We start from the raw sequence: 72089 nt of genomic DNA on the forward strand, positions 1-72089 counted from the left end.
CCCTAACCCTAACCCTAACCCTAACCCTAACCCTAACCCTAACCCTAACCCTAACCCTAACCCTAACCCTAACCCTAACCCTAACCCTAACCCTAACCCTAACCCTAACCCTAACCCTAACCCTAACCCTAACCCTAACCCTAACCCTAACCCTAACCCTAACCCTAACCCTAACCCTAACCCTAACCCTAACCCTAACCCTAACCCTAACCCTAACCCTAACCCTAACCCTAACCCTAACCCTAACCCTAACCCTAACCCTAACCCTAACCCTAACCCTAACCCTAACCCTAACCCTAACCCTAACCCTAACCCTAACCCTAACCCTAACCCTAACCCTAACCCTAACCCTAACCCTAACCCTAACCCTAACCCTAACCCTAACCCTAACCCTAACCCTAACCCTAACCCTAACCCTAACCCTAACCCTAACCCTAACCCTAACCCTAACCCTAACCCTAACCCTAACCCTAACCCTAACCCTAACCCTAACCCTAACCCTAACCCTAACCCTAACCCTAACCCTAACCCTAACCCTAACCCTAACCCTAACCCTAACCCTAACCCTAACCCTAACCCTAACCCTAACCCTAACCCTAACCCTAACCCTAACCCTAACCCTAACCCTAACCCTAACCCTAACCCTAACCCTAACCCTAACCCTAACCCTAACCCTAACCCTAACCCTAACCCTAACCCTAACCCTAACCCTAACCCTAACCCTAACCCTAACCCTAACCCTAACCCTAACCCTAACCCTAACCCTAACCCTAACCCTAACCCTAACCCTAACCCTAACCCTAACCCTAACCCTAACCCTAACCCTAACCCTAACCCTAACCCTAACCCTAACCCTAACCCTAACCCTAACCCTAACCCTAACCCTAACCCTAACCCTAACCCTAACCCTAACCCTAACCCTAACCCTAACCCTAACCCTAACCCTAACCCTAACCCTAACCCTAACCCTAACCCTAACCCTAACCCTAACCCTAACCCTAACCCTAACCCTAACCCTAACCCTAACCCTAACCCTAACCCTAACCCTAACCCTAACCCTAACCCTAACCCTAACCCTAACCCTAACCCTAACCCTAACCCTAACCCTAACCCTAACCCTAACCCTAACCCTAACCCTAACCCTAACCCTAACCCTAACCCTAACCCTAACCCTAACCCTAACCCTAACCCTAACCCTAACCCTAACCCTAACCCTAACCCTAACCCTAACCCTAACCCTAACCCTAACCCTAACCCTAACCCTAACCCTAACCCTAACCCTAACCCTAACCCTAACCCTAACCCTAACCCTAACCCTAACCCTAACCCTAACCCTAACCCTAACCCTAACCCTAACCCTAACCCTAACCCTAACCCTAACCCTAACCCTAACCCTAACCCTAACCCTAACCCTAACCCTAACCCTAACCCTAACCCTAACCCTAACCCTAACCCTAACCCTAACCCTAACCCTAACCCTAACCCTAACCCTAACCCTAACCCTAACCCTAACCCTAACCCTAACCCTAACCCTAACCCTAACCCTAACCCTAACCCTAACCCTAACCCTAACCCTAACCCTAACCCTAACCCTAACCCTAACCCTAACCCTAACCCTAACCCTAACCCTAACCCTAACCCTAACCCTAACCCTAACCCTAACCCTAACCCTAACCCTAACCCTAACCCTAACCCTAACCCTAACCCTAACCCTAACCCTAACCCTAACCCTAACCCTAACCCTAACCCTAACCCTAACCCTAACCCTAACCCTAACCCTAACCCTAACCCTAACCCTAACCCTAACCCTAACCCTAACCCTAACCCTAACCCTAACCCTAACCCTAACCCTAACCCTAACCCTAACCCTAACCCTAACCCTAACCCTAACCCTAACCCTAACCCTAACCCTAACCCTAACCCTAACCCTAACCCTAACCCTAACCCTAACCCTAACCCTAACCCTAACCCTAACCCTAACCCTAACCCTAACCCTAACCCTAACCCTAACCCTAACCCTAACCCTAACCCTAACCCTAACCCTAACCCTAACCCTAACCCTAACCCTAACCCTAACCCTAACCCTAACCCTAACCCTAACCCTAACCCTAACCCTAACCCTAACCCTAACCCTAACCCTAACCCTAACCCTAACCCTAACCCTAACCCTAACCCTAACCCTAACCCTAACCCTAACCCTAACCCTAACCCTAACCCTAACCCTAACCCTAACCCTAACCCTAACCCTAACCCTAACCCTAACCCTAACCCTAACCCTAACCCTAACCCTAACCCTAACCCTAACCCTAACCCTAACCCTAACCCTAACCCTAACCCTAACCCTAACCCTAACCCTAACCCTAACCCTAACCCTAACCCTAACCCTAACCCTAACCCTAACCCTAACCCTAACCCTAACCCTAACCCTAACCCTAACCCTAACCCTAACCCTAACCCTAACCCTAACCCTAACCCTAACCCTAACCCTAACCCTAACCCTAACCCTAACCCTAACCCTAACCCTAACCCTAACCCTAACCCTAACCCTAACCCTAACCCTAACCCTAACCCTAACCCTAACCCTAACCCTAACCCTAACCCTAACCCTAACCCTAACCCTAACCCTAACCCTAACCCTAACCCTAACCCTAACCCTAACCCTAACCCTAACCCTAACCCTAACCCTAACCCTAACCCTAACCCTAACCCTAACCCTAACCCTAACCCTAACCCTAACCCTAACCCTAACCCTAACCCTAACCCTAACCCTAACCCTAACCCTAACCCTAACCCTAACCCTAACCCTAACCCTAACCCTAACCCTAACCCTAACCCTAACCCTAACCCTAACCCTAACCCTAACCCTAACCCTAACCCTAACCCTAACCCTAACCCTAACCCTAACCCTAACCCTAACCCTAACCCTAACCCTAACCCTAACCCTAACCCTAACCCTAACCCTAACCCTAACCCTAACCCTAACCCTAACCCTAACCCTAACCCTAACCCTAACCCTAACCCTAACCCTAACCCTAACCCTAACCCTAACCCTAACCCTAACCCTAACCCTAACCCTAACCCTAACCCTAACCCTAACCCTAACCCTAACCCTAACCCTAACCCTAACCCTAACCCTAACCCTAACCCTAACCCTAACCCTAACCCTAACCCTAACCCTAACCCTAACCCTAACCCTAACCCTAACCCTAACCCTAACCCTAACCCTAACCCTAACCCTAACCCTAACCCTAACCCTAACCCTAACCCTAACCCTAACCCTAACCCTAACCCTAACCCTAACCCTAACCCTAACCCTAACCCTAACCCTAACCCTAACCCTAACCCTAACCCTAACCCTAACCCTAACCCTAACCCTAACCCTAACCCTAACCCTAACCCTAACCCTAACCCTAACCCTAACCCTAACCCTAACCCTAACCCTAACCCTAACCCTAACCCTAACCCTAACCCTAACCCTAACCCTAACCCTAACCCTAACCCTAACCCTAACCCTAACCCTAACCCTAACCCTAACCCTAACCCTAACCCTAACCCTAACCCTAACCCTAACCCTAACCCTAACCCTAACCCTAACCCTAACCCTAACCCTAACCCTAACCCTAACCCTAACCCTAACCCTAACCCTAACCCTAACCCTAACCCTAACCCTAACCCTAACCCTAACCCTAACCCTAACCCTAACCCTAACCCTAACCCTAACCCTAACCCTAACCCTAACCCTAACCCTAACCCTAACCCTAACCCTAACCCTAACCCTAACCCTAACCCTAACCCTAACCCTAACCCTAACCCTAACCCTAACCCTAACCCTAACCCTAACCCTAACCCTAACCCTAACCCTAACCCTAACCCTAACCCTAACCCTAACCCTAACCCTAACCCTAACCCTAACCCTAACCCTAACCCTAACCCTAACCCTAACCCTAACCCTAACCCTAACCCTAACCCTAACCCTAACCCTAACCCTAACCCTAACCCTAACCCTAACCCTAACCCTAACCCTAACCCTAACCCTAACCCTAACCCTAACCCTAACCCTAACCCTAACCCTAACCCTAACCCTAACCCTAACCCTAACCCTAACCCTAACCCTAACCCTAACCCTAACCCTAACCCTAACCCTAACCCTAACCCTAACCCTAACCCTAACCCTAACCCTAACCCTAACCCTAACCCTAACCCTAACCCTAACCCTAACCCTAACCCTAACCCTAACCCTAACCCTAACCCTAACCCTAACCCTAACCCTAACCCTAACCCTAACCCTAACCCTAACCCTAACCCTAACCCTAACCCTAACCCTAACCCTAACCCTAACCCTAACCCTAACCCTAACCCTAACCCTAACCCTAACCCTAACCCTAACCCTAACCCTAACCCTAACCCTAACCCTAACCCTAACCCTAACCCTAACCCTAACCCTAACCCTAACCCTAACCCTAACCCTAACCCTAACCCTAACCCTAACCCTAACCCTAACCCTAACCCTAACCCTAACCCTAACCCTAACCCTAACCCTAACCCTAACCCTAACCCTAACCCTAACCCTAACCCTAACCCTAACCCTAACCCTAACCCTAACCCTAACCCTAACCCTAACCCTAACCCTAACCCTAACCCTAACCCTAACCCTAACCCTAACCCTAACCCTAACCCTAACCCTAACCCTAACCCTAACCCTAACCCTAACCCTAACCCTAACCCTAACCCTAACCCTAACCCTAACCCTAACCCTAACCCTAACCCTAACCCTAACCCTAACCCTAACCCTAACCCTAACCCTAACCCTAACCCTAACCCTAACCCTAACCCTAACCCTAACCCTAACCCTAACCCTAACCCTAACCCTAACCCTAACCCTAACCCTAACCCTAACCCTAACCCTAACCCTAACCCTAACCCTAACCCTAACCCTAACCCTAACCCTAACCCTAACCCTAACCCTAACCCTAACCCTAACCCTAACCCTAACCCTAACCCTAACCCTAACCCTAACCCTAACCCTAACCCTAACCCTAACCCTAACCCTAACCCTAACCCTAACCCTAACCCTAACCCTAACCCTAACCCTAACCCTAACCCTAACCCTAACCCTAACCCTAACCCTAACCCTAACCCTAACCCTAACCCTAACCCTAACCCTAACCCTAACCCTAACCCTAACCCTAACCCTAACCCTAACCCTAACCCTAACCCTAACCCTAACCCTAACCCTAACCCTAACCCTAACCCTAACCCTAACCCTAACCCTAACCCTAACCCTAACCCTAACCCTAACCCTAACCCTAACCCTAACCCTAACCCTAACCCTAACCCTAACCCTAACCCTAACCCTAACCCTAACCCTAACCCTAACCCTAACCCTAACCCTAACCCTAACCCTAACCCTAACCCTAACCCTAACCCTAACCCTAACCCTAACCCTAACCCTAACCCTAACCCTAACCCTAACCCTAACCCTAACCCTAACCCTAACCCTAACCCTAACCCTAACCCTAACCCTAACCCTAACCCTAACCCTAACCCTAACCCTAACCCTAACCCTAACCCTAACCCTAACCCTAACCCTAACCCTAACCCTAACCCTAACCCTAACCCTAACCCTAACCCTAACCCTAACCCTAACCCTAACCCTAACCCTAACCCTAACCCTAACCCTAACCCTAACCCTAACCCTAACCCTAACCCTAACCCTAACCCTAACCCTAACCCTAACCCTAACCCTAACCCTAACCCTAACCCTAACCCTAACCCTAACCCTAACCCTAACCCTAACCCTAACCCTAACCCTAACCCTAACCCTAACCCTAACCCTAACCCTAACCCTAACCCTAACCCTAACCCTAACCCTAACCCTAACCCTAACCCTAACCCTAACCCTAACCCTAACCCTAACCCTAACCCTAACCCTAACCCTAACCCTAACCCTAACCCTAACCCTAACCCTAACCCTAACCCTAACCCTAACCCTAACCCTAACCCTAACCCTAACCCTAACCCTAACCCTAACCCTAACCCTAACCCTAACCCTAACCCTAACCCTAACCCTAACCCTAACCCTAACCCTAACCCTAACCCTAACCCTAACCCTAACCCTAACCCTAACCCTAACCCTAACCCTAACCCTAACCCTAACCCTAACCCTAACCCTAACCCTAACCCTAACCCTAACCCTAACCCTAACCCTAACCCTAACCCTAACCCTAACCCTAACCCTAACCCTAACCCTAACCCTAACCCTAACCCTAACCCTAACCCTAACCCTAACCCTAACCCTAACCCTAACCCTAACCCTAACCCTAACCCTAACCCTAACCCTAACCCTAACCCTAACCCTAACCCTAACCCTAACCCTAACCCTAACCCTAACCCTAACCCTAACCCTAACCCTAACCCTAACCCTAACCCTAACCCTAACCCTAACCCTAACCCTAACCCTAACCCTAACCCTAACCCTAACCCTAACCCTAACCCTAACCCTAACCCTAACCCTAACCCTAACCCTAACCCTAACCCTAACCCTAACCCTAACCCTAACCCTAACCCTAACCCTAACCCTAACCCTAACCCTAACCCTAACCCTAACCCTAACCCTAACCCTAACCCTAACCCTAACCCTAACCCTAACCCTAACCCTAACCCTAACCCTAACCCTAACCCTAACCCTAACCCTAACCCTAACCCTAACCCTAACCCTAACCCTAACCCTAACCCTAACCCTAACCCTAACCCTAACCCTAACCCTAACCCTAACCCTAACCCTAACCCTAACCCTAACCCTAACCCTAACCCTAACCCTAACCCTAACCCTAACCCTAACCCTAACCCTAACCCTAACCCTAACCCTAACCCTAACCCTAACCCTAACCCTAACCCTAACCCTAACCCTAACCCTAACCCTAACCCTAACCCTAACCCTAACCCTAACCCTAACCCTAACCCTAACCCTAACCCTAACCCTAACCCTAACCCTAACCCTAACCCTAACCCTAACCCTAACCCTAACCCTAACCCTAACCCTAACCCTAACCCTAACCCTAACCCTAACCCTAACCCTAACCCTAACCCTAACCCTAACCCTAACCCTAACCCTAACCCTAACCCTAACCCTAACCCTAACCCTAACCCTAACCCTAACCCTAACCCTAACCCTAACCCTAACCCTAACCCTAACCCTAACCCTAACCCTAACCCTAACCCTAACCCTAACCCTAACCCTAACCCTAACCCTAACCCTAACCCTAACCCTAACCCTAACCCTAACCCTAACCCTAACCCTAACCCTAACCCTAACCCTAACCCTAACCCTAACCCTAACCCTAACCCTAACCCTAACCCTAACCCTAACCCTAACCCTAACCCTAACCCTAACCCTAACCCTAACCCTAACCCTAACCCTAACCCTAACCCTAACCCTAACCCTAACCCTAACCCTAACCCTAACCCTAACCCTAACCCTAACCCTAACCCTAACCCTAACCCTAACCCTAACCCTAACCCTAACCCTAACCCTAACCCTAACCCTAACCCTAACCCTAACCCTAACCCTAACCCTAACCCTAACCCTAACCCTAACCCTAACCCTAACCCTAACCCTAACCCTAACCCTAACCCTAACCCTAACCCTAACCCTAACCCTAACCCTAACCCTAACCCTAACCCTAACCCTAACCCTAACCCTAACCCTAACCCTAACCCTAACCCTAACCCTAACCCTAACCCTAACCCTAACCCTAACCCTAACCCTAACCCTAACCCTAACCCTAACCCTAACCCTAACCCTAACCCTAACCCTAACCCTAACCCTAACCCTAACCCTAACCCTAACCCTAACCCTAACCCTAACCCTAACCCTAACCCTAACCCTAACCCTAACCCTAACCCTAACCCTAACCCTAACCCTAACCCTAACCCTAACCCTAACCCTAACCCTAACCCTAACCCTAACCCTAACCCTAACCCTAACCCTAACCCTAACCCTAACCCTAACCCTAACCCTAACCCTAACCCTAACCCTAACCCTAACCCTAACCCTAACCCTAACCCTAACCCTAACCCTAACCCTAACCCTAACCCTAACCCTAACCCTAACCCTAACCCTAACCCTAACCCTAACCCTAACCCTAACCCTAACCCTAACCCTAACCCTAACCCTAACCCTAACCCTAACCCTAACCCTAACCCTAACCCTAACCCTAACCCTAACCCTAACCCTAACCCTAACCCTAACCCTAACCCTAACCCTAACCCTAACCCTAACCCTAACCCTAACCCTAACCCTAACCCTAACCCTAACCCTAACCCTAACCCTAACCCTAACCCTAACCCTAACCCTAACCCTAACCCTAACCCTAACCCTAACCCTAACCCTAACCCTAACCCTAACCCTAACCCTAACCCTAACCCTAACCCTAACCCTAACCCTAACCCTAACCCTAACCCTAACCCTAACCCTAACCCTAACCCTAACCCTAACCCTAACCCTAACCCTAACCCTAACCCTAACCCTAACCCTAACCCTAACCCTAACCCTAACCCTAACCCTAACCCTAACCCTAACCCTAACCCTAACCCTAACCCTAACCCTAACCCTAACCCTAACCCTAACCCTAACCCTAACCCTAACCCTAACCCTAACCCTAACCCTAACCCTAACCCTAACCCTAACCCTAACCCTAACCCTAACCCTAACCCTAACCCTAACCCTAACCCTAACCCTAACCCTAACCCTAACCCTAACCCTAACCCTAACCCTAACCCTAACCCTAACCCTAACCCTAACCCTAACCCTAACCCTAACCCTAACCCTAACCCTAACCCTAACCCTAACCCTAACCCTAACCCTAACCCTAACCCTAACCCTAACCCTAACCCTAACCCTAACCCTAACCCTAACCCTAACCCTAACCCTAACCCTAACCCTAACCCTAACCCTAACCCTAACCCTAACCCTAACCCTAACCCTAACCCTAACCCTAACCCTAACCCTAACCCTAACCCTAACCCTAACCCTAACCCTAACCCTAACCCTAACCCTAACCCTAACCCTAACCCTAACCCTAACCCTAACCCTAACCCTAACCCTAACCCTAACCCTAACCCTAACCCTAACCCTAACCCTAACCCTAACCCTAACCCTAACCCTAACCCTAACCCTAACCCTAACCCTAACCCTAACCCTAACCCTAACCCTAACCCTAACCCTAACCCTAACCCTAACCCTAACCCTAACCCTAACCCTAACCCTAACCCTAACCCTAACCCTAACCCTAACCCTAACCCTAACCCTAACCCTAACCCTAACCCTAACCCTAACCCTAACCCTAACCCTAACCCTAACCCTAACCCTAACCCTAACCCTAACCCTAACCCTAACCCTAACCCTAACCCTAACCCTAACCCTAACCCTAACCCTAACCCTAACCCTAACCCTAACCCTAACCCTAACCCTAACCCTAACCCTAACCCTAACCCTAACCCTAACCCTAACCCTAACCCTAACCCTAACCCTAACCCTAACCCTAACCCTAACCCTAACCCTAACCCTAACCCTAACCCTAACCCTAACCCTAACCCTAACCCTAACCCTAACCCTAACCCTAACCCTAACCCTAACCCTAACCCTAACCCTAACCCTAACCCTAACCCTAACCCTAACCCTAACCCTAACCCTAACCCTAACCCTAACCCTAACCCTAACCCTAACCCTAACCCTAACCCTAACCCTAACCCTAACCCTAACCCTAACCCTAACCCTAACCCTAACCCTAACCCTAACCCTAACCCTAACCCTAACCCTAACCCTAACCCTAACCCTAACCCTAACCCTAACCCTAACCCTAACCCTAACCCTAACCCTAACCCTAACCCTAACCCTAACCCTAACCCTAACCCTAACCCTAACCCTAACCCTAACCCTAACCCTAACCCTAACCCTAACCCTAACCCTAACCCTAACCCTAACCCTAACCCTAACCCTAACCCTAACCCTAACCCTAACCCTAACCCTAACCCTAACCCTAACCCTAACCCTAACCCTAACCCTAACCCTAACCCTAACCCTAACCCTAACCCTAACCCTAACCCTAACCCTAACCCTAACCCTAACCCTAACCCTAACCCTAACCCTAACCCTAACCCTAACCCTAACCCTAACCCTAACCCTAACCCTAACCCTAACCCTAACCCTAACCCTAACCCTAACCCTAACCCTAACCCTAACCCTAACCCTAACCCTAACCCTAACCCTAACCCTAACCCTAACCCTAACCCTAACCCTAACCCTAACCCTAACCCTAACCCTAACCCTAACCCTAACCCTAACCCTAACCCTAACCCTAACCCTAACCCTAACCCTAACCCTAACCCTAACCCTAACCCTAACCCTAACCCTAACCCTAACCCTAACCCTAACCCTAACCCTAACCCTAACCCTAACCCTAACCCTAACCCTAACCCTAACCCTAACCCTAACCCTAACCCTAACCCTAACCCTAACCCTAACCCTAACCCTAACCCTAACCCTAACCCTAACCCTAACCCTAACCCTAACCCTAACCCTAACCCTAACCCTAACCCTAACCCTAACCCTAACCCTAACCCTAACCCTAACCCTAACCCTAACCCTAACCCTAACCCTAACCCTAACCCTAACCCTAACCCTAACCCTAACCCTAACCCTAACCCTAACCCTAACCCTAACCCTAACCCTAACCCTAACCCTAACCCTAACCCTAACCCTAACCCTAACCCTAACCCTAACCCTAACCCTAACCCTAACCCTAACCCTAACCCTAACCCTAACCCTAACCCTAACCCTAACCCTAACCCTAACCCTAACCCTAACCCTAACCCTAACCCTAACCCTAACCCTAACCCTAACCCTAACCCTAACCCTAACCCTAACCCTAACCCTAACCCTAACCCTAACCCTAACCCTAACCCTAACCCTAACCCTAACCCTAACCCTAACCCTAACCCTAACCCTAACCCTAACCCTAACCCTAACCCTAACCCTAACCCTAACCCTAACCCTAACCCTAACCCTAACCCTAACCCTAACCCTAACCCTAACCCTAACCCTAACCCTAACCCTAACCCTAACCCTAACCCTAACCCTAACCCTAACCCTAACCCTAACCCTAACCCTAACCCTAACCCTAACCCTAACCCTAACCCTAACCCTAACCCTAACCCTAACCCTAACCCTAACCCTAACCCTAACCCTAACCCTAACCCTAACCCTAACCCTAACCCTAACCCTAACCCTAACCCTAACCCTAACCCTAACCCTAACCCTAACCCTAACCCTAACCCTAACCCTAACCCTAACCCTAACCCTAACCCTAACCCTAACCCTAACCCTAACCCTAACCCTAACCCTAACCCTAACCCTAACCCTAACCCTAACCCTAACCCTAACCCTAACCCTAACCCTAACCCTAACCCTAACCCTAACCCTAACCCTAACCCTAACCCTAACCCTAACCCTAACCCTAACCCTAACCCTAACCCTAACCCTAACCCTAACCCTAACCCTAACCCTAACCCTAACCCTAACCCTAACCCTAACCCTAACCCTAACCCTAACCCTAACCCTAACCCTAACCCTAACCCTAACCCTAACCCTAACCCTAACCCTAACCCTAACCCTAACCCTAACCCTAACCCTAACCCTAACCCTAACCCTAACCCTAACCCTAACCCTAACCCTAACCCTAACCCTAACCCTAACCCTAACCCTAACCCTAACCCTAACCCTAACCCTAACCCTAACCCTAACCCTAACCCTAACCCTAACCCTAACCCTAACCCTAACCCTAACCCTAACCCTAACCCTAACCCTAACCCTAACCCTAACCCTAACCCTAACCCTAACCCTAACCCTAACCCTAACCCTAACCCTAACCCTAACCCTAACCCTAACCCTAACCCTAACCCTAACCCTAACCCTAACCCTAACCCTAACCCTAACCCTAACCCTAACCCTAACCCTAACCCTAACCCTAACCCTAACCCTAACCCTAACCCTAACCCTAACCCTAACCCTAACCCTAACCCTAACCCTAACCCTAACCCTAACCCTAACCCTAACCCTAACCCTAACCCTAACCCTAACCCTAACCCTAACCCTAACCCTAACCCTAACCCTAACCCTAACCCTAACCCTAACCCTAACCCTAACCCTAACCCTAACCCTAACCCTAACCCTAACCCTAACCCTAACCCTAACCCTAACCCTAACCCTAACCCTAACCCTAACCCTAACCCTAACCCTAACCCTAACCCTAACCCTAACCCTAACCCTAACCCTAACCCTAACCCTAACCCTAACCCTAACCCTAACCCTAACCCTAACCCTAACCCTAACCCTAACCCTAACCCTAACCCTAACCCTAACCCTAACCCTAACCCTAACCCTAACCCTAACCCTAACCCTAACCCTAACCCTAACCCTAACCCTAACCCTAACCCTAACCCTAACCCTAACCCTAACCCTAACCCTAACCCTAACCCTAACCCTAACCCTAACCCTAACCCTAACCCTAACCCTAACCCTAACCCTAACCCTAACCCTAACCCTAACCCTAACCCTAACCCTAACCCTAACCCTAACCCTAACCCTAACCCTAACCCTAACCCTAACCCTAACCCTAACCCTAACCCTAACCCTAACCCTAACCCTAACCCTAACCCTAACCCTAACCCTAACCCTAACCCTAACCCTAACCCTAACCCTAACCCTAACCCTAACCCTAACCCTAACCCTAACCCTAACCCTAACCCTAACCCTAACCCTAACCCTAACCCTAACCCTAACCCTAACCCTAACCCTAACCCTAACCCTAACCCTAACCCTAACCCTAACCCTAACCCTAACCCTAACCCTAACCCTAACCCTAACCCTAACCCTAACCCTAACCCTAACCCTAACCCTAACCCTAACCCTAACCCTAACCCTAACCCTAACCCTAACCCTAACCCTAACCCTAACCCTAACCCTAACCCTAACCCTAACCCTAACCCTAACCCTAACCCTAACCCTAACCCTAACCCTAACCCTAACCCTAACCCTAACCCTAACCCTAACCCTAACCCTAACCCTAACCCTAACCCTAACCCTAACCCTAACCCTAACCCTAACCCTAACCCTAACCCTAACCCTAACCCTAACCCTAACCCTAACCCTAACCCTAACCCTAACCCTAACCCTAACCCTAACCCTAACCCTAACCCTAACCCTAACCCTAACCCTAACCCTAACCCTAACCCTAACCCTAACCCTAACCCTAACCCTAACCCTAACCCTAACCCTAACCCTAACCCTAACCCTAACCCTAACCCTAACCCTAACCCTAACCCTAACCCTAACCCTAACCCTAACCCTAACCCTAACCCTAACCCTAACCCTAACCCTAACCCTAACCCTAACCCTAACCCTAACCCTAACCCTAACCCTAACCCTAACCCTAACCCTAACCCTAACCCTAACCCTAACCCTAACCCTAACCCTAACCCTAACCCTAACCCTAACCCTAACCCTAACCCTAACCCTAACCCTAACCCTAACCCTAACCCTAACCCTAACCCTAACCCTAACCCTAACCCTAACCCTAACCCTAACCCTAACCCTAACCCTAACCCTAACCCTAACCCTAACCCTAACCCTAACCCTAACCCTAACCCTAACCCTAACCCTAACCCTAACCCTAACCCTAACCCTAACCCTAACCCTAACCCTAACCCTAACCCTAACCCTAACCCTAACCCTAACCCTAACCCTAACCCTAACCCTAACCCGAACCCGAACCCGAACCCGAACCCGAACCCGAACCCTAACCCTAACCGCAGCCCCAGCCCCAGCCCCAGTCCCAGCCCCAGCCCCAGCCCTAACCCCAGCCCCAGCCCCAGCCCTAACCCCAACCCCGACCCCGACCCCAACCCTGACCCCGACCCCGACCCCGACCCCGACCCCGACCCCGACAATGACAACGACCCCGACCCCGACCCCGACAATGACAATGACCCCGACAACGACAATGACCCCGACCCCGACAACGACCCCGACCCTGATCCTGACCCTGACACTGACCATAACCCTAACCATACGGTTTGAGCCGGTTTGATCCGGTTCCATCCGGTTTGATCCGGTCTGAACCGGTTTCATCCGGTCTCATCCGGTTTGAGCCGGTTTGATCCAGTTTGAGCCGGTTTGAACCGGTTTCAGCTGGTTTGATCCGGTTCCATCCGGTTTCATCCGGTCTGAACCGGTTTGATCTGGTATGAACCACTTTGAGCTGGTTTGATCCGGTTCCATCCGGCTTGATCCGGTTTGAATCGATTTGAGCCGGTTTGAGCCGGTTTCAGCTGGTTTGATCCGGTTCCAACCGGTTTGATACGGTCTGAACCGGTTTCATCCGGTCTGATCCGGGTGGAACCGGTTTGAGCCGGTTTGATCCGGTGTGAACCGGGTTGAGCCGGTTTGACCCGGTTTCAGCTAGTTAGATCCGGTTCCATGCGGTTTGATCCGGTCTGAACCCGTTTCATCTGATCTGATCCGGTTTCATCCGGTTTAAACCGGTTTGAGCCGGTTTGAACCGGTTTCAGCTGGTTTGACCCGGTTCCATCCGGTTTGATCCGGTCTGAGCCGGTTTGATCCGGTTTGAACCCGTTTGAGCCGGTTAGATCCGGATCCATCCGGTTTGATCCAGTCTGAACTGGTTTCATCCGGTCTGAACCGTTTTGATCCGGTTTGAACCAGTTTGAGCAGGTTGGAGCCGGGTCCATCGGGTTTGATCAGGTCTGATCCGGTTTGAACCGGTTTGAGCCGGTTTGATCCGGACTGAACCTGTTTGAGCCGGTTTGAACCGGTTTCAGCTGGTTTGATCCGGTTCCATCCGGTTTCATCCGGTCTGAACCGGTTTGAACCAGTTTGAGCCCGTTTGAACCGGTTCCATCCGGTTTCATCCGGTCTGAACCGGTTTCATCCGGTCTGATACGGTTTGAACCGGTTTGAGCCGGTTTGAACCGGTTTCAGCTGGTTTGATCCGGTTCCATCCGGTTTCGTCTGGTCTGAACCGGAGATATCCGGTTTGAACCAGTTTGAGCCGGTTTGATACGGTTCCATCCGGTTTAATACGGTCTGAACTGTTTTCATCCAGTCTGATCCGGTTTGAACCGGTTTGAGCCGGTTTGAGCCGGTTTCAGCCGGTTTGATCCGGTTCCATCCGGTTTGATCCGGTTCCATCCGGTTTGATCCGGTCTGATCCGGTTTGAACCCGTTTGAGCTGGTTTGATTGGGTTCCATCCGGTTTGATCAGGTCTGAACCGGTTTCATCCGGTCTGAACCGGTTTGATCCGGTATGAAACAGTTTGAGTCGGTTTGAACCGGTTCCATGCTGTTTGATCCGATCTGAACCGGTTTCATCGGGTCTGATCCGGTTTGAACCGGTTTGAGCCGGTTTCATCCGGACGGAACCGGTTTGAGCCGGTTGGAACCGGTTTCAGCTGGTTTGATCTGGTTCCATCCGGTTTCATCCGGTCTGAACCGGTTTGATCCGGTTTGAACCAGTTTGAGCCGCATTGAAACGGTTTCATCCGGTTTGATCCGGTCTGAACCGGTTTCATCCAGTATGATCCGGTTTGAACCGGTTTCAGCTGGTTTGATCCGGTTCCATCCGGTTTCATCTGGTCTGAACCGGATTTATCCGGTTTGAACCAGTTTGAGCGGGTTTGATCCGGTTCCATCCGGTTTAATCCGGTCTCAACCGTTTTCATCCGGTCTTATCCGGTTTGGGCCCGTTTGAGCCGGATTGATCCGGTTCCATTCGGTTTGATCCTGTCTGAACTGGTTTCATCCGGTCTTAACCGGTTTGATCCGGTCTGATCCGGTTTGAACCGGTTTGAGCCGGTTAGATTCGGACTGAAACTGTTTGAGCCGGTTTGAACCTGTTTCAGCTGGTTTGATCCGGTTCAATCCGGTTTCATCCGGTCTGTACCGGTTTGATCCGGTTTGAACCAGTTTGAGCCGGTTTGAACCGATTCCATCCGGTTTGATCCGGTCTGAACCGGTTTCATCCGGTCTGATCCGGTTTCAACGTGTTTGAGCCGGTTTGAATCGGTTTCAGCTGGTTTGATCCGGTTCCATCCGGTTTCATGTGGTCTGAATCGGATTTATCCGGTTTGAACCAGTTTGAGCCGGTTTGATCCGGTTCCATCCGGTTTAATCCGGTCTGAACCGGTTTCATCCGGTTTGAAACAGTTAGAGCCGGTTTGATCCGGTTTGAACCGGTTTGATCCGGTTTGAATCGGTTTCAGCTGGTTTGATGCGGTTCCATCCGGTTTGATCCGGTCTCAGCTGGTTTGATCCGGTTTGAATCGGTTTCAGCTGGTTTGATGCGGTTCCATCCGGTTTGATCCGGTCTGAGCTGGTTTGATCCGGTTTGAACCCGTTTGAGCCGGTTTGATCCGGTTCCATCTGGTTTGATCCGGTCTGAACCGGTTTCCTCCGGTCTGATCCGGTTTGAACTGGTTTGAGCCGGTTTGAACCGGTTTCAGCTGTTTTGATCCGGTTCCACCCGGTTTCATCTGGTCTGAACAGGTTTCATCCGGTCTGAACCTGTTGGATCCGGTATGAACCAGTTTGAGCCGGCTTCATCCGGTTTGATCCGGTCTGAACTGGTTTGATCCGGTTTGAACCAGTTAGAGCCGGTTTGATCTTGTTTGAACAGGTTTGATCCGGTTTGAACCGGTTTCAGCTGGTTTGATCCGGTTCCATCCGGTTTGCTCCGGTCTGAGCCGGTTTGATCCGGTTTGAACCCGTTTGAGGCGGTATGATCCGGTTCCATCCGGTTTGATCCGGTCCGAACCGGTTTCATCCTGTCTGAACCGGGTTGACCCGGTTCGAACCAGTTTGAGCTGGTTTGAACCGGTTCCATCCGGTTTGATCTGGTCTGAACCGGTTTCATGCGGTCTGATCCGGTTTGAACCGGTTTGAGCCGGTTCGAACCGGTTTCAGCTGGTTTGATCCCGTTCCATCCGGTTTCATCTGGTCTGAACCGGATTTATCTGGTTTGAACCAGTTGGGGCAAGTTTGATCCGGATCCATCCGATTTAATCTGGTCTGAACCGTTTTCATCCAGTCTGATACGGTTTGAACCGGTTTGAGCCGGTTTGAGCCGGTTTCAGCTGGTTTGATCCGGTTCCATCCGGTTTGATCCGGTCTGAACCGGTTTGATCCGGTTTCAACCAGTTAGATCCAGTTTGAACCGGTTTGATACAGTTTGAATCGGTTTCAGCCGGTTTGATCCGGTTCCATCCGGTTTGATCCGGTCTGAACCCGTTTGAGCCGGTTTGATCCGGTTCCATCCGATTTGATCCGGTCTGAACAGGTTTGATCCGGTATGAACTGGTTTGATCTGATATGAACCAGTTTGAGCCGGTTTGATCCGGTTCCATCCGGTTTGATCCGGTCTGAACTGGTTTGAGCCGGTTTGAACCGTTTTGAGCCGGTTTGATCCGGACTGAACCGGTTTGAGGCGGTTTGAACCGGTTCCATCCGGTTTGATCCGGTCTGAACCGGCTTCATCAGGTCTGAACCGGTTTGAGCCGGTTTGAACCGGTTTCAGCTGGTTTGATCCTGTTCCATCCGGTATGATCCGGTTTGAACCGGTTTGATCCGGTTTGAACCAGTTAGAGCCGGTTTCATCCGGTTTGAACCGGTTTGATCCGATTTGAACCGGTTTCAGCTGGTTTGATCCGGTTCCATCCGGTTTGATCCGGTCTGAGCCGGTTTGATACGGTTTGAACCGGTTTCATCCGATTTGAACCGGTTTCAGCTGGTTTGATACAGTTCCATCCGGTTTCATCCGGTCTGAGCCGGTTTGAACCGGTTTGAACCCGTTTGAGCCGCTGTAAACCGGTTCCATCCGGTTTGATCCGGTCTGAACCGGTTTCATCCGGTATGATCCGGTTTGAACAGGTTTGAGCCGGTTTGAACCGGTTTCAGCTGGTTTGATCCGGTTCCATCCGGTTTGATCCGGTCTGAACAGGTTTGATCCGGTATGAACCAGTTAGAGCCGGTTTGATCCGCTTTGAGCCGGTTTGATCCGTTTTGAACCGGTATCAGCCGGTTTGAACCGGTTTCAGCTGGTTTGATCCAGTTCCATCCGGTTTGATCCGGTCTGAGCCGGTTTGAACCAGTTTGAGCCGGTTTCATCCGGTTCCATCCGGTTTGATCTGGTCTGAACCGGTTTCATCCGGTCTGAACCGGTTTGATCCGGTATGATCCAGTTTGAGCCGGTTTCATCCGGTTCCATCCGGATTGATCCGGTCTGAACTGGTTTGATCCGGTTTGAACCAGTTAGAGCCGGTTTGATCCGGTTTGAACCGGTTTGAGCCGGTTTGGACCGGTTTCAGCTGGTTTGATCCGGTTCCATCCGGTTTGATCCGGTCTGAACCGGTTTCATCCGATCTGAACCGGTTTGATCTGGTATGAACCAGTTTGAGCCGGTTTGATCCGGTTCCATCCGGTTTGATCCGGCCTGAACCGGTTTCATCCGGTTTGAACCAGTTAGAGCCGGTTTGATACGGTTTGATCCAGTTTTAGCCGGTTTCAACTGGCTTGATCCGGTTTCATCCGGTTTGATCCGGTCTGAGCCGGTTTGATCCGGTTTGAACCCGTTTGAGCCGGTTTGAACCCGTTTGAGCCGGTTTCATCCGGTTCCATCCGGTATGATCCGGTCTGAACCGGTTTCAGCCGGTTTGATCCGGTTTGAACCGGTTTGAACCGGTTTGAACCGGTTTCAGCTGGTTTGATCCGGTTCCATCCGGTTTGATCCGGTCTGAACTGGTTTGATGCGGTTTGAACCAGTTAGAGCCGGTTTGATCCGGTTGGAAACGGTTTGATCCGGTTTGAACCCGTTTGAGCCGGTTTGATCCGGTACCATCCGGTTTGATCCGGTACCATCCGGTTTGATCCGGTCTGAACCTGTTTGATCCGGTTTGAACCAGTTAGAGCCGGTTTGATCTTGTTTGAACTGGTTTGATCCGGTTTGAACCAGTTTGAGCCGGTTTGAACCGGTTCAATCCGGTTTGATCCGGTCTGAACCTGTTTGATCCGGTTTGAACCAGTTAGAGCCGGTTTGATCTTGTTTGAACTGGTTTGATCCGGTTTGAACCAGTTTGAGCCGGTTTGAACCGGTTCCATCCGGTTTGATCCGGTCTGAACCGCTTTTCATCCAGTCTGATCTTGTTTGAACCGGTTTGAGCCGCCCGGTTTCAGCTGGTTTGAACCGGTTCCATCCGGTTTCATCTGGTCTGAACCGGTTTGATCCGGTTTGAACCAGTTAGATCCGGTTTGAACCGGTTTGATCCGGTTTGAACCGCTTTCAGCCGGTTTGATCCGGTTCCATCCGGTTTGATCCGGTCTTAGCCGGTTTGATCCGGTTTGAACCCATTTGAGCCGGTTTGATCCGGTTCCATCCGGTTTGATCTGGTCTGAACCGGTTTCATCCGGTCTGATCCTGTTTGAACTCGTTTGAGCCGGTTTGATCCGGACTGGACCGGTTTGAGCCGGTTTGAACCGGTTTCAGCTGGTTTGATCCGGTTCCATCCGGTTTGATCCGGTCTGAACCGGTTTCATCCGGTCTGAACCGGTTTGATCCGGTTTGAACCAGTTTGAGCCGGTTTCATCCGGTTTGATCCGGTCTGAACTGGTTTGATCCGGTTTGAACCAGTTAGAGCCGGTTTGATGCGGTTTGAACAGGTTTGAGCCGGTTTGAACCGGTTTCAGCTGGTTTGATCCGGTTCCATCCGGTTTGATCCGGTCTGAACCGGTTTCATCCGGTCTGAACCGGTTTGATCCGGTTTGAACCCGTTTGAGCCGGTTTGATCCCGTACCATCCGCTTTGATCCGGTACCATCCGGTTTGATCCGGTCTGAACCTGTTTCATCCGGTTTGAACCAGTTAGAGCCGGTTTGATCTTGTTTGAACCGGTTTGATCCGGTTTGAACCCGTTTGAGCCGGTTTGATCCGGTTCCATCCGGTTTGATCCGGTCTGAACCGGTTTCATGCGGTCTGATCCTGTTTGAACTGGTTTGAGCCGGTTTGATCTGGACTGGACCGGTTTGAGCCGGTTTGAACCGGTTTCAGCTGGTTTGATCCGGTTCCATCTGGTTTCAACCGGTCTGAACCGGTTTGATCCGGTTTGAACCAGTTAGATCCGGTTTGAACCGGTTTGATCCGGTTTGAACCGCTTTCAGCCGGTTTGATCCGGTTCCATCCGGTTTGATCCGGTCTGAGCCGGTTTGATCCGGTATGATCCAGTTTGAGCCGGTTTCATCCGGTTCCATCCGGATTGATCCGGTCTGAACTGGTTTGATCCGGTTTGAACCAGTTAGAGCCGGTTTGATCCGGTTTGAACCGGTTTGAGCCGGTTTGGACCGGTTTCAGCTGGTTTGATCCGGTTCCATCCGGTTTGATCCGGTCTGAACCGGTTTCATCCGATCTGAACCGGTTTGATCTGGTATGAACCAGTTTGAGCCGGTTTGATCCGGTTCCATCCAGTTTGATCCGGCCTGAACCGGTTTCATCCGGTTTGAACCAGTTAGAGCCGGTTTGATCCGGTTTGATCCAGTTTTAACCGGTTTCAACTGGCTTGATCCGGTTTCATCCGGTTTGATCCGGTCTGAGCCGGTTTGATCCGGTTTGAACCCGTTTGAGCCGGTTTGAACCCGATTGAGCCGGTTTCATCCGGTTCCATCCGGTATGATCCGGTCTGAACCGGTTTCAGCCGGTTTGATCCGGTTTGAACCGGTTTGAACCGGTTTCAGCTGGTTTGATCCGGTTCCATCCGGTTTGATCAGGTCTGAACTGGTTTGATGCGGTTTGAACCAGTTAGAGCCAGTTTGATCCGGTTGGAACCGGTTTGATCCGGTTTGAACCCGTTTGAGCCGGTTTGATCCGGTACCATCCGGCTTGATCCGGTACCATCCGGTTTGATCCGGTCTGAACCTGTTTGATCCGGTTTGAACCAGTTAGAGCCGGTTTGATCTTGTTTGAACTGGTTTGATCCGGTTTGAACCAGTTTGAGCCGGTTTGAACCGGTTCCATCCGGTTTGATCCGGTCTGAACCGCTTTCACCCGGTCTGATCTTGTTTGAACCGGTTTGAGCCGCCCGGTTTCAGCTGGTTTAAACCGGTTCCATCCGGTTTCATCTGGTCTGAACCGGTTTGATCCGGTTTGAACCAGTTACATCCGATTTGAACCGGTTTGATCCGGTTTGAACCGCTTTCAGCCGGTTTGAGCCGGTTCCATCCGGTTTGATCCGGTCTGAGCCGGTTTGATCCGGTTTGAACCCATTTGAGCCTGTTTGATCCGGTTCCATCCGGTTTGATCTGGTCTGAACCGGTTTCATCCGGTCTGATCCTGTTTGAACTCGTTTGAGCCGGTTTGATCCGGACTGGACCGGTTTGAGCCGGTTTGAACCGGTTTCAGCTGGTTTGATCCGGTTCCACCGGTTTGATCCGGTCTGAACCGGTTTCATGCGGTCTGAGCCGGTTTGATCCGGTTTGAACCAGTTTGAGCCGGTTTGATCCGGTACCATCCGGTTTGATCCGGTCTGAACCTGTTTGATCCGGTTCGAACCAGTTAGAGCCGGTTTGATCTTGTTTGAACCGGTTTGATCCGGTTTGAACCGGTTTCAGCTGGTTTGATCCGGTTCCATCCGGTTTGCTCCGGTCTGAGCCGGTTTGATCCGGTTTGAACCCGTTTGAGCCGGTATGATCCGGTTCCATCCGGTTTGATCCGGTCTGAACCGGTTTCATCCGGTCTGATCCGGTTTGGACCGGTTTGAGCCGGTTTCAACTGGTTTGAACCGGTTCCATCCAGTTTCATCTGGTCTGAACCGGATTTATCCAGCTTGAACCAGTTTGAGCCGGTTTGATCCGGTTTGAACCCGTTTGAGCCGGTTTGATCCGGTTCCATCCGGTTTGATCCGGTCTGAACCGGTTTCATGCGGTCTGATCCTGTTTGAACTGGTTTGAGCCGGTTTGCTCTGGACTGGACCGGTTTGAGCCGGTTTGAACCGGTTTCAGCTGGTTTGATCCGGTTCCATCTGGTTTCAACCGGTCTGAACCGGTTTGATCCGGTTTGAACCAGTTAGATCCGGTTTGAACCGGTTTGATCCGGTTTGAACCGCTTTCAGCCGGTTTGATCCGGTTCCATCCGGTTTGATCCGGTCTGAACCGGTTTCATCCGGTCTGATCCGGTTTGGACCGGTTTGAGCCGGTTTCAACTGGTTTGAACCGGTTCCATCCAGTTTCATCTGGTCTGAACCGGATTTATCCAGCTTGAACCAGTTTGAGCCGGTTTGATCCGGTTTGAACCCGTTTGAGCCGGTTTGATCCGGTTCCATCCGGTTTGATCCGGTCTGAACCGGTTTCATGCGGTCTGATCCTGTTTGAACTGGTTTGAGCCGGTTTGATCTGGACTGGACCGGTTTGAGCCGGTTTGAACCGGTTTCAGCTGGTTTGATCCGGTTCCATCTGGTTTCAACCGGTCTGAACCGGTTTGATCCGGTTTGAACCAGTTAGATCCGGTTTGAACCGGTTTGATCCGGTTTGAACCGCTTTCAGCCGGTTTGATCCGGTTCCATCCGGTTTGATCCGGTCTGAGCCGGTTTGATCCGGTATGATCCAGTTTGAGCCGGTTTCATCCGGTTCCATCCGGATTGATCCGGTCTGAACTGGTTTGATCCGGTTTGAACCAGTTAGAGCCGGTTTGATCCGGTTTGAACCGGTTTGAGCCGGTTTGGACCGGTTTCAGCTGGTTTGATCCGGTTCCATCCGGTTTGATCCGGTCTGAACCGGTTTCATCCGATCTGAACCGGTTTGATCTGGTATGAACCAGTTTGAGCCGGTTTGATCCGGTTCCATCCAGTTTGATCCGGCCTGAACCGGTTTCATCCGGTTTGAACCAGTTAGAGCCGGTTTGATCCGGTTTGATCCAGTTTTAACCGGTTTCAACTGGCTTGATCCGGTTTCATCCGGTTTGATCCGGTCTGAGCCGGTTTGATCCGGTTTGAACCCGTTTGAGCCGGTTTGAACCCGATTGAGCCGGTTTCATCCGGTTCCATCCGGTATGATCCGGTCTGAACCGGTTTCAGCCGGTTTGATCCGGTTTGAACCGGTTTGAACCGGTTTCAGCTGGTTTGATCCGGTTCCATCCGGTTTGATCAGGTCTGAACTGGTTTGATGCGGTTTGAACCAGTTAGAGCCAGTTTGATCCGGTTGGAACCGGTTTGATCCGGTTTGAACCCGTTTGAGCCGGTTTGATCCGGTACCATCCGGCTTGATCCGGTACCATCCGGTTTGATCCGGTCTGAACCTGTTTGATCCGGTTTGAACCAGTTAGAGCCGGTTTGATCTTGTTTGAACTGGTTTGATCCGGTTTGAACCAGTTTGAGCCGGTTTGAACCGGTTCCATCCGGTTTGATCCGGTCTGAACCGCTTTCACCCGGTCTGATCTTGTTTGAACCGGTTTGAGCCGCCCGGTTTCAGCTGGTTTAAACCGGTTCCATCCGGTTTCATCTGGTCTGAACCGGTTTGATCCGGTTTGAACCAGTTACATCCGATTTGAACCGGTTTGATCCGGTTTGAACCGCTTTCAGCCGGTTTGAGCCGGTTCCATCCGGTTTGATCCGGTCTGAGCCGGTTTGATTCGGTTTGAACCCATTTGAGCCGGTTTGATCCGGTTCCATCCGGTTTGATCTGGTCTGAACCGGTTTCATCCGGTCTGATCCTGTTTGAACTCGTTTGAGCCGGTTTGATCCGGACTGGACCGGTTTGAGCCGGTTTGAACCGGTTTCAGCTGGTTTGATCCGGTTCCACCGGTTTGATCCGGTCTGAACCGGTTTCATGCGGTCTGAGCCGGTTTGATCCGGTTTGAACCAGTTTGAGTCGTTTTGATCCGGTACCATCCGGTTTGATCCGGTACCATCCGGTTTGATCCGGTCTGAACCTGTTTGATCCGGTTCGAACCAGTTAGAGCCGGTTTGATCTTGTTTGAACCGGTTTGATCCGGTTTGAACCGGTTTCAGCTGGTTTGATCCGGTTCCATCCGGTTTGCTCCGGTCTGAGCCGGTTTGATCCGGTTTGAACCCGTTTGAGCCGGTATGATCCGGTTCCATCCGGTTTGATCCGGTCTGAACCGGTTTCATCCGGTCTGATCCGGTTTGGACCGGTTTGAGCCGGTTTCAACTGGTTTGAACCGGTTCCATCCAGTTTCATCTGGTCTGAACCGGATTTATCCAGCTTGAACCAGTTTGAGCCGGTTTGATCCGGTTTGAACCCGTTTGAGCCGGTTTGATCCGGTTCCATCCGGTTTGATCCGGTCTGAACCGGTTTCATGCGGTCTGATCCTGTTTGAACTGGTTTGAGCCGGTTTGCTCTGGACTGGACCGGTTTGAGCCGGTTTGAACCGGTTTCAGCTGGTTTGATCCGGTTCCATCTGGTTTCAACCGGTCTGAACCGGTTTGATCCGGTTTGAACCAGTTAGATCCGGTTTGAACCGGTTTGATCCGGTTTGAACCGCTTTCAGCCGGTTTGATCCGGTTCCATCCGGTTTGATCCGGTCTGAGCCGGTTTGATCCGGTATGATCCAGTTTGAGCCGGTTTCATCCGGTTCCATCCGGATTGATCCGGTCTGAACTGGTTTGATCCGGTTTGAACCAGTTAGAGCCGGTTTGATCCGGTTTGAACCGGTTTGAGCCGGTTTGGACCGGTTTCAGCTGGTTTGATCCGGTTCCATCCGGTTTGATCCGGTCTGAACCGGTTTGATCCGGTTTGAACCCGTTTGAGCCGGTTTGATCCGGTACCATCCGGTTTGATCCGGTACCATCCGGTTTGATCCGGTCTGAGCCTGTTTGATCCGGTTTGAACCAGTTAGAGCCGGTTTGATCTTGTTTGAACCGGTTTGATCCGGTTTGAACCGGTTTCAGCTGGTTTGATCCGGTTCCATCCGGTTTGCTCCGGTCTGAGACGGTTTGATCCGGTTTGAACTCGTTTGAACCAGTTTGATCCGGTTTCATCCGGTTTGATCCGGTCTGAACCGGTTTCATCCGGTCTGATCCGGTTTGAGCCGGTATGATCCGGTACCATCCGGTTTGATCCGGACTGAACCGGTTTCATCCGGTCTGATCTGGTTTGAACCGGTTTGAGCCGGTTTCAGCCGGTTTCAGCTGGTTTGAACCGGTTCCATCCGGTTTCATCTGGTCTGAACCGGATTTATCCAGCTTGAACCAGTTTGAGCCGGTTTGATCCGGTTTGAACCCGTTTGAGCCGGTTTGATCCGGTTCCATCCGGTTTGATCCGGTCTGAACCGGTTTCATGCGGTCTGATCCTGTTTGAACTGGTTTGAGCCGGTTTGATCTGGACTGGACCGGTTTGAGCCGGTTTGAACCGGTTTCAGCTGGTTTGATCCGGTTCCATCTGGTTTCAACCGGTCTGAACCGGTTTGATCCGGTTTGAACCAGTTAGATCCGGTTTGAACCGGTTTGATCCGGTTTGAACCGCTTTCAGCCGGTTTGATCCGGTTCCATCCGGTTTGATCCGGTCTGAGCCGGTTTGATCCGGTATGATCCAGTTTGAGCCGGTTTCATCCGGTTCCATCCGGATTGATCCGGTCTGAACTGGTTTGATCCGGTTTGAACCAGTTAGAGCCGGTTTGATCCGGTTTGAACCGGTTTGAGCCGGTTTGGACCGGTTTCAGCTGGTTTGATCCGGTTCCATCCGGTTTGATCCGGTCTGAACCGGTTTCATCCGATCTGAACCGGTTTGATCTGGTATGAACCAGTTTGAGCCGGTTTGATCCGGTTCCATCCAGTTTGATCCGGCCTGAACCGGTTTCATCCGGTTTGAACCAGTTAGAGCCGGTTTGATCCGGTTTGATCCAGTTTTAACCGGTTTCAACTGGCTTGATCCGGTTTCATCCGGTTTGATCCGGTCTGAGCCGGTTTGATCCGGTTTGAACCCGTTTGAGCCGGTTTGAACCCGATTGAGCCGGTTTCATCCGGTTCCATCCGGTATGATCCGGTCTGAACCGGTTTCAGCCGGTTTGATCCGGTTTGAACCGGTTTGAACCGGTTTCAGCTGGTTTGATCCGGTTCCATCCGGTTTGATCAGGTCTGAACTGGTTTGATGCGGTTTGAACCAGTTAGAGCCAGTTTGATCCGGTTGGAACCGGTTTGATCCGGTTTGAACCCGTTTGAGCCGGTTTGATCCGGTACCATCCGGCTTGATCCGGTACCATCCGGTTTGATCCGGTCTGAACCTGTTTGATCCGGTTTGAACCAGTTAGAGCCGGTTTGATCTTGTTTGAACTGGTTTGATCCGGTTTGAACCAGTTTGAGCCGGTTTGAACCGGTTCCATCCGGTTTGATCCGGTCTGAACCGCTTTCACCCGGTCTGATCTTGTTTGAACCGGTTTGAGCCGCCCGGTTTCAGCTGGTTTAAACCGGTTCCATCCGGTTTCATCTGGTCTGAACCGGTTTGATCCGGTTTGAACCAGTTACATCCGATTTGAACCGGTTTGATCCGGTTTGAACCGCTTTCAGCCGGTTTGAGCCGGTTCCATCCGGTTTGATCCGGTCTGAGCCGGTTTGATCCGGTTTGAACCCATTTGAGCCTGTTTGATCCGGTTCCATCCGGTTTGATCTGGTCTGAACCGGTTTCATCCGGTCTGATCCTGTTTGAACTCGTTTGAGCCGGTTTGATCCGGACTGGACCGGTTTGAGCCGGTTTGAACCGGTTTCAGCTGGTTTGATCCGGTTCCACCGGTTTGATCCGGTCTGAACCGGTTTCATGCGGTCTGAGCCGGTTTGATCCGGTTTGAACCAGTTTGAGTCGGTTTGATCCGGTACCATCCGGTTTGATCCGGTACCATCCGGTTTGATCCGGTCTGAACCTGTTTGATCCGGTTCGAACCAGTTAGAGCCGGTTTGATCTTGTTTGAACCGGTTTGATCCGGTTTGAACCGGTTTCAGCTGGTTTGATCCGGTTCCATCCGGTTTGCTCCGGTCTGAGCCGGTTTGATCCGGTTTGAACCCGTTTGAGCCGGTATGATCCGGTTCCATCCGGTTTGATCCGGTCTGAACCGGTTTCATCCGGTCTGATCCGGTTTGGACCGGTTTGAGCCGGTTTCAACTGGTTTGAACCGGTTCCATCCAGTTTCATCTGGTCTGAACCGGATTTATCCAGCTTGAACCAGTTTGAGCCGGTTTGATCCGGTTTGAACCCGTTTGAGCCGGTTTGATCCGGTTCCATCCGGTTTGATCCGGTCTGAACCGGTTTCATGCGGTCTGATCCTGTTTGAACTGGTTTGAGCCGGTTTGATCTGGACTGGACCGGTTTGAGCCGGTTTGAACCGGTTTCAGCTGGTTTGATCCGGTTCCATCTGGTTTCAACCGGTCTGAACCGGTTTGATCCGGTTTGAACCAGTTAGATCCGGTTTGAACCGGTTTGATCCGGTTTGAACCGCTTTCAGCCGGTTTGATCCGGTTCCATCCGGTTTGATCCGGTCTGAGCCGGTTTGATCCGGTATGATCCAGTTTGAGCCGGTTTCATCCGGTTCCATCCGGATTGATCCGGTCTGAACTGGTTTGATCCGGTTTGAACCAGTTAGAGCCGGTTTGATCCGGTTTGAACCGGTTTGAGCCGGTTTGGACCGGTTTCAGCTGGTTTGATCCGGTTCCATCCGGTTTGATCCGGTCTGAACCGGTTTGATCCGGTTTGAACCCGTTTGAGCCGGTTTGATCCGGTACCATCCGGTTTGATCCGGTACCATCCGGTTTGATCCGGTCTGAGCCTGTTTGATCCGGTTTGAACCAGTTAGAGCCGGTTTGATCTTGTTTGAACCGGTTTGATCCGGTTTGAACCGGTTTCAGCTGGTTTGATCCGGTTCCATCCGGTTTGCTCCGGTCTGAGACGGTTTGATCCGGTTTGAACTCGTTTGAACCAGTTTGATCCGGTTTCATCCGGTTTGATCCGGTCTGAACCGGTTTCATCCGGTCTGATCCGGTTTGAGCCGGTATGATCCGGTACCATCCGGTTTGATCCGGTCTGAACCGGTTTCATCCGGTCTGATCTGGTTTGAACCGGTTTGAGCCGGTTTCAGCCGGTTTCAGCTGGTTTGAACCGGTTCCATCCGGTTTCATCTGGTCTGAACCGGATTTATCCGGTTTGAACCAGTTTGAGCCGGTTTGATCCGGTTCCATCCGGTTTGATCCGGCCTGAACCGGTTTCATCCGGTCTGATCCTGTTTGAACTGGATTGAGCCGGTTTGATCCGGACTGGACCGGTTTGAGCCGGTTTGAACCGGTTTCAGTTGGTTTGATCCGGTTCCATCCGGTTTCAACCGGTCTGAACCGGTTAGATCCGGCTGGAACCAGTTTGAGCAGGTTTGAACCGGTTCCATCCGCTTTGAACCGGTCTGAACCTGTTTCATCCGGTCTGATCCGATTTGAACCGGTTTGAGCTGGTTTCAGCCGGTTTCAGCTGGTTTGATCCGGTTCCATCAGGTTTCATCTGGTCTGAACCGAATTTATCCGGTTTGAACCAGTTTGAGCCGGTTTGATCCGGTTCCATCCGGTTCAATCCGGTCTGAACCGTTTTCATCCAGTCTGATACTGTTTGAACCGGTTTGTGCCGGTTGGAGCCGGTTTCAGCTGGTTTGATCCGGTTGCATCCGGTTTGATCCGGTCTGAACCGGTTTGATCCGGTTTCAACCAGTTAGATCCGGTTTGAACCACTTTGATCCGGTTTGAACCGGTTTTAGCCGGTTTGATCCGGTTCCATCCGGTTTGATCCGGTCTGAAACGGTTTCATCCGCTCTGATCCAGTTTGAACCCGTTTGAGCCGGTTTCAGCCGGTTTCAGCTGGTTTGATCCGGTTCCATCCGGTTTGATCCGGTCTGAACTGGTTTGATGCGGCTTGAACCTGTTAGAGCCGGGTTGATCCGGTTTGAACCAGTTTGAGCCGGTTTGATCCGGTTCCATCCGGTTTAATCCGGTCTGAAACGGTTTCCTCGGGTCTGAACCGGTTTGAACTGGTCTGATCCGGTTTGATCCGGTCTGATCCGGTCTGAGCCGGTCAAAACCGGTTTGAACTGGTCTGATCCGATTTGATCCGGTCTGATCCGGTTCGATCCGGTCTGAACCGGTCTGATCCGGTTCAATCCGGTTTGAACTGGTCTGATCCGGTTTGATCCAGTTGGATCCGGTTTGAACTGGTCTGATCCGGTTTGATCCGGTCTGAGCCGGTCAAAACCCATTTGAACTGGTCTGATCCGGTTTGATCCGGTCTGATCCGGTTCGATTCGGTTTGGCCCGGTCTGATCCGGTTTGATCCGGTCTGAGCAGGTCAAAACCGGTTTGAACTGGTCTGAACCGGTCTGATCCGGCTCCATCCGGTTTAAACCGGTCTGATCCGGTTTGATCCGGTCAAAACCGGTTTGAACTGGTCTGATCCAGTTTGATCCGGTCTGATCCGGATTGAACCGATCTGATCCGGTTTGATCCGGTCTGAACCGGTCAAAACCGGTTTGAACTGCTCTGATCCGGTCTGATCCTGTTCGATCCGGATTGAACCGGTCTGATTCTCTTTGATCCGGTCTGAGCCCGTCAAAACCGGCTTGACGCAGTCTGATGCAGTTTGATCGGTCTGATCTGGTTCGATACGGTTTGAAACGGTCTGATCCGGTTTGATGCGGTCTGAGGCGGTCACAACCGGCTTGAACCGGTCTGATGCGGTTTGATCCGGTCTCATCCGGTCTGAGCCAGTGAAAACCGGTTTGATGCGGTTTGTTCCGGTCTGATCCGGTCTGAGCCGGTCAAAACCGGTTTTAACTGGTCTGATGCAGTTTGATCCGGTCTGATCCGGTTCACTCCGGCTTGAACCGGTCTGATCTGTTTTGATCTGGTCAAAACCGGTTTTAACTGGTCTGATCCGGTTTGATCCGGTCTGATCCGGTTTGTACCGGTCTGATCCTGTTTGATCCGTTTCGAACCGGTCTCACCCGGTCTGATCCATTCTGATCCGGTCTGAACCGGTTTGATCCGCTTTTATCCGGTGTGATCCGGTCTGATCCGCTCAAAACCTGTTTCATCCGGTCAGATCAGGTTTGATCTGGTCTGAACTGGTTCGATCCGGTTTGATTTGGTCCGATCCGGTCTGAGCCGGTCATAACCGGTTTGAACCCGTGTGATTCGGTCTGATGCGGTTTGATCCGGTCTGATCCAGTTTGATCCATTCTGATCCTGTCTGGCCCAGTCTGATCCAGTCTGATCCGGTCTGACCCGGTCTGATGCAGTCTGATCCGGTCTGAACTGGTTTGATCCGGTTTGATCCGCTTTTATCCGGTATGATCCGATTTGATCCTGTCTGATCCGGTCAAAAGCGGTTCCATCCGGTCTGATCCGGTTTGATCCGGTCTCATCCGGTTTGATCCGGTTTGAACCGGTGTTATCTGGTTTGATACGGTCTGATCTGGTCACAACCGGCTTGAACCGGTCTGATCCGGTTCGATCCGGTTTGATCCAGTCTGATAAGGTCAAAATCGGTTTGATCCGGTCAAAATCGGTTCCATCAGGTCTGATCTGGTTTGATCTGGTCAAAACTGGTTCGATCCAGCTGCCACCACCTGCCCGCCCCCCTGGCTTCTGGGAGCCCCATCGCCGGGGGGATCAGGCACCCCCCCAAGATCGGGCTCCCAGCCGCCAACCCCGGCCCGCTCCCTAGCTTCTGGGAGCCCCATCGCCGAGGGTGCAGGCACCCCCCGCGATCGGGCTCCCAGCTGCCACCACCGGCCAGCCCCCCTGGCTTCTGGGAGCCCCATCCTCGGGGGTGCAGGCATCCCCCCACGATCGGGCTCCCAGCCGCCACCCCCGGCCCGCCCCCCTGGCTTCTGGGAGCCCCGTCGCCCGGGGTGCAGGCACCCCCCGCGATCGGGCTCCCAGCCGCCACCACCGGCCAGCCCCCCTGGCTTCTGGGAGCCCCATCCTCGGGGGTGCAGGCATCCCCCCACGATCGGGCTCCCAGCTGCCACCCCCGGCCCGCCCCCCTGGCTTCTGGGAGCCTTGTGGACTCACAGCCTCTTTCTGATATTGTGAGTAATATCATCTCCCCATCTGAAAATTTTCATCTCCTTCTCAGACGATTGTACACCCCCAGTATGCACATCCTCAGAGGGAGTAACCCCCTCTGTATTAGGAGTCATATCAGCCTCTTCCTCCCTGAATATTCAGAACAGTATCCCAGGGTTGTTTCTACTTCCAGTGGTACTGATTGTCATATCCTCCTCTCCCAAGCAGAAGTTCGAAACACTATTATGGGGGGTGTACACCGTCTGTGATATAGAAATTAACATCGTCCTCTCCCCGGTGGATATCAGGAACAAGTCTATTAATCATTAATATTAGTAATTATATTAATATTAATAATAATTATTGATATTAATGATCACAATAAAGAGAGTAAAAATTAATACTGGTTTAAAATGTTAATGATTTGTAACAATAATTATTAGTAATATCACTATTAATAAGAATATTATATTAGCAATTAATGTGACTTAAATCAATACCCAGTGATGCTGGGAATCAAATAATAATTAGTATTAGGAACTAATATTATTTGATGACATTAATATTAATAATTGAAAGCATGCATAATCATGTATTTAAAATCATTATCCGTAATTAATAATGGTATCCTATAAATTTTTAGTATCATTCATAATTATTAAACTCGATCATTGATGATTAATAATCATATTATTGTTCCTAATTCCACAGGAAGTGTAAACCTACTTGTGATGCTGTTCTTAATATCCAGGGACGGAAAGCAGGATTTTAGTTTTTGTTTTTTGTTTTTTTTTTTTTTGAGATGGAGTTTCGCTCTGTCGGCCAGGCTGGAGTGCAGTGGCCGGATCTCAGCTCACTGCAAGCTCCACCTCCCGGGTTCACGCCATTCTCCTGCCTCAGCAGCCTCCCGAGTAGCTGGGACTATAGGCGCCCGCCACCTCGCCTGGCTAGTTTTTTGTATTTTTTAGTAGAGACGGGGTTTCCCCATATTAGCCAGGATGGTCTCGATCTTCTGACCTCGTGATCTGCCCGTCTCAGCCTCCCAAAGTGCTGGGATTACAGGCTTGAGCCACCGTGCCCGGCCGGATTTTAGTTTTAATATCACAGTAGGTGTACGCTCACAACGTGATGCTGATCCTAATATAAAGCGGGGTAGAGTATCACATGACTCCAAACATAGCAATGAATGGATAGCTACCCGGTAATATTGCTCCTAATATTCCCGGAAGAAGCCTATGCTATTAGTCCGAATATGGCACTGAGGGTACAGCTCTTCTGAGATACTGTTCCTAGTATGCGGAGGGGGAGAGGATGATAATAATTCGCAGGCTGTGTGCTCCCGCCCAGTGATATTGTAATTACTATCCTGGGAGGGAGAGGATGATATTGCACTCTGTACAGCAGGAGGCGTACACCCAGTCTGGGATATTGTTCCTAATATCCATGGAGGGGACAAGCTGATATTACTCGCAATGTGGCACAGGGTGGACATTCACCCTGTTTCATCCTTCTCAATATTCCAAGGCCGAGAGACTGATATTAATCTCAGTATCACAGACACTGTACAACCCCTTGTGATACTCTTCCAAATATCCAGATCAGGTTCCCAGCAGCCACCCCCAGCCGGCCCCCCTGGCTTCTGGGAGCCCCGTCGCCGGGGGTGCAGGCATGACCCCCTATCGGGCTCCCAGCCGCCACCCTCAGCCCGCCCCCCCGGCTTCTGGGAGCCCCGTCGCCGGGGGTGCAGGCACGCCCCCCGATCGGGCTCCCAGCCGCCACCCCCGGCCCACCCCCTGGCTTCTGGGAGCCCCATTGCTGGGGGTGCAGGCACCCCCCGCGATCGGGCTCCCAGCCGCCACCCCCGGCCCGCACCTCTGGCTTCTGGGAGCCCCATCGCTGGGGGTGAATGTCCCCTTTGTCCTTATCAGCATGTAGCCAGCAATATTGTGACATTTTTACTGCAGAGTGAATGATGACTGGGGCATCTTAAGAGGAGTTGTAGGGTGTTTCTTTCTGCATAGGTACCTCTTCTCCCTCCTACCCGCAATTGACAAGTGCCCATCCACTCCAGCATTAGAGATGCTACTAATATGTGAATTTTTGGTGGTCCCTCCAGGTGAGCCTTCCCAGACTTTCCCTTTTCCAGGAGCTCAACCTCCTGTTCATGTCTAGCTGTCTATCTACTCTAACAGAGCCCACTATCCTGTGTCTTTCCCAAAAATAGTGAGGGAACAATGAATTGGAAACCATAGCAAATGATATACATGTAGATGAAAACTTTACAACTTACACAAATAATCACTCAAAATCATCCTTACACTAAAAATGCAAGACTATACAATTTCTAGAAGAAACTATAGAAGAAAAGCTATGTGCCTTTGGGTTTGGTAATGAATTTTAACAAATGGCAAAAAAGGTTGATATACCCAGAAGAAATGACAATGTGAATTTCTTAATATTTATAAATATTTAAAGTTTATACTCTGGAAAATACCTTGTGAAGGGAACAAAAAGACATGTCACATATTGAAAGAAAATATTTGCAAAATACAGATCTGAGAAAGACTTTGTATTCAAAATACATACAAAATTCTTAAAACTGAACAATAAGTTAAACAGCCCAATTAAAAATGCACACAGATCTGAACGAACACCTCACCAAAGATGATCTACAGAAGGCAAGTAAACATACCAAAAGATGCTCAACATAGTACATAACTGAAAACCACAATGAGATAGCACAGCTGGTCTATACCTCTTACAACTGCTAAACTCTTTAAAAAAATGACAAATTGCTGGAGGAAAAACAAGAACTCTTTTCATTGCTGGTGGGACACTGTGTATAAGACCAAAATATGCCACCCTAAAATATAATGGCAGGAAACCAGAATATGCCACCCAAAAATATGTCCCTTTGGCTTAAGAATTATTCCAAGCTGATTATTTTGGGAAAAAAAAAAGCCAACAAAGGAAGCTCTGAAAACAGAGTAGAAGTTACCCTTGTGTAAGGAAAATTTACATCTATAAAGCAAATCCCCATTTAAAAGCTACCTCTCTCTCTCAGCACCAAGAAGAGAAGGGTAACTAAATCACTAAAGAGTCTTATCAATAAGGTATACATGTTTTTAAAACTTTTCTGTTTTTCTCATTTTAATCTGTTGTTTGTTACAGAGGGTCCTATCTAAGAATTCCAAAAACACAGAAAATTGTTTGTCCTCCCCTATTACAAGTTGGGCAGTTTTTTCCAAAGCTAAACAACTCTCACCTTACAATCCAAAAATCACATTCCTAAGTATTTTGACAACTACTTTGATGTTATTTCTAAATAAAAGCTACCATGCAGTTATTTACAGAAGCTCTATTCATAATGACCAAAGGAAAAAAAGAATCAGAAAGTCTTATAGTAGATGACTGTGTGGGAATCCACTCAGACATCAAGAGTTCTTATAAAGATTATTTAAACGAAAACATTTGAGATACTGAAGATAAAGGAAGAAATCTTACCAGAACTTACTTTATCCAATTAAAGCAGAGCTCCCAGAAAAATACAGCTGCCATTAACTCCATCCAAGGAGTTTCTTGCAAATTCAGCTGCCATGAAGACAGTGTACTCTTTCCCATTAGCATTGATAAATGAAAATGAAATCCTAAGCTCCCAACTGACTGAACAGACCAACTCTTGGCTGAGGGAACCCCAGAGTAACTTTCAAAACTGAGTTCCCAGCTTGGCCAGGATGGGATGATGGGGGTCAGATACACCGCGTTATTCCCCCTCGTTCGCTAACCATGATGAGGCTTTCTTCCCTAAGGATTAAACAGAAACCAGCCCTTTCAAAGGTGCCACCACTGATATCAACCTCTCCTTTCTTGCCTAATAAGAGACCACCCATGATGGAGAGGTTCTGGCCTGTGTACAGAGGATGCACAGAGCGAGTTTTCATGTCCTCTGCTTCACCTTTTAATGTCAGAGGGCTGAAAACTCAACCCTGGGATCGTGCTAACACTGCCATCTTTTGTACATGGGACCCATGAAGAAGCAAGAAACTCAATTGCACAAGCATGCATTTCTCCTTTCATAAATATTCATGACTCCTCCTAGAGTTTATTAAATATATGTTTTTGCCAATTCCACTCAGCATAAATTACTATTTCCTTTACATCTCCCTTGAAGCATCTGTTTCTGGCTTCTGGCTGGAGGCTATGCTTCCCAGTCTGTGAGAAGGACAATCCTGCAGGCTGCAACTCTTTATAGGAAATAAATCTCTCATTGGGTGTGGTGGCTCATGCCTGTGATCCCAGCACTTTGGGAGGCCAAGGCAGGTGGATCACCTGAGGTCAGGTGTTTGAGACCAGCCTGGCCAACATGATGAAACCCTGTCTCTACTAAAAATACAAAAAATTAGTCAGGCTTGGTGGTGGGCATCTGTAATCCCAGCTAATTGGGAGGCTGAGGCAGGAGAATCGCTTGAACCCAGAAGGTGGAGGTTGCAGTGAGCCGAGATCGCACCATTGCACTCCAGCCTAGGTAACAAGAGTGAAACTCTAAAAAAAAAAAAAAAAAAAAAAAAACCATAAAAATAAAGAAATGTCTCCTTTCCAAATTTATGAAATTGTCATTTTATTAATCATTTTGGATGCTGAAGAACTTGTAATCCAATGAGTAGAAATGTTGGTAGCCCATTTATGGCTGTCAACCTGCCAATTCTCAGGAGTTTGTATGATACTAAATCTGAAAGAATCTCATCCCATTAGGATTCTTGTCTCCTTTTCTGTTGCCTTTGCCCACTGGCTCTGCCAACAGGGGTCTTTCTTTCTCCTTGGCTATCTTTGGATGGGGGGGCTCCATCTTCTGTACCACCTTAAGGAATGCCTTTTGCATGCATGGCTAAGTCATTGAAAAGCCTACAGTTTCAGTAACATTTTGAGTGAGTACTCTGTGAAGCTGGGTTGGAATCTCAGGCTTCTTTGTCTGGAAGGTAACTCTTGGGATACAAGTTTCTTATCCTAGCTTTGGTTTTGAGGCCTCTGTGTTCTCCTCTTGGGTTGGAAGTTATTCCTGGCTTTTTGTTTCATGGTGTCTCTGTGATCTTGATCTTGCTCTTTTCATGGGAACTTCTCAGTTGACTAAATTCTCCCTTCTCAAACCTCTGCTGCCTATGTGTTCCACCAATATGGAGCTAATTCTGTCTACTTCCTCTCCTGTTTGCATGACTTTACTAAGAATAAGAATTATTTAGAACTTAAATGGCTCCTTTGAGAAAATTTTTATCTTCCAAACTGCCTCCTTTTAGATCTTTCCCTTCCCATTTGAGTCTCTCAACTCCCTACAATCACTGAAACTTTAGGCACCCTGCTCCATGCCTTGGAGGCTCTCAACATGCTCAAGAATCTGCAAAAGCAAACACCTGGGGCTGAAAAATAAAACAGAAAAAAAAAATTATTTCTCAGCCTCTGTAAGATTGTAGGTCAAAACAAAAGAAAATCTTACAAATCTCCAAAATTATTGGCGAGAAAAAAGCTTTAGCCCTCATATGAAGAAGGTAAAAACTTGTTCCGTTTTCCAGAAACACAGTTATAATACAAATAAAAAATGGGACAAAGACAAAAACCAAGTCTTCTGTATAAACTAGTAAATTTTGTATTATTGTAATCACATTAGTCAGGGTTCTCCAGAAAGACAGAATCAATGTGATATATGTAGATAGATAGATGAGAGAAGACTCATTAGGGGAATTGGTTCACATAATTATGGAGGCTGAGAAGTTCCACGATAGCCTATCACCAAGTTGGAGAACTAGGAAAGCGTAGCATGGCTCAGTCCAGGTCAAAAGGACTCAGAATGAGGGAAGCCAATGGTGTAACTCTCATTCTGAGGCCAAAGGCCTGAGACCCTAAAGTTCTGATGTCAAGGGCAGGAGAAGAAGGATGTTTCCATTTCAGAAGGAGATAATTCCCCTTTCCTCTTCCTTTTTGTTCTATCTGGGTTCTCAACCAATTGGATGGTGCCTGTATTCATCCATTTATACACTGCTATGAAGAAATACCCGAGTCTGAGCAATTTATAAAGAACAAAGAGGTTTAATGCGCTGACAGTTCCACATGGCTGGAGGGGCCTCACAACCATGGTGGAAGGGGAAGCAAAGACGTCCTTCTTCACATGGCAGCAACAAGGAGAAGTGCTGAGCCAAATGGGAAAAGCTCCTTATAAAAACATCAGATCATGAGAACTCACTCACTATCATGAGAACAGCATGGCAGTAACCACCACCATGATTCAATCACCTCCAACTGGGTCCCTCCCAAGACATGTAGGAATTATAAGAACTACAATTCAAGATGAGATCTGAGTGGGGACACAGCAAAACCATATCTGTGCCCATCTACATTGGGTCAGGGTTATCTCAGTGTCTTCCAGAAATACCCTCACACATATGCCCAGAAATTGTGTTTTACCAGCTGTGTGTCTCTTAATCCAATCAAGTAGATGTCTAAAATTAACCATCAGAATATTTATGCCTGATTCATGCCTGAAATTTCAGGATGAAAGCTATGAAATCTCTATTTGTGTTTGTATGTCTATTAATGTGTGTTATGTATATGTGATATTTTCTTAACTCAGGTTAGCGTTACAAAATTCATTTATAAAATTCTTTAAAAGTGTTCTATTCTAACTTGGCTTGCAAAAACACAAGCATTTATAAATAAATATTCACCAAACTCCTAGAAATATAGGAACTGGTCAAATGTTTTTTAAGTTAACACGATTTGGATAAAACTTAGTTAAATAAGGTTAATATAATATTTTTGGTGTAATAAAACAACTATGTCTTCAAAGTTACCACTATCGAATATAAAACAAACATAAATTCCTATTCTGCTTGAGTTCTACTCAAATAAGCTAATATTATACTTACTAGAAACGTAAAATCTTAAAGCTTTTAAATTTGATTCTAATTAAGTTGTCATTCTTATGAAAAACATTATTTCTTTTTTATGGTGAAAAGATATACATATATTTAGAGTTAGTCAGTTGGACTCGGTTTAGATGATCCCAATTTTGTTGCAACATCCAAAGCATCATAATCAGGAGCGAGTCGAACATATGCTTTCTTCTCTTTATCAGGTCGAATCAGGATGTTGACTGTGGCCACATCCATGTCCCAGAGCTTCTTCACAGCCTGTTTAATCTGGTGCTTGTTGGCTTTAACATCCACAATGAACACAAGTATGTTGTTTTCTTCTATCTTCTTCATGGCTGACTCAGTGGTCAGCGGAAACTTGATGATAGCATAGTGGTCAAGCTTGTTTCTCCTGGGGGTGATCTTCCGAGGATATGTGGGCTGCCTCCGGAGTCGCAGTGTCTTGGGCCACCTCAAGGTGAATGACATGCGGATCTTCTTTTCTGTATGTTGCTGTGGACACCTTTCAACACTGCCTTCTTGGCCTTTAAAGCTTTGGCTTTGGCTTTGGCTTTAGGAGGGGCAGGAACTTCCTTCTTCACTTTCGGTGACACCTTGTGAAAGGCGAAAAACATTATTTCAAAAATAATTTGTTTACTGTAAATCTGCTTAATAGTAGTTTCCAAAATACTTTTGGTAATTTTTAACCTTAAAGTTAAGCTAAGTAAAAGATTTGCATTAAATATCTAGACCATTTATAAATAAGATACAATACTAAAACATTAATTACTGAACATAAATAATTAAAGTTTATATAATTTTCGCTTCTTATTTTTACAGAAAGACTAAAGATATTTTGGACCATTAATAAACATGTTTTTGTCTACCACAATGAGAAATTGTACGATGAGGAAACACATCCATGTAGATGTTGGGAGATGGTATACTCATACATTTTCTAACCTACTATGGAATGCTAATATATGACAGTTTATAACTGTTTACTTGTTAGTTTTCTCTGGAAAATAAAAGATTACTAAGTATTAAAATTATAATCAATATGTGTAAATAAAACTACTAGAAGCAATAGAATAACTAGAAACAACTCTATGCAAAGCATGCAAGAAAAGTAGGGCATGATTCACAAGTAAAGTAGGATGTATTTTTTATAAGGAATACCTTACAAAAAATACAAATAAAAAGAGATATCTAACCTTCCCTGTGTTATATTTGTATCAGTAAAATGTTGTTTTCAGAAATTATATAAAATTCCTGGAAATTTGTCAATGTCCTCCTTATCCATGCTATGTGCCAGTATAGAGTTATGAGTCATAATTCCAATTATTATTTTAAATGTTGTGCCGGGTGCAGTGGCTTATGCCTGTAATCCCAGCACTTTGGGAGGCCGAGGTGGGTGGATCACAAGGTCAGGAGATCAAGACCATCCTGGCTAACACGGTGAAACCCCATCTCTACTAAAAATACAAAAAATTAGCTGGGCGTGGTGGCGGACACCTGTAGTCACAGCTACTCGGGAGGCTGAGGGAGGAGCATGGCATGAACCTGGGAGGCGGAGCTTGCAGTGTGCTGAGATCACGCCATTGTACTCAAGCCTGGGTGACAGAGTGAGACTCTGTTTCTAAATAAATAAATAAATAAATAAATAAATAAATAAATGTTGTATGCCACAGAAAAAATCAAATATCCTTGTCAACTGTGGTATAATCACAGCCATTTCATACTCTTTGTCATTTAGATATTATTTCCCCCTGATGCTTTCCTGAAAGCTCCTGCGATCAGCTACAGGTCAGAATGTTCATCTCCGATACAGGACTCCCTCTGAGACTCATGGAAAAGAGTATGACAGGTACTCTGGTTAAAGACTTCTGATGATATTGCTTAAATAACTTTAAGACCATACACTTGACTCAGTGAAGATCTCCAGAAGCCTGGTGGAGAAATTGATGGGGTCATGAGACTGCTAACCCAAGATCCAGCAAGACTGGAATTGATTACGTGGCACTGAATGAACTGATGAAAATTGATTATAATTTTATAGCTTTTTAGAGCATTGCTGGTTCTTTAATGTTCTAGTTCTGAATTTAAGAAATCTCTTTCTCTTAATTTAACTGTAACTTACAACAATTTGGTAGATTATACTTTTGTAAACAGAAATGAAGCGTTTACATTTTTTTCCCTGCCTAATCTCTCCAGAATTTTGAAATTCTTACTGAATACTCTTTTTTTCATGATGATATAGTTATTAGCAAAAGTCCAGTGAGAATCTGTTCACCTTATAACAGGACATAATTGGAAAATTTGGTTATATTATCAAGATTTTTACTGGAACATCATATTTTAGAAGTGTACCTAAGATCAGTTATGACCAGCAATTTTAAGGAAGTAAGGTTGACTATTATGGAGACAATGCTTACAAAGCACTGTGAGAAATGGGAAAGTTCTTCTTCAAAGATTGTAAAAAGTCACAATTTCTTACTATAAGATTGCTATCCATTATTTTTTTGTGTGTGTGTGTGTGTGTGTTCCAAATCAGTTGTCCTAGCTTGCTCCGGCATGCCTGGACAGAACTAGACAAGCCCCAGCCCATAGTGTATGCCATTCCTTATTTGGAGATGCTTCCTTAACTATCCCTGGCAACTTCCTTTTCTTTCTTTGTTCTATTCCCCTTACCTAATTAAGAAAGTTTTAAACTAATAGCCAATTGGGTAAAGTGTAAAATGTGAGGTCCTATTCCAGCCAATGGTAACTGGACACAGCAGTAGGGTAGACACATCAGGTTATAAGTAACTCTGTCTCCTTTGTTCGGTGTGCTCTTGTGGCTGGACAGCTATTGAGTAGCACCCTTTCTGCAGAAAGTAAAGCTCGCCTTGCTAAGAGATTATTTGTTCCCATGTTAATTCTTTTTTTTTTTTTTTTTTTTTAGAACACCAAAAACTTCGTTCCCAACAGCACTCTGAGAAAGTCAGCCTGATACTTACATTACAGGGTTCACAGCCTTACAGGTTAGTAAAGAAGGTCATTTCCTGGTAGGCCCAGGAATTTAGGGATATTTGGGGGGACTCAAGAAAAGAGGAATTCACACAAAGCTATAAGGACTGCAACTGAAATTTGATAGTATGTTCTTAGCTTGGCTTTTAGCCTGAATGAGGCCTTTAAAAGTCAAATCTGAGATTCTGTATGAAAACTTCCAGCAAAGAAACTTGAAAGCACCTATGTGGTCGTCTCCTGTTCTTGCTGCCCTTACGTAAATAATCAAGCAAAATCTAACAAAACTATACTTAAATTTAAAACAAGAATAGTCTTACTTTGATTATGGTCAAAAATGATGATTACTACAGAGAATAACTTTATGTTTCAATGGAAAACTATAACTTGGCCGGGCATGGTGGCACATGCCTATAATTCCAGCACTTTGGGAGGCCAGGAGTTCTAGATCAGCCTAGGCAACATGTTGGAAACCCCGTCTCTACCAAAAATATAAAAATTAGATGGGCACGATGATATGTGCCTGTAGTCCCAGCTAATCAGGAGGCTGAGGAGGGAGGATCACTTGCACCAAGGAGGTAGAGGTTACAGTGAGCCGAGATTGTTGCACCTTTGCACTCCAGCCTGGGTGACAGAGCCAGACCCCGTCTTGAAAAAAAATTTTTTTTTAAGGAAAGCTATAGTTATTGTGGGTTATCAGATTCTAGTCTTGTTTCTTGTTTTTGGGCTATTTTTACCTCTTTGTAAACTGGATCCTGCCATCTGATGAATTTTGTCCCACAATAATATTTGTGGAATAAGAAGCCAAGTATTGTCTCTCCTACTAATGTATCTATTGTCAGTTAATTTGAAGGTCTCCAACCCTGGAACAAAGTTAGAAGAGGTAGGTTTTGCTCCCCAAAATGCATAACCAAACTGTGGTACATTCATGCAATGGAATACTATTTAGCCATAGAAAGGAACAAGCTATCAACTCACACAAAGACATGAGTGAATCTTGTATGCACATTGCTAAGTGGAAGAAGACAGTCTGAGGAGAATACACACAGTGTGACCTCATTTAATGAGACACTGCAGAAAGCAAACTACACAGATGGGAAACCATTGGGTCCATGGGGTGGGGGTTTCAAGCATTTCATATGATACTTTAATAGTGGGATACCTACCACAATGCACTGGTCAAAATACGCAGAATTTTACAACCAAATGGGTAAATCAAACTCTATTCAAATTAAATAAAATTACTCAGGATGTGGAGTATCCCAGGACAGAATACATCATGTGAAAAATAATTTAACTATGCTACAAATTACTGTGGTTTGGATGTGGTTTGTCCCTGCAAAAACTCGTGTTGAAATTTGACCCCCAATGTGGCAGTGTAGGGCGGTGGGGCCTAGTGGAAGGTGTTTGGGTCATGGGGACGGATCCCTCATGAATAGATTAATGTTCTCCATGGGGATGAGTGAGTTCTGCTCTCACAAGAATGGATTAATTCCTGCAGGAGTAGGTAGTTAACAAGAGTCTGGGTTCCTTGGCTTCCCTCTTGCTTTCGTTCTTGCTATGTGATCTCTGGTGCACCCCTTGCTCCCCTTCCACTTTCCACCATGAGGTGAAAAAGACTGAGACTCCACCAGATGCAACTGCCCAATCTCAGACATTCCAGCCACCAGTATTGTGAGCCAAAAGGACCTTTTTTATTTATAAATTACCCAGCCTCAGGTATTCTGTTACAGAAGCACAAAACAGACTAAGACACAAATGTAGGAAAAAACTCACTGAAGGTGTAGGAAAAATGGTGTTGACCTAAGTCACTTTGAAAATTAATAGAATCCGTATGCTGAAGGCAAACAAACTATACTTCATCACTGGATTCTATTTTATAAAATTCTTTCCAACAGAAGCAATTGTGAACAATTGTAAAACCACAGTATCTGTATCTGGAATAAAACAATGACTTACATAAGTCGCAGATGGTAGTAACCAGGTTTCTCACTGTTGAAGTGGGAGGTTACAAATTAGCAGGGGGAGAAGGCTAGAATGATTCATGTGCTATTAGATCAGAGGTGGAGATATGAACGTAAACTTATGTTTAGTTTAATATAGATACACACAGTTCTACATAGAAAACTTTATAATTAGGTGTGTATAGGTAGGTTACACACACACATATACTTCCTAGCATTGCTAACGAGGAACAAGTGCTCATTCAACAATGTGCTCATTCGGCAGCCAGATGTAAGTTTTCCTACCATTCTGAAAGGAATGAGGCTCTTTGAAGAAATGTCTGATACTAGAACTGGGACAGTAAATATAGGAGTCGGGATAATCTTGAAGTATCAGAAAGTAAGTACTAAAAAAAATTAAAATATATCAAAGAAAAATAATAGCCAATAAAAACAGCTACTGATGGCCAACACAGGAATGAATTGTAGTGTTGAATAATAATTAAAGCTGAAAGTAATTATCTAGGTATCTGTATTTGTATACACAGGTGAATAAGAAAACAGAGTTGCATAGAAATCTCCTTTGCAAAAGAATTCCAAGTAATTGATGTAGACACTCAGCCATCAATAATGTGGAGCCAACTCCTCACTCCGTAAGTGTGGGCTCTGCACAGTGACTTGCTCCAAAAGAACACATGCAGTATGGGCAAGGAGGAAAAATAACTTCACAGTGGAGAAACCTGACAAACAGTAGCTCTTCCAAATGATTCAAGTGAACATAAAAGGTGACAGTTCACCTTGAGAACATGCAGTGACAATGGGGGACATTCTACAAAATTCCTGACCAATCCTCCTCAGTACTATCAAGGTCATCACGACATGGAAAGCCTGACACACTGTCACAGCCAGGAAGAGCCCACAGGGACGTGATGACCACATGTCATGCGTGATCCTGGATGGGATCCTGGGTCAGAGTAAGACAGAACCAAGGGCATCCAAATGAAATATAAACTTTAGTTAATAATAGTCTATCAGTATTGGTTCATTAACTATGACAAATTATGTAAGATATTAATAAGCCATGTGAGACACACTGATAGAAGATGTTAATAAGAGATGAAACTAGGTTGCAGCTACATGGGAAATCTCTGCATTTTTTGGGGGGCAATTTCTGAGTAAGTAAAAAAAAATGATGTAAAATAAAACTTTATTTTAAACAGTTATAATTTTTGAATACTTCTTTGTTTAATTATTTATACCACGAATTACTAGTAATTGACACTGTTAACTAGTCCTGTTTTTTTAAATAAGAGCATTTATGACACAAAAAATTAAACAGTACAGATTGATATATAAATCAAAACAAATGCTCTTTACATGTTTTCTGTTAGAGTAGTCACACATATGTGTAAACTTAATTATCATACTTTTTTCTTGTGCTGTAGTTGTGTCCTGGTTCATTCTTTAAAATGCTGTTCGCCTTAGACCGGGAAAAAAAACCTTACAGACTCTGTTTCAATTCATGGCTAAATATTTTCAAAACAGTGACTTCGTAAAAATATGTTCCAATGGAAAATTGATTCATTGTGATGGGATCACTTATTCCAAAGACTTCTTGTCTTCATTTCGTGTCCATGGCTACCTTTTAGCCATAATACAACAGAATTGTCCATGTGTTTCTTGTTGTTCTGAAGGGTTATAGATATACAGGGGTTGGTTATATTCATGTTTATTTACATATATGTTTAAAATTGTCCATATAAGGGTTTTAAAGATTACATTGGAAGCCTTATGTTTTAAAATGTACTCAGAATTTGTTTTAACCAGGGATGTTAAGACCTGGAGACATGGAAGTGACTGTCCCATTCAAACTCATAGATCCCTAGAAATAGGAGGCACAGGGACGCCCCAGGCAGAGGCAGGAGAGGGGAAGGCACGGGCAGGATCCTCTGCTGTAGTCTCTGTGGGACAGCAAGGGCAGGCAGGGCAGGCAGGCTTAGGCTGCCCAGCGTTAATAGCTTCAGCAGGCTCTGGGGCATAGGGGCCATTTCTAGTTGTCTAGTACCTCACCCTGTGGTGATTAAGGAAGGGCGGTATTGTCTCCTACAGTATCAGAGCTAGATAAAGTAGGTGGTTAGGAGTATGGGTTCTGAATTGGTAGTTTAATTGGCTGGTCCTGGGAAAGACAATCTTTTCCCAGTATAGACTAGATGCTAGAGCGTCAAGAAAACAGAAAATAAGAAAATATAATTAATGCATTCTGTGTGTACAGATGGAGTCTTCTTTTGCTTCCCCAAAGGAAGAGTCCACAGGAGCCTGGCACTCCTGGACCTGAGGAAACCCTGAAAATGTTGGTATCTGCAGATCCTCTCCAAAAAGAGGTCGCCAATCTCTTAAGACTACAAGCTGATCCCAGCATTCTGGGAGCCAAGAGGGAGAAAGAATCCGCTGATCTCCCTGCTCAGTAAATTGGCTTTCACTAAATACTGTCTTTGCATAAGCAGCATTATCCAGTGTCCTGGAGCTTAGAAAAGTTCTGTTTCAGTATCTGAAGAAAATAAATTGTTTCTTTTTCTGATGTCAGGGAGGAGCATTTGACTGCCAGTGTGGACTGAGGGGTCTTGGGATCAGTCTTCCCAATGTGCTTTGAACCGACCCTCTGTGTCTGCCTCACCATCTCCTCAGCTTACCTAGACACTTGGGAACCCTAACACAAGCCCTTCTAGGAGTCTGTGGTGTGGCTTAGCTGCCTCTGTAGGAATCTCTTGGGGTTAAACATTTTCCATTCTGCTAAGTCAGTGCCATCTGTTCTTTGGCTTCATCTTCAGAAGACCCTGAGCCCTTCCCCACCCTCCTTGCCCCACCCTCCACACCAACTGCGTGGTGCCCTTGAGGCCATAGGGTTGCTACCATAGGATTTTTGTATTGAGTGCTCTCATTCCAAGCAACTGTGAGAGATTTCTATGGCAGGGCCTCCGGGTTCCTGTCAAATTAAATTGTAGTTGACTGGTGGGTGCTATTTAAGAAGCATCCCCCTTTCTCCTTCCTAACAGAGCCCTGAATTATTCAGTCACGTGGTTTGAAACATGGGGTGGGTCCCGGTTGACTTAACCAGCACTGTCTCACCCTGTGTCACAGTTACTGGTTCCAAAGTGAGTGCATAACTGAGGCTCATGCCGGGTGCCACACAGCACTCCCTTGGTCCCCCTAATGGACTTTGGGATGGGCGGGGTCTGAGTTGTTCCAATTAGAGTCAAATACAAGTTGCGCTAGGTTGTTAGGAACAAGGGTGTGCTTGTTCATGCTCCCTCTTTGGTGAAGAATGCAACCTCAGAAATTGTTCCTGGAGATTTTGCCACATGCAGAATTATTCTGACTTCACTGAAGGCAGAGCAGAAAATTGGGAAGAGACTGAGTCCTGGTAGCATCCATGAGCTTCTGTGTTCAGATTCACACTGAAGCCTGGCCTCCTTCTGAACTACCCACCTGAGTCAATAAATTCCCTTGTATTTAAAGTAAAATTGAGCTGGATTTTTAGTTACTTGCACCTGCAGGTGTTCTGTGAAGCTGGTACTGTGAGTTTGCATCTGAGAATATTTACAGTGTTTCTCTCATGGTTGAGTCAATCATTTCAAGGATGCTCTGAGGGTAAAAAGAACGATGAATTGTGAAGCAGTGAATTGTGCTGCCAGGGACAATTCATTGGACAATAGAAAGCCTCATCTCCTGGGCAGTAGAAAGTTTCATTGTACATAAATTACATATCTTGTTTCTGTCTCAACCTCTTATTTTTTCATATGCAAAGGAGGTAAGGAAATCCAAATAAGTCCAGCAGCTAATATGCCTCTCAGACATGATCCAAAACAGAATTGAATTATGTAAGCCTTGTTAAAATTCATCATCATCATTCATATTTCTGAATATTTAAATTAGAAATTCTGAAAAAGTAGTTTGTTTCAGAGGTAGTTTGTATGTAGGTAGGTATTTTTTCAGGATCAAAAGTTTATTTTTTATTATCTAATTGAGTTTAATTTACATATAACAAAATTTAGTAATTTTAAGTGTACAAATCAATGCATTTTGACAAATATACATATAGTCATGTACACAACAGTACCATTAAAATACATTTCATTACCCCCAAAATTCTCTTGCATGCTGCTGTAGTCAGTGACCCCTGCCCCACACCACAGCTTCCGGCAGTTGCTTTCTTTCACTCTAGTTTTGTTTGTCTTAGAATATGATACAGGCCACATGCAATGACTCAGGTCTGTAATCCTAGCACTAGATTGAGAAGCGGGGATCACTTGAGCCCAGGAACTTGAGACCAGCCTGGGCAACATGGCAAAACCCCATCTCTTAAAACACACACACACACACACACACACACACACACAAATTAGCCAGGTGTAGTGGCACACCCCTTTGGTCCCAACCCCTTTGGTCCCAGATACTCAGGAGGCTGAAGAATCACCTGAGCCTGGGAGGTCAAGGCTGCGGTGATCTGTGATCACATCACTGCACTCCAGCCTTGGTGACAGAGTGAGATGTTATCTCAAAAAAGAAGTATTTGATATAAATGGAATCATATAGAATATTCTCTTATACCTAGTTTCTTTCATGTATTCTAATGCTTTTGAGATACGTCCATGTGATTTCCAGTGTATATGTCATTCTTATGTTGGGCAGTAACCGTTGTAGGAATATATTACAGCTTATCTACTCTTCAGTGATAGACTATTTTAAAAATATTTGGCTATTAAGAAGAAAGTTGTTATGAATACTTATATTCAGACCTTTGTGTCAACAGATTTTCACTTCTCTTGGTTGAAAACTTAGGAGGAATTATTATTTTTTTAGGTTACGGATTTTTAAATGATTGTCAGTTGCCAGTTACTTTAAAAAAAATGTAAGTTCTTAAATTTTAAAGTTTAGGATGCCTGACTACCCTGACAAAAACAAGCAATGGGGAAAGGATTTCCTATTTAATAAATGGTGTTGGGAAAACTGGCTAGCCATATGCAGAAAACTGAAACTAGACCCCTTCCTTACACCTTATACAAAAATTAACTCAAGATGGATTAAAGACTTAAACATAAGACCTAAAACCATAAAAACCCTAGAAGAAAACCTAGGCAATATCATTCAGGACATAGGCATGGCCAAAGACTTCATGACTAAAACGCCAAAAGCAACGACAACAAAAGCCAAAATTTACAAATGGGATCTAATTAAACGAAAGAGCTTGTGCACAGCAAAAGAAACTCTCATCAGAGTGAACAGGCAACCTACAGAATGGGAGAAAATGTTTGCAATCTATCCATCAGACAAAGGGCTAATATCCACAATCTACAAGGAACTTAAACAAATTTACAAGGAGAAAAAAAACCCATCAAGAAGTGGGTGAAGGATATGAACAGACACTTCTCAAAAGAAGACATTTATGTGGCCAAGAAACATATGAACAAAGGCTCATCATTACTGGTCATTAGAGAAATGCAAATCAAAACCACCATGAGATACCAACTCATGTTAGTTAGAATGGCGATCGTTAAAAAGTCAGGAAACAACAGATGCTGGAGAGGATGTGGAGAAATAGGAACACTTTTACACTGTTGGTGAGACTGTAAATTAGTTCAACCATTGTGGAAGACAGTGTGGCAATTCCTCAAGGATCTAGAACCAGAAATACCATTTGCTCCAGCAATCCCATTACTGGGTATATACCCAAAGGGTTATAAATCATTCTACTATAAAGACACATGCACACGTATGTTTACTGCAGCACTATTCACAATAGCAAAGACTGGGAACCAACCCAAATGCCCATCAATGATAGACTGAATAAAGAAAATGTGGCACATATACATCATGGAATACTATGCAGTCATAAAAAAGGATGAGTTCATGTCCTTTGCAGGGACATGATGAAGCTGGAAACCATCATTCTTGGCAAACTAACACAGGAACAGAAAAGCAAACACCGCATGTTCTCACTCATAAGTGGGAGGTGAACAATGAGAACACATGGACACAGGGAGGGGAACATCACACACGGGGGCCTGTTGCAGGGTCGGGGCCTAGGGGAAGGATGGCATTAGGAGAAATACCTAACATAGATGACAGGTTGACAGGTGTAGCAAACCACCATGGCACGTGTATACCTGTGGAACAAACCTGCACGTTCTGCTCATGTATCCCAGAACTTAAAGTATATAAAAAAAATAAAAGTCACAGGATGTTTGTGATAGTATCTATTACACTGATGTTGACATCACACATGGCTGACTATTTGGAGACTCCAAGTGAAATTTCTTGCAGTTCTCAGTGCCAGGAAAATATGTATTTCTGGATAAAAACTCAAAAATTTTAGAAAAACTTCCAAGTTTCATAGTCTAGAGCTCTAACACTGGAATCTTCCAAATTTAAGGATTAATGATTTACCTAAATCTAAAAATAGTAGGTTGCAGATGTATTTAAACAGTGTGCCTAGGTAGTATGCTTATATATTAAGATTAAAATGGTCTTCTAAAGTTTATTAATTCTAATATAACCTTTATTGTTTCATGTAGACATATCTTTCTGGTTCCCAGGATAATTTAAACAATTAATTCTAAGCAACTATTAACTTAGTTCTAGATTGGGATATCTATTTATGCATTTGAAGCTTTAGATAATGTATTTCAAATCAGAAATGTGTGCTGGTCATGGAAAGTTGTGACTTAGAGCCTAAGGTAAGTTTTTTTTCATGTGAACATACTGCTTCCAATTGTTGTTATGCCCAGAGCAGACAATTAATAAATACCCTTGGAACTGAATGAGTGATTAACTGCAAATATCACAATACATCTTCTTAGCGGGAATGATAATTAGACATATTTAGTCCTTGCTGTAACCTAAGAAAGGAATTCTTTTCATTAAATGTTTAATGTCTCACCCTGTTCATACAGCCGGAGTTACTGATTCAGTTTGATGTGAATTCAGTCTTATAAAAGACCCATCATTAAAACCTGCACTTATGCTTCCTATAGTATTGGAACTTCCAACTTGTATACAAAATAGATATCCTTCATATTCTTAAAAACCACAAGAAATCTCCCTTTATTCATAATAAACACAGAATTAGGTATTCTATTAAACTGAACAATAGAACTCACTGGGAGTGACCGCATAAACTATATCACGAATTGTCAAAGTGTCTGGAAAAGTCAGTGGGCCATTTCGCTCCACGCTGTGCCATGAGCCAACCAAGAGGGTTGTCAGTGACTCTGCGTGGGTCACCCAGGGCACGTGGTGCTGAGGCTGTCAAAGAGCAAGACGGGGCTGCATCTAAACTCAGGCCTCTGCTAAGTGTCCGAACTCGGGCAAGATGCTAAAGACTTTAGAGACGTTTCCTTTTCTACGATTGGGGTTATAACACTCACCCTGTCAGGTTCTCCTGTGCGTTGACAAGGCCGGCACGTGACACACCAGGGGCAGAGCTGGATGGGAACCTTCTTCCTCAGACATCAGGGTCCTCATGAGCATCAACAAAATAAAGAGAGCAGGAGAGCAGGAGAGCGGGGGAGCGGGGGAGCGGGGGAGCGGGGGAGCAGGGGAGCAGGGGAGCAGGGCATCTCCAGCTGTGTCGGGACTGCAGCAGGGACTCAGCAACAATCAGTCTCTTTCTCTTGTTTCATCCAAATCATATATTTAAAAAATAGGTGGGGTTATCATGGATGTTTATATTGATTCCTGGGATCAGACAAATATACCTTTCCTTGTCATGCTGTTTTCTCTTCCCAGATGGTTTGAAGAGCTTCATTTTGGACTTGATATTCCTGGAGTGCATTTCTTTTTCTAATTAGTTCAGTCTTGACCCTGAGCCATCACCCTTCCAGAGTAGCAGGATATTCCACTCCACCATTGTTGGGGTGCCACAATTTCACTACTAATCAAAGGCTCCTTGGTTACTGAAAAATGAGAGACGTACCTCTAATAATCAGTCTAGATTGTCACTGCTCACTTCCTCATTTTCCAATTCCACAGGGGCCCCCCAAAGCCCAGAAGGTCTCATTTCAGACGTCTTATAGACCATGGGAACCAGGAAACACCGGGAACCCTAGGGCCAGCACCCACCTCATTTGCACCCTGTCTCTGTTTCCATCACCCTCTAGATATTGCCACAGAGCAGTGTTGGGACCCACTGGAGATCTGACTGCTCCCAGTCTGGGAAACTGCCTTCTCTCCCTCCACTGATATCGTATTTCTACTTTTCACCCCACAGAAATCCTTGAACTAATCACAAAAGGGATTGGTAGTTACCTGGTGTGAAGCAGAGCTGAGCCAAAGGATGAAGCAATATTGCAATGGACTCTGTCATTGATATCACTAGTTCGCAAATCTGTTACCACTATGGTCAAATTTTTATATTCACTTTAAAATTATAACTCATTCTGCTCATTGTATTCAAGGCAACATCTACCCTAAAATATACTCAGGCATTAATTTACGCTCTTCTGTTTACAAATGAGAATTCATAAGCAAATTGAGGTAGCAATTACATTTTTTTAAACTGAAGACAAAACAGAAGACATATACACATACGTCAGAGAAACAAAACAGAGAGCCCAGAAACAGACTGAAATACAGCCAGCTGATCTCTGACAAAGGAGCAAAGGCAATTCAATGGAGAGAGGAGAGTCTTTTTAACAAATGATGCTGGAACAAATGGACATCCATGTGCAAAAAAAAAAAAAAAAAAAAAAAAAAAAAAAAGAATCTATAAACAGACGTTACACCTTTTACAAAAGTTAATGCAAAGTAGATATTAGATCAATATATGAAATGCAAAATTTTCAAACTCCTAGAAGATAACATAAGGAAAAACTCTAGATAACCTCGGATTTGGTGATTCTTTTAGATACAACACCAAAAGCATTATTCACGAAGAAAAATATTGGGAACTTGAACTTTAACATAAAAAAACTTTAGTTTTGTGAAAGATACTGTTAAGAGAATAAAAAGACAAACCAGAGACTGTGAGAAAATATTTGCAAACTATATCTAAGGATTCATATCTGAAATATGCAAAGAACTCTTAAAACTCAATAAGAAAACAAACAACCCAACTAAAAATGGGTAAAAGCTGAACATTTATGCAGATGGAAATTAAGTATATGAAAAGATGCTCTGTATAATGTCTTATTAGGAATTGCCAATTAAGACAACAGTAAGATACCACTACATACCTATTAGAATGGCCAAAATCCACAAGACCAAAAACAGCAAATGCTGGTGAGGATGTGGAGCAAAAGAAACTCGCATTCATTGCTGTGGGTATTATGTGACATTTTGGAAAAGGGAAAATTACATAGATAGCAAAATAATCAGTGGTTGACAGGGGTTGGGGAGAGGAAAGGATGGATGGGCAGAGAGCCTTGGCTGTTTAGGGCAGTGAGACCACTGTGTGCGATTTCACAATAGTGGACCCACGACAGTGTGCAGATGCCCACACCCATTGAATTCAGACCACAAAAAGGTATTAATTACATAAACCATAAACTTTCATAATGAAATAAATGTTTTTTAAAAGAAGATAGTGTTGTTCAGTTACTGTCTACTTTCTGAAATGGAGATGGTGGAGCGCTTCCATGGTTGTGAGGATAAAAATAGATTAGAGAATGTAATAACTAAAATAGGTGTATAAACATTGTTAAACTATTTTATTCTCATTTTAAAAACATGCCTTAAATATATTTGTTATGCTTTACAATTGAGCAAGTAGTGCAAACACATTAATATAATTCTCCTCTAGCTCCACTGAGAAGTCAGGACTGCAGGGCTTCAGTGCAGGACTGCACAGCTCCACCTGCACCTGCCAAATGCAACAACCTCTTTCAGTGTCATTAAAATATTTCAATAGGAGGATTGAGTTTAGATCCAACCTGTGTTTTCTCCCCTGGAAAAAAAGGTTTTTTTGAAACAAAGAAGGTCTTTACCGTCTTCATCCGAAATGCTGAGGCATCTGCAATGTCTGCTGTAAGTGACACCAGGCTCTCCTCTGAAATCTAGCAATGGGAAAATAGACTGTAGATTCTGCTTTCAGAAAGGGGGGAATCAGAACTAAGTCAAAATGCCATGTCCTCATTCATAAACATCTTATTTTACAAATTCCACAGGTTTAGTTATTTTGGGATTAATAGGGGCCTATATTACAGTGCATTTATTAATTTAGCATGAATTGTTCAAATGCATTCTGGATCCTGAGCTGACATCCAGCAATGCTGAGTGTGTGCCTGTGTGAGTCATCAGCAATGAAGAGCCTCAGGTTATTGTATTTATAAAATGAAGGGGTTTAGGCTTGCTCTGATTTTTTAAAAACCATTTTTAAAAGTAAAAACTGTTTTTCTTGCTATATAAAAATGTACAAGAAAAACTCAAACATTACAAATGATAAATTATAATTTTATTAATATAAATATTTTTGTGAGCTCAATTTATATGACTTAGTTATTATAAAAGAAATAAGCAAGGCCAGGCGCGGTGGCTCAAGCCTGTAATCCTAGCACTTTGGGAGGCCAAGACGGGCAGATCATGAGGTCAGGAGATCGAGACCATCCTGGCTAACACGGTGAAACCCCGTCTCTACTAAAAAAATACAAAAAAAACCAGCCGGACGAGGTGGCGGGCGCCTGTAGTCCCAGCTAATCGGGAGGCTGAGGTAGGGGAATAGCGTGAACCCGGGAGGTCCAGAAACACCGTTTTTACATTGCCATAGCTAATGTTAACACCTCCTAGAATAAAGGGGGAATCACCACCAAGGGTCAGTTCTGGTTCAGACTCTGGAGTGAGGGCATTATTCTTTTTGCATATAATGCAGTGACTCCACATTGCACCAGTGGCTTGGTCAAAAAAGACAAAATTTCTGGGGAATTAGTGTTGATTATTTTTAGATATCATAATCTTGGCTTTATGGACACCTTATATTAAACAGATCTCACTTGCCAAATGCCACAGGATGCAGGCCAACAGACAGGCTCCGAGGGCTCTTGTGAGCTGGAACTGCCATATAAGCAGAACCACAAGAAAGAGAGAACACTGCCCATATCCAACACAGCATAGCCACCCTGAAAGCCTCACCGTTTCTTTTAGAAATGTGTTTAGATTTTATACACTTTTGCTAGATTTTGTTATGTAAGATTTATGTATTGAAAGGTCTTAAAGATTTTTAAATGTTGAGTAAAATGTTCACGAGTATAGTTTATATATATAGATGTATATGAAACAAACCTGTCATATAATTTATTTTCTTTAAAAACAAGGCACTGGCTGGGTGCAGTGGCTCACGCCTGTAATCCCAGCACTTTGGGAGGCTGGGACGGGCAAATCACGAGGTCAGCAGTTTGAGACCAACCTGGCCAACATGGTGAAACCCCGTCTCTACTAAAAATACAAAAAATTAGCTGGGCATAGTGGCAGGCACCTATAATTTCAGTTACTTTGGAGGCTAAGGCAGGAGAATCACTTGAACTCGGGAGGTGGAGGTTGCAGTGAGCCAAGGTCATGCTACAGCACTTCAGCCTGGGTGACAGAGTGAGACTCCATCTCAAAACAAAAAACAAAAAACAAGACCCTTATACAAATCACCCTTGGAACTTTTATTTAGAATTTAAGGTTATTTGGGGTTTAGTGTCATGTAAACAAAATTCTCCAAATTGCTAGGGTCCTCTTGGGGTGCTGCATCCTGTAAGATATGATCATGCCAGAAAAACAGACCCTTCTCCATCTAGGAACTCAAATGCCAAGGGTGATGCCAGATCAACTTTCATTACTGAGTCATATATTCCTAAATTCAGTGTATCATAGAAAAACAGACATACCCTTAACAGTTTAACCTGACAAAGTTCTGAAATACTTCCGTTGCAATAAAAGTTGTGAAAAGGCTATCTTGCTAGAGATCTCTGACTCAGAGAAGAAAGTGAAGGCTGGGCACAGTGGCTCATGCCTGTAATCCTAGCACTTTGGGAGGCGGAGGCAGGTGGATTACTTGATGTCAGGAGTTCGAGAGAAGCCTGGGAAACATGGTGAAACCCTGTCGCTACCAAAAATAAAAAAATTAGCTGGGCATGGTGGTGGGTGCCTATAACCCCAGCTACTCGGGAGGCTGAGGCAAGAGAACGGCTTGAACCCTAACCCGAACACGAACCCTAACCCTAAACCTAACCCAAAACAGAACCCGAACCCTAACTCGAATCTTAATCCTAACATGGAACCAAACCCTAACCCTAACCCCTAACCCGACCCCGACTCCGAAACTGACCCTGACCCTAACCCCTAACCCCTAACCTCTAACCCTCTAACCCTCACCCTCGCCCTCGCCATAGCCCTAAAACCCTAACCCTAAAATCCTAACCCTAACCCTTGGGTGGAGAGAACCTCTGTGCGCAGGATTCAGAGGGGATTTCGGTTTCCCGTTTTCCACACTGAACCATTCTAAGTAGTCTCTGACCTTCGTTATTCAGGGCTAGAAACAGGAAGTATTTTATTCACTGTGGATGCGGCCCCGAGTTGTCCCAAAGCGAGGCGGTGCCGCCAACGTCTGTGCTGAGCACAACGCAGCTCCGCCCTCGCGGTGCCCCCCACGCCAGGGTCTGGGCAGGGTAGAACGCTGCTCTGTCTTCACGGTACCCCCGAGGTCTGTGCAGAGGAGAACACAGCTCCGCCCTCGCGATGCTCTCAGTGTCTGGGCTGAGGAGAATTCAGCTCCGCCCTCACAAACGTACAGCACCGGCGCTGGCGCAGAGTCGCACGCCAGGCGCGGGCGCAGGCCGACGCAGGCGCAGAGTCAGAGGCCGGCGAGGCGCAGGCACAGAGTCGCACGCCAGGCGCGGCGCAGGCCGGCGCAGGCGCAGAGTCGCAGGCTGGCGCGGCGCAGGCCCAGAGTCGCGCGCCAGGCGCGGCGCAGGCCGGCGCAGAGTCGCAGGCCAGCGCGGCGCAAGCGCAGAGTCGCACGCCTGCGCGGTGGGGGGGGAGGGGGGGAGGGTCGCGGCGCAGGCGCAGAGACGCATGCTGCGAGGGGAGCGGCGGAGACGGGCGAAACATCAGTAATCTGAAAAGCCGGGCTCCGGTGACCTCTGCTTGCAGCCGCGCACTACAGGGCCCTCTTGCTCACAGTGCTGTGCCAGTGCGCCCCTTGCTGGCGACTACAGCAACTGCAGGGCCCTCTTTCTTGCAGTGGTGACCAGCGCCCCCTGCTGGCGCCGGGGCACTGCAGGGCCCTCTTGCTCGCAGTATAGTGATGGCACGCCACCTGCTGGCAGTTGGGGACGTTGCAGGGCTCTCTTGCTCACAGTGTAGTGGCAGCACTCCCGATGCTGGCAGCTGGGGACACTGCCCGGCCCTCTTGCTCCAAGTGAAGTGGCGGCTGGCTCCGCAGCTGGCAGCTGGGGACACTGCCGGGCCCTCTTGCTTGCCTTGTAGTGGGGGCACGCCCCCTTCTGGCCGCTGGGGGTACTACAGGATCCTCTTGCTCACAGTGTGGTGGCAGCACGCCCCCTGCTGCCAACCAGGACGCTGCAGGGTCCTCTTGCTCATGGTGTGGTGCCCGTGCGCCACCTGCTGGCAGCTAAGTACACTGCAGGATCCACTTGCTCACAATGTAGTCGTCGTATGCCCCCTGCTGGTAGCTGTGGACACTGCCGGGCCCTCTTGCTGGCAGTGTCGTCGCAGCACAACACCTGCAGGCAGATGGGGACTATGCAGGGCCCTCTTGCTCCAGGTGTGATGGCTGGCGCCCCCTACTGGCCACCTTCTGCACCACTTAACGTTGGAGCGCCAGTTATTAAGCGCCATCAGTTCTGGAAATTCAAACTGAAACGGAGCTATTACTGGGGAGAGCTGATGTCCCAGTTCTTGTCTAACTTGGAAGAAGTATTTTCACCAAGAGGCAATACAAAGATGGCAGATAACTTCATTGAAAAAAATACAGTGTGAAGAGCTTATTGTAGAAAAATAGGAAGGAGTAGGCTGATCGTGCAGGAAAGAAGCCTAAGAGTCCTGTGCAGGGAATTTTATTTTGGACTTCTTCACATTCCTGCCTCTGTCTCAAGTCTCCACCTGTTTTCTTTGTCTGGTTTTCCTGCTACTGCCTTAGGTCCCCAACTTGCCCCACTTAGGCTTGTGGGACCTCCTCACTGTTGGTTGAGGCACATGTGTGGTGATCAATCCGAACTCACTCTGGCACCAGGCTCCTTCCCGTCATCCCAGGCAGGCTGACAGCAGTCACATTTGTATATACTGTGCCTATCTCTTTTGAATGTCCTTCTCTGCCCTAATCTGTACTTATGGTGCCAGGTTTCTTTTAAGAATGTCCCCTTTGTCCTTATCAGCATGTAGCCAGCAGTATTGTGACATTATTACTGCAGAGTGAATGATGACTGGGGCATCTTAAGAGGAGTTGTAGGGTGTTTCTTTATGCATAGGTACCTCTTCTCCCTCCAACCCACAATTGACAAGTGCCCATCCACTCCAGCATTAGAGATGCCACTAATATGTGAATTTTTGGTGGTCCCTCTAGGTGAGCCTTCTCAGACTTTCCCTTTTCCAGGAGCTCCCCCTCCTGTTCATGTCTAGCTATCTATGTGCTCTAACAGAGCCCACTATCCTGTGTCTTTCCCAAAAATAGTGAGGGAAAGATTAATGGGAAACCATAGGAAATGATATGCACGTAGATGAAAACTTTACAACTTACACAAATAATCACTCAAAATCATCCTTATACTAAAAATGCAAAACTATACAATTTCTAGAAGAAACTATGGAAGAAAAGCTATGTGCCTTTGGATTTGGTAATGAATTTTAACAAATGACACAAAAGGTTTATATACACAGAAGAAATGACAATGTGGATTTATTAATATTTAAAGTTTATACTCTGGGAAAGACCTTGTTAAGGGAACAAAAAGACAAGCCACATATTGAAAAAAATTTTGCAAAATACAGATCTGAGAAAGAATTTGTATTCAAAATACATACAAAATTCTTAAAACTAAACAGTAAGTTAAACAGCCCAATTAAAAATGCACACAGATCTGGACACCTCACCAAAGACAATCTACAGATGGTTAGTAAACATACAAAAAGATGCTCAACATAGTAGATAACTGAAAACCACAATGAGATAGCACAGTTGGTCTGTATCTGTTAGAACTGCTAAACTCTAAAAAAATGACAAATTGCTGGAGGAAAAACAAGAACTCTTTTCATTGCTGGTAGAAGACAGTGTGTAAGACCAGAATATGCCACCCCAAAATATGTCCCTTTTGGCATAAGAATTATTCTGAGCTGATTACTTTGAAAAAATGCTAAAAAAGGAAGTTCTGAAAACAGAGAAGTTACCCTTGTGTAAGGAAAATTTACATCTATAAAGGAAATCCCCGTTTAAAAGATCTCTCTCTCTCTCTCTCTCTCAGCACTAACCAAGAAGAGGATAACTAAATCATTAAAAGAGTCTTATCAACAGAGAACACATGGAGTTAAGTCTGTATAAGAAAACTTACCCTTGTCTACTGTGCTTTTGCTTGCTATGTCCCCACTACTGAGCCTCAAATCTTCTTTCTTTAAGTTGAAGATAGCATTTACACTTGAATTGAAAGCCACCTACTGGGGATTTACTCATTTTTCCCTGAGTATCTCCCATGTATCCATAAGGTATACATGTTTTTAAACTCGTCTACTTTTTTCTCATTTTAATCTGTAATTTGTTACAGAGGGTCCCATCTAAGAATTCCGTAAAGGTAGAGAGAAAATTATTTTTCCTCCCCTATTAGTAGTTGGGCAGTTTTTTCCAAAGCTAAACAAGTCTCACCTTACAATCCAAAAATCATATTCATAAAGTATTTTGACCGCTACTTTGATATTATTTCCAAACAAAAGCTACCATGCAATTATGTACAGAATCCCTATTCATAATGACCAAAGGAAAAAAAGGAATCAGAAAGTCTTACAACAGATGACTGTGTGGGAACCCACTCAGACATCAAGAGTTGTTATAGGGGCCAGGCACGGTGGCTCGCTCTTGTAATCCCAGCACTTTGGGAGGCTGAGGCAGCTGGATCACAAGGTCAGAAGATCAAGACCATACTGGCTAACACTGTGGAACCCTGTCTCTACTAAAAAAAATACAAAAAAAATTAGCTGGATGTAGTGGTGAGCACCTGTAGCCCCAGTTACTCGGGAGGCTGAGGCAGGAGAATGGCAGAAATCTGGGAGGCGGAGCTTGCAGTGAGCCAAGATCGCACCACTGCACTCCAGCCTGGGTGACAGAGAGAGACTACATCTCAAGGAAAAAAAAAAAACTTGTTTGTTTTATATTTAATAGTGATAACTCTGAAGACATAGTTGTTTTATTACACAAAAAATATTAAACTTATTTTATTTAAGTTTTATCCAAATCACATTAACCTGAAAAACATTTGGATCGGTTCCTATATTTCTAGGAGTTTGGGAATATTTATTTATAAATGATTTTTTTCCAAGCCAAGTTAGAATAGAGCACTTTTAGAGGATTTTATAAATGAAATTTGCAATGCTATCCAGAGTTAAGAAAAATCAAATATACAAAACATACATTAACAGACATACAAACACAAATAGAGATCTCATAGCTTTCATCCTGAAATTTTAGCCACGAATCAGGCATAAATATTCTGATGGTTAATTTTAGATGTCTGCTTCATTGGATTAAGAGATACTAACATAGCTGGTAAAGCACAGTTTCTGGGCATAAGTGTGAGGGTGTTTCTGGAAGACACTGAGATAAGGAAGATCCACTCTGACCCAATGTGGATGGGCACTGATATGGTTTGACTGTGTCCCCACCCAGATCTCATCTTGAATTGTAGCTCCTATAATCCTTACATGTTGTGGGAGGGACCCGCTGGGGGACGATTGAATCATGGTGGTGGTTACTGCCATGCTGTTCTCATGATCTGATGGTTTTATAAGGGGCTTTTCCCCTTTGACTTAGCACTTCTTGCTGTTGCCATGTGAAGAAAGACATCTTTGCTTCCCCTTCCGTCATGATTGTGAGGCCCATCCAGCCATGTGGAACTGTCAGCCCATTAAACCTCTTTGTTCTTTATAAATTGCTCAGCCTCAGGTACTTCTTCATAGCAATACAAAAATGGACTAATAAAGGCACCATCCAATTACTTGAGAGCCCAGATAGAACAAAAAGGAAGAGGAAAGGTGAATTATCTCCTTCTGAAGCTGAAACATCCTTCTCTTGTCTTTGACATCAGAACTTCAGGGTCTCAGGCCTTTGGCCTCAGAATGAGAGTTACACCATTGGCTGAACTGATTCTGAGCCCTTTGGACATGGACTGAGCAATGCTACCAGCTTTCCTAGTTCCCCAACTTGGAGACAGCCTATTGTGGACTTTCTCAGTCTCAATAATTGTCTGAACCAGTTTCCCTAATGAATCTTCTCTCATCTGTCTATCTACATAAATCCGACGGATTGTGCCTTTCTGGGGAACCCTGACTAATGTGATAATAATAATACAAAATTCACCAGCTTATATAGAGGACTTGGGTTTTGTCTTTACCCCATTTTATATTTGTATTATAACTGTGTTTCTGGAAAAAATGGAACAAGTTTTTATCTTCTTCATATGAGGGCTAAAACTTTTTTCTCACCAATATTTTTGGAGATTTTTACGATTTTCAAGATTTTTCTTTTGACCCTAACCCCTGAACCAAACCCTCACCCCTACTGCTAAACCCTAACCCTAACCCCTACCACTAAACCCTAACCCTAACCCTAAACCTAAACCCTAACCCTAAACCCTAACCCTAACTCTAGCCCTAAACTTAACAGAACCCCAACCCAAACCCTAAATCCAACCCCAAACCCAACCACAACCCTAATGCTAACACTAACCCAACCCCATCTCTAAAACCATGACCCTAAAATCCTAACAACCCTAAATCTAACAACCCTAACCCTAACAACACTAACAAACCTAATGTTAGCAACCCTAAACCTAACAACTGTAATCCTGACCCCTGACCGTAACCCTTTGTATAAATAGCAAGTGATCTTGAATAGACAAAACACTCCTGAAAACAAAAAGCCCACTTAGTGGCTCACATTTCTCATTGTCAAATATTACTGCAAAGGAATAGTAATCAAGACAACATAATACTGGCATAAGGAGACAAATATAAATCAATGGAACTGAATGTCCAGTCCAGAAATAAAACTATACCTCTATGGCCAACTGAGTTTTGACACGAGCCAAGACCACTAAATTCAACAAACGCTGCTAGCATCTGACTACCTAGAGTCAGAGGTAACAAACTGTACACTTACCTCACAACACAGAAAAAGTAACTAAAAATGGTTCAAAGCCCTACATATAAGAGTTACAAATAGAAACTCTAGAAGAAAACAGGGATATATCTTCATGACCTTGGATTTGGCAAAGGTGTTACAGATCTGAAACCAAAAGCACTAGCCACAAAAGAAATAATTTCCTCAAAATTAACAACTATGCATCAGAAGACATTATCAAGTAAGTTGGCTGTGCACTGTGGTTCACGCCTGCAATCCGAGCACTTTGGGAGGCAGAGGCAGGAGGATCACTTGAGTCCAGGAGTTCAAGACCAGCCAGGATGACAGAGCAAAACCCCATCTCTACTAATAGTACAAAAATTAGCCAGGAATGGTTGCACACAGCTGCAGTCCCAGCTACTAGGGAGACTGAGGCGGAAGGACTGCTTGAATCCAGAACGTAGAGGTTGTAGTAAGCTGAGATCACACCACTACACTTCAATCTGGGCAACAGTGCAAGACCCTATCTTAAAAAAATAAAGAATGGGTATGATGGCTCACGCCTATAATCCCAGCAATTTGGGAGACTGAGGCAGATGGAACACTTGAGGTCAGGAGTTGGAGACCAGCCTGGCCAACATGTCGAAACCTTGTCTCTACTAAAAATACAAAAATTAGGGCCGGGAGCGGTGGCTCACGCCTGTAATTCCAGCTCTTCTGGAGGCTGAGGCAGAAGGATTAACTGAGGACGGGAGTTCAAGACCAGCCTGACCAAGAAAAGCAAACCCCATCTCGACTAAAAATACAAAATTAGCTGGGCGTAGTGGCACATGCCTGTAATCCCAGCTACTCGGGAGGCTGAGGCAGAAGAATCATTTGAACCCAGGAGGCGGAGGTTGTGGTGAGCCAAGAGTGCACCACTGCACTCCAGCCTGGGGAACAAAGCAAGATTCGGTCTCCAAAAAAAAAAAAAAAAAAAAAAAAAAAGAAAGTGAAAAGACAACCCACAGAAAACAAGAAAATATCTGCGCATTATATATCCAACAACGGTCTGTTGACTACAGTATATAAAAAATTTGTATAACTCAACCACAAGGACAACCAAATTACAAATGGAGACAGAGTTGAACACACACTTTGCCAAAAAGACATGCAAATGAAAAACAAGCACATGAAAAGATGATCAATATCATTATCATTATGGCCATCCAAACTGAAACCACAACCAAATACTCTTTCACACACACTAGAAAGGTTACAATCCAACAAATGTAAAGTAACAAGTGTTGGCAAGGTTGGAGAGAAATCAAAACCATTAAATACTATATGTAGAATATAAAATGGTGCAGCCTATTTGTAACATAGTTTGTTATGTCCTCACAAAGTTAAAAACACAATGGGCATGGTGGCTCATGCCTGTAATCTCAGCACTTTGGGAGGCTGAAACAGGCAGATCACTTGAGTGCAGGAGTTCAAGACCAGCAGAAGGACATAACAAAACCCCGTCTCTACTAAAAATACAAAAATTAGCCAGGCATGGTGCCACACACCTGTAGTCCCAGCTACTAAGGAGGCTGAGGCGGGAGGACCACTTGAGCCCAGAATGTGGAGGTTGCAGTAAGCCGAGGCAACACCACTACTCCAGCCTGGGCAACAGCGCAAGACCCTGTCTCAAAAATAAAATAAATAAATAAATAAACAAACAAATAAAGGCCGGGCATGGTGTCTCAATCCTGTAATCCCAGCACTTTGGGAGGCAGAGGCAGGCAGATCATCTGAGATCATGAGTTTGAGAACAGTATGACCAACATGGAGAAACCCCACCTCCACCAAAAACACAAAAATTAGCCAGGCATGGTGTCCCATGCCTGTAATCGCAGCTACTCGCATGAACCCAGGAGGCAGAGGTTATGATGAGCCAAGAGTGCACTACTGCACTCCAGCCTGGGAAACAGAGCAAGACTTGGTCTCCTAAAAAAAAAAAAAAAAAAAAAAAAAGAGGAAGAGAAAAGACAACCCACAGAAAAGAAGAAAATATTTGCCCATTATATGTCCAACAACGGTCTGTTAACTACAATATATATAAAATTTATATAACTCAGCAACAAGAACAACCAAATTACAAATGAAGAGTTGAACACACACTTTGCCAAAAAGACATGCAAATGGCAAAGAAGCACATGAAAAGATGATCAATATCATTATCATTATGGCCATCCAAACTTGAAACCACAACCAGATATTCCTTCACTCACACTAGAAAGGCTATAATCCAATAAATGTAAAATAACAAGGGTTGGCAAAGTCGGAGAAAAATCACAACCATTAAATACGGTATGCGGAATATAAAATGGTGCAGCCTATTTGTAACAGAGTTTGGTATTTCATCAAAAAGTTAAAAATAGGCCGGGCAAGGTGGCTCATGCCTGTAATCCCAGCACTTTGGGAGGCTGAAGCAGGTGGATCACTTGAGTCCAGGAGTTCAAGACCAGTCAGGATGACATGGCAAAACCCCGTCTCTACTAATACAAAAATTAGCTGGACATGGTGGCACACAGCTGCAGTCCCAGGTACTAGGGAGGCTGAGGTGGGAGGACTGCTTGAGCCCAGAATGTGGAGGTTGCAGTAAGCTGAGATCGCACCACTACACTCCAGCCTGGGCAACAGTGCAAGACCCTGTCTCAAAAAAAAAAAAAAGAAAGGGCCAGGTATGATGGCTCACACCTGTAATCCCAGCACTTTGGGTGGCTAAGGCAGATGGATTACTTGAGGTCAGGAGTTGGAGACTAGCCTGGCCAATATGGTGAAATCTTTTCTCTAGTAAAAATACAAAAATTAGCGCCAGGCTCTGTGGCTCACACCTGTAATCCCAGCACTTTGGGTGGCTAAGGCAGGCGGGGCACTTCAGGTTGGGATTCGAGACTAGCCTGACCAACATGGACTAACCCCATCTCTACTGAAAATACAAAATTGGCTGGGCTTGGTGGTGCATGCCTGTAATCTCAGCTACTCGGGAGGCCTAGGCAGGAGAATCGCTTGAACCTGGGAGGCAGAGGTTACGGTGAGCCAAGATGGCACCATCGCACTCTAGCCTTGGCAACAAAAGCAAAACTCTGCCTCCAAAATATATATATATATACACACACACACACACACACACATACACACACAAAAATTAGCCAGTATGGTGGCGCACACCTGTAACCCCAGCTACTCAGGAAGCTGAGGCAGGAGAATTGCTTGAACCCAGGCGACAGCGGTTGCAGTGAGCCGATATCAGGCTACTTCACTCCAGCCTGGGTGACAGAGCAAGACTCGTCTCAAAAAAGAAAATACATGGGAGGAAATGGTATATCCTGAAATGAGGACTTTCATTCTGGACTAGGGTTTCCAACGAAGGTGACAGTTTATCCTTCAGTCTCCACAGGCCAAGAATTTGCCATCCAGCAAGAGGCAACAGAGGAAGCCCCCCAAGTCCCATGCCAGAACTATGACATTATTACATTCCATTTCAATACTTAAATATTAATAATTCATCCGCTTAAATATCTACACTTACTTTACCAATTTTCCATTGTATTGATGAAGAGGTTTCCAAATTTCATATAGGTCGTCATGATGTGGACAGGACTTTTTGATAACTATACCAAATGACTATATAAAATATAAGTGTTAAGGCCAGGTGTGGTGGCTTACGCTTGTAATGCCAGCACTTTGGGAGGCCGAGGCGGGCGGATCACGAGGTCAGGAGATCGAGACCATCCTGGCAAACTTGGTGAAACCCCGTGTCTACTAAAAATACAAAAAAATTAGCCGGATGTGGTGGTGGGCGCCTGTAGTCCCAGCTTCTCGGGAGGCTGAGGCAGAAGAATGGCGTGAACCTGGGAAGTGGCAGAGCTTTCAGTGAGCAGAAATAGTGCCACTGCACTCCAGCCTGGGCAACAGAGTGAGACTCTGTTTCAAAAAAAAAAAAAAAAGAAAGAAAGAAAAAGAAAAGAAAAATATAAGTGTTTAAACGTAAAATACCTTGCAACTGCTAACACAGGGCTAGAGAATATAGCAAGGTAATAGTCTGTCCAGTAAATTCTTCTGAAAAAAAATTTTTTTTTGAAACAGAGTCTCACTCTGTCAACCAGGCTGTAATGCAGTGCCACGATTTCAGCTCAATACAACCTCCACCTTCCAGGTTCAAGCGATTCTCCTGCCTCAGCCTCCCAAGTAGCCAGGACTACAGGTGTGTGCCACCACACCAGGCTAATTTTTGTATTTTTAGTAGAGACGGGATTTCACCAACTTGTCCAGGCTGGTCTCGAACTCCTGACCTCAGGTGATCCGCCCACCTCAGTCTCCCAAAGTGCTGGGATTACAGGAGTGAGCCACTGCGCCCAGTCTTCTTCTGCAATTTCGACAATCAACTGTGCGATTTGCCTTTCCTTCAGCACCGAGATTTTATTTTTCTTTCCTAATTATTTCAAACATGAATTTTGGTTCCAGGGAACTAGTATTTCCTTAATTTATAAATTGAGGGTGGCTGAGCATGGTGGCTCATGCCTGTAATCCCAGCACCTTAGGAGGCCAAGGCAGGCAGATCACTGGAGGTCAGGAGTTCAAGACCAGCCCTGCCAACATGGTGAAACACTGTCTCCACTACAAATGCAAAAATTAGCCAGCTGTGGTGGCAGGTGCGTGTAGTCCCAGCTACTAAGGAGACTGAGGCATGAGAATCGCTTGAACCCAGGAGGTGGAGGTTGTGGTGAGCCAAGATCATGCCACTGCACTCCAGCCTGGGTAACACAGGGGGACTCCATCTCCAAAAAAAAAAAAAAAAAAAAAAAAAAAAAAAAAAGAGGGTCATCTCACAGATGATCTAATAAATAAAGCTTTGTCTTTAGAAATTCACATTATTAACTTTTCTACTTTTAGATATCGTAACTGCTGTGACTTGAAGGACTTATCTCAACAAAGCCTTAAAAAACTAGGGTGGGCAGTGGGTGAATGGGTTGGGGGAACCCACACAAAATCCCCAAGACATCTGGAAGCCCATGACCCCATGAGAGGGACTGCAGGCAGCTGTAGCAGACTGGATGGGAGAGGACAGCAGGCAGGAGAACTCAGGGTCTGGAGGCCATGGTTCTAAGGCCAGAGGAAATCATTGGCAAACTTAAATCCAGAGCTTGACAGGATGAAATTTGTGATTGTAAATGAATATTTGCCATTACCAAGTGAGATCGCCAGTGGTTAGGTGCTCCTCCATGTAGGCCACAGTGAGGAGAACATGGCATCAGGCCAGGGTGTTCCTACCAGGAATGCAGGATCTGCACCTGTTTAGGACGAAACGCTGGGCAGACCCAGCTTAGAGTCATCTCTGCTCTTTACATCTGTCAAGGCTGTGAAAACTGAGAGTCGCCCAGATGCGGTGGTTCACACCTGTAATCCCAGCACTCTGGGATGCTGAGGCGAGTGGATCACCTGAGGTCAGGAGTTAAAGACCAGCCTGGCCAACATGGTGAAATCACATCTTTACTAAAAATACAAAAAATTAGCCGGGCGTGGTGGTAGATGCCTGTAATTACAGCTACTCCAGAAGCTGAGGCAGGAGAATCTCTTGGAACAAGGGAGGCGGAGGTTGCAATGAGCCAAGATGGCACCACTGCATGCCAGCCTGGATGACAGAGTGAGTCTCTGTCTTAAAAAAAACAACCAAAAAAACCCCCAGAAAACTGAGTCTCATGAACAGTTCCCGAAAAAGAAATTGGGCCCACATGAAAACACATTTTTCTCCCAGCTGGGGCAGGCAATGAAGTGAAATAGGTCTGCGGACTGGACTTTCACATAGAGACCGTATATTTCCTAATTTGGGGGTTATGTGGGGATCATCTGGAGGACTGTTCCTGCTTTTGGTGAAACACAGGGAGGTATTCTTTGTGAAGCTGCAAATATGGCACAGCAATAACCACTGGGGAATTGGAGAGAAAAGAGAAGGCATACTAACTGCTGTTGCAAGTTTCCCAGAAGTATGACATGATTGGGAAGTAAACTGCTTCTTAAATCAACTGTGTCAATACCACGTCAGTAAGGCACAGACAACAACATGAAGTTTCATGACAGGCCAAATCTAGCCCAAACCCAGTCCGGCAGAGGTTGTCAACCCAGCGCCCCAGCAAGAGCCAGAGGGTCCCATCCTGGGAGCTGCAGACGCTCTCCTGTGGGCTGCAAAGGCCATGGCCGCATCCTGGACAGGACGTAAGCTCTCAGGGATACATGCATGTTCCTGGGGTTATATGAGTGTGACGGGTGTGGCATTAGTCTGACGGTGTCACGGGCATTCCAGTGGTTACGTGTGTGGTCGGAGGGACAGATGCGTGTTCCGGGGGTTATATAAGTGTGACAGGTGTGGCGTTAGGCACACGATTTCATCCCCGCATTCTGGGCGTTACGTGCGCTCTGAGGGACACATCCGCATTCCTAGGGTCGGATCTGGACAGCAGCTGTCACGTTACCCTGACGGTGTGATCTCTGTATACAACGGGTGCTAACACCAGCATCACAGATGGAGTGTTATTAGTACTACGGGGGTTATTATCACTGTGGTGGGTGTTCCAGTTGCTTTCCTGAGGCTACATTTCTGTTCCGAGACCGTGGCTTGGCTCCGTGGCTGCCTCGCCTTGGGTGCAGAGAACGAACCTCAAGTGTGCTGGATTCACAGGGGCTTTTGGTTTCTAATTTTCCACAGGAAGGGTCTCTGCCCCTCAGCTGCCAAGGCTGAAAAAGGAAGGATTTTATTCACCACGGACGCGAGCTCGAGGTGTCCAAAAGCGAGGGGCGTATCCCAGTATGTGCTGAGGAGAACGCGGCTCCCGCTCTCGCAGGACTCAGGCGAGGAGGTAGCACTCGGCCGCCTCAGGGCTCAGAAAAGCCGGGCTCGCGCGCACTCTGCTGGCGGCCGGGGGCACTGCAGCGCCCTAGAGCTCACTGCGCTGTCGGCAGCCCCATGCCCGCTGCTACACATCCCGCTGCACCACTTAAATACAGCATGCAGTGTTTGGCGCTATCGTTCTAGAAATGCAAACTGACACAGAGCCCACTAGCCCGTGAATTTCTAAAAATGCAGAAGGCACAATTAATTGGAAACCATAGGAAATAAAATCAACATGAATGCACATTTTACAACTTATGCAAAAATTTACTCAACATAATCCTCAGACTTAAAACGCGAAACTGTCAGAGGCCTCTTAACCACAGTGACTTTATTTTAAATAAAGGTTTTAAAAAAGTTAAATCTGGGCAGGGCGCAGTGGCTCATATCTGTAATCCCAGCACTCTGGAAGGCCAAGGCGGGCAGATCACTTGAGATCAGGAGTTCAAGACCAGCTTGGGCAAATTGTGAGAACCCTATGTCTACAAAAAACACACAAATTAGCTGGCATGGTGGCACGTACCTGTAGTCCTGGCTACCCGGGACGCTGAGGCGGGAGGATTGCTTGAGCTCAGGAGTTTGAGGCTGCAGTTAGCCCACCATGATCACACCACTCCACTCCAGCCTAGGCGACAGAGTGAGAACCTGCCTCACACACACACAAGTTAAATTTGTTGGATTATATATTTAGGGGGTTGAGTACTTTTGGTTATAAAATATTTATGGTTGCGGGAACAAGTTAATAAATAAAGACATAAAACTTATAAAAATGTACCAGGACTTTAAGAACAAAAAAGCATTCTTAGTTTAAAAATAAGTTTTACTTTAAAGGTAATAATACACTCATAAATTCTTGTTAAAATCCACAGTAACATAGACAAGTAACAATATTAATAGCCTGTCACAAACTGATCACAAGCCTTTATAAAAGACAACACTATTTATAATAATCTATATAAACAAACATTAAGCCCGGGCGCGGTGGCACATGCCTGTTATCCCAGCACTTTGGGAGGCTGAAGCGGGAAGATCACTTGAGACCAGGAGTTCCAGACCAGCCTGACCAACATGTGAAACCCAGTTTCTACCAAAAATACAAAAAATTAGCCGGATGTGTTGGCACGCGCCTGTAATCCCAGCTACTTGGGAGGCTGAGGCAGGAGAAAACTTGAACCAAGGAAGCAGAGGCTGCAGTGAGCCGAGATCATGCCATTGTGACAGGAGTGAAACTCCGCCTCAAAAAATAATTTTTTTAAAACAGGTGCATTCCTCCTCTTGCTTTCTGAGGACGCCCTGCTATGTAGTTGAGTAGTCGCTAATAAACTACCTTAACTTCACTATACTCTGTGATTCGCCATAAATTCTTTCCAATGTCAGATCCAAAAACCCATTCTTGGGGTCTGGGACAAGATCCCTTTTCCGGTGACAAAACTATACAAATTCTAGAATAAAACACAGAAAACTATGTGACCTTGGGTTTGGTCATGAGTTTTAACACATGACACTGTCAGAGGCATTTAATGCCTCCTTTATATGAACTCCAGGGTGGTTTATGTTCCATTGGCTAAGAGAAAGTTTTCTTCCAAAATGTAACATGATTTGAGGTAAAACATTAATATCAAGTAAACTCAAAAGATGGAAAAGATAGCATTAGTTCTGGGAAAACCAGAAGTGTGCCTTTTTTGGAAATAATCATCGGTAGCACAAACTTCAGATTCTGCAAAGGAAATAAAAATGAGTTAACTTACATTTTTCACAAATTAAGATATAAATCAAGATAATGAAATCCAGAAATCCAATCTTATTGCTTTTAATGTTCATTAAAAAAAAAAAAGACATCTTTATCAAATAGCCCCAGTAATAGTCACCAACTAAGTCTTTACTACTTAAAAGCAAAATCCACCTATCTCCTGAACAGTATCCACTTTACAAGCCTCATTATACGTACTGGAAACAAGTTTCAGAAATAAATATAGGCATGTATATATATAAAAATATATTTCAAATAAAAAATACTTTTAGATAGTGGTATTACAATACATTTAGAAATTAATAACGGAAGCAAATTATGGGAGATCATCCACGCCTGTCCCAAAGGTACCGAATTTATAAATCATCTCAGATGCGGTGCAGGACAGGTTGAAAATAGGAACGCAATGAACCCGTGCGGAGCAGCGGCCGGCGCGGTGTCCAGGGCAAGACCCTGGTGCAGGACAGGTTGAAAATAGGAACGCAATGAACCCGTGCGGAGCAGCGGCCGGCGCGGTGTCCAGGGCAAGACCCTGCCCGGTCCAGGCCCCTCCGGCCCTGGGCCCGACGACTGCTACGCCTCTGACTCCACGCTAACGCGGAGCCCGAGCGCGCGTCACAACGTGTGGGGCCGGGGAGGCTGCTACCCAGAGGCGGAGTGCGGGATCGCGAGGGTGCCCACCCGCCTCTCGCTCCCGCCGGCACGTACGGACTCGCGTCCCCGCCGGGCGCCGACTAGGCAGCAGCACCGCCCCCGGCACAAGAGGCTCACGCGCCTCTTACCTAACAGGAAGTTGGAAGCAGCGCGCCCCCACGGTGCACTGAACGCACTCAAACAGAACCGGACGCAGGCACGCGCTTTCAGCCCAGGGGAAAAACTGGCAGGGTCGGAAAAGCAAGCAGCGCGTGCGGGAGCTCAGAATGCGCCCTGCCTCGGCCCGAGACCCCGCCCCGGCCCGGCCCCGCCTTTTTGTCTGCCTCACTCCTCCCCGCCCGGCACGTACTGGCCCCGCCCTTCGCGCGGCGTTTTTTGTTGACCCGGAAACGGATTCTCCGGAGCCAAGGTCCGCTCGGGTGAGTGCCCTCCGCTTTTTGTGGCCAAACCCAGCCACGCAGTCCCCTTCCTGCGCCATCCTCCATACCCGGGGTCTGTGGGTCTCCGCGGACGTCACAGGCTCGGCAACAGCCCCACTGTAGGCGGGGAGCCCCGCGACGCCCTGAAATGCTCCGAAGCCTGTCGCTCAGCTGCCAGATCTGCGTCTGTGTCCGGTTCCGTCACTGAGGTCGCCCCGTCCAGCCCTTCTACCCTAGTTCTCTTCACCGTCCGCCCATCCTATCGCGTGCCGCGTCAGGTCCCCATTCGGCACATGGCTTGTCTCCCGTCGTCCCCACCCTTGCCCCTCTTGGCAGCTCAGGGCAGCCCTGGGATTTGGCAGACGCCAGTCCTCCCTGAGATGCCTCCCCATCCTTCCCTCCGCCAGGCCCTACGTCTCCGCAAACCCCCCGCTTCGGGGTGACCGCTTCAGACAGGAAGCTGAGTCCGGGCCTGGGGTAAGGGACCTGCCCAATCCTGTGACAGCCCGCGTCCTTCTGACAGTCACCTCCCACTAGCGGTGACCTTCCCGGTGCCCCACTGAGAAGTGGGCTCTTCCTTGGCAGGGGCTTCTTCACTGTATCGCTGTGGATGTCGAGGTGGGGCAGGATCGTGAGGAGAAAACAAGAGAAGAGGGAGGTAGGGCCAGCGAGGGACAAAAGGGGAGGTAAATTTAGATGGGAAGTGGATGGGTGTGAGGAATTTGAACAAACACTGAGAATGAAGGAGAATGACCTGAGCAAGTAGTAGTGGGGTAAATGGAAATAGACAAAACGGCAATCAGCAGAGATGTGGAGGACAGAATACAATGAGGGGGCCCTGACTGTCAGTAGCAGAGGGGGCAACAGAAGCCTAATTCTCAAATTCCTTAGATGATTTTCTGATTTCCAAATTAGTTTCCCTTTGAAATTTCTTGTATCAGGTTCAGTTTATGAGGCCTCAATACTTTTCAGTCTTAATTATGTATTGAAAATACTTTTTGTTTGGTAAATACTTTTACATTAATTCAG

The 72089-nt window shown here is 46.5% G+C and overlaps 2 long non-coding RNA genes across 2 annotated transcripts in view; one reads left to right on the forward strand and one right to left on the reverse strand.

Moving 5' to 3' along the window:
- Positions 1-37215: 37215 nt before the first annotated feature.
- On the reverse strand, positions 37216-55747 carry LOC135968050 (uncharacterized). The gene is made up of 4 exons (XR_010582479.2): positions 55496-55747; positions 52986-53054; positions 50430-50957; positions 37216-38670 (listed from the first exon to the last, which is right to left on the reverse strand). It is a non-coding gene; the product is annotated as an uncharacterized lncRNA (long non-coding RNA).
- A 15264-nt stretch (positions 55748-71011) lies between these two features.
- LOC135968051 (uncharacterized) overlaps positions 71012-72089 on the forward strand; it is an 8914-nt gene continuing 7836 nt past the window's right edge. Inside the window, exon 1 of the long non-coding RNA XR_010582480.1 lies at positions 71012-71060. This is a non-coding gene — a long non-coding RNA (uncharacterized lncRNA). The remainder of the gene's footprint in view (positions 71061-72089) is intronic.

Source organism: Macaca fascicularis, chromosome 17, assembly GCF_037993035.2.
Source record: "Macaca fascicularis isolate 582-1 chromosome 17, T2T-MFA8v1.1".
In the NCBI taxonomy this organism is placed as follows: domain Eukaryota; kingdom Metazoa; phylum Chordata; class Mammalia; order Primates; family Cercopithecidae; genus Macaca; species Macaca fascicularis.